The 72089-nt window shown below is 38.4% G+C and overlaps 2 protein-coding genes across 2 annotated transcripts; both read left to right on the top strand.

The window, feature by feature from the left end:
* Window positions 1–18461: 18461 nt before the first annotated feature.
* slc25a43 (solute carrier family 25 member 43) lies at window positions 18462–41342 on the top strand. The gene is made up of 5 exons (XM_028815848.2): window positions 18462–19253; window positions 24488–24729; window positions 26106–26278; window positions 29489–29623; window positions 39933–41342. Exons 1-5 carry the CDS (start codon window positions 18982–18984, stop codon window positions 40143–40145), a joined length of 1035 nt encoding a protein of 344 aa, XP_028671681.2. The 5' UTR covers window positions 18462–18981; the 3' UTR covers window positions 40146–41342.
* Window positions 41343–46763: 5421 nt separating this feature from the next.
* On the top strand, window positions 46764–50050 carry slc25a5 (solute carrier family 25 member 5). Its single transcript, XM_028815849.2, has 4 exons — window positions 46764–46953; window positions 47721–48207; window positions 48496–48636; window positions 49595–50050. The coding sequence occupies exons 1-4, from the start codon at window positions 46843–46845 to the stop codon at window positions 49750–49752; spliced, it is 897 nt and encodes a 298-aa protein (XP_028671682.2). The 5' UTR covers window positions 46764–46842; the 3' UTR covers window positions 49753–50050.
* Window positions 50051–72089: the final 22039 nt, after the last annotated feature.

The raw sequence follows: 72089 nt of genomic DNA on the forward strand, positions 1-72089 counted from the left end.
TTAGGACAAACAGCAGGAGCCCTCTACACAAAGAGAGCCATAAATGCATGGAATACTTTGCTAGGCAAAGAAGTAACACCGGAAACACACAAAGTCTTTTAAGACCTAGACACTGTTCTAGACAACACCATATTTAAGTTTTTGGGTGTTTTGGATGAGTTAAATTTAGTTTTAATAAATAAAGTCTTATGTTATGATTATTTTCTTATAATGATAATAGTAGAGCTTTGCATTCATGTAAAAAAGAGACAAGTGACTATCTGAAGTCATTTCAATAAGGCAAACTACTTAATCTTATTTTTCTGCCCAAATTTCATGTAATGGTTAATTAGTTCATAAAGAACTCCAAAGGCTACTTGTTCAGTCAAAATAATGTTCCTCAAAATGCTATATGGTACTTTTAGCCAATTCTGACTTGGATTAACGGGTAGCCCTAATTCAGTTCAGCAGCATGTGGTCTTGAGCCAGTCCCCACAGCACCACGTGCAATGACCTGGCCAGTAATGAAATGCCGCGCCGTCTGCACACTCACTCATTTCATTGGTTGAAGATTTTGCATATGATGGTCTGAGTAAATAGTTTATGAAAAGGAGGTAAGCTGAATATAAAAAAATTACTCTTATACACACAATGTCTCCCTAACACTTCATCCAAAAGACCTGTGCTATTTAATAACAGAGTATCTTTACAGGAAGGGAGTTTGACATTTAGACTGGGGGGTCCAGACAATTTATAAAAAAAATTTTTTCTCTTTAGAGTCACAATATACCGCTTCATATTTATATGACATCCCAAGTCAAATATCATAAATTGTTTGTAATATACTTTATAGTTACAATATTAAATTAATCTCAGATTAACACATATAAAGCTTTGAAATTCAGAAGAAGCACACAAATGTCGTTAATGATATTTAAATGACTGAAAACATTGCTTTTTATGTTTGTGTAGGTATTGCAGTTGTGGCAAAATAATCACTTTATTTTTTTAACAATTAGAAAATGAATGGTATAACATCCCAATGTGTTTGGGGACTTAGTTAACTGACCTTAAAATTTAAGCATTTTCAGTTTTTTATTTGCTTCATCAAATATAACAGGGCTGTGTATGATGTGTGACAGAGATTTCCGTGGACCACCATCCTGCTGTTTGTACAGGCATATAAGACACAGGCACATGTGCAGTCATTTCAGTTACATGTAGTGACTATTGAGGATTGGGTTGTTGACAGGACCAACTATCAGATGCATAAAAGAGGAAAATACTACACATAATAATAAACTACATTGAACTGCCAGGCATTGTTCAGCTATATCTGCATCTAAGTGACTTTTCTCACCAGATTTCATACATTTTTCTCCAGTAGCTACATTTTGATGAATTTCATTTCTAATAACAAGGAATAACATCTTTGTTTTTTAGTAATTGTATTCTTCTTTCTGTTTTTCAGTTGTTCATCTGGCAGCTTTACAGTCTCCATTCCATTCCTGATAGCTCATTTATTGCCAGATACATATGGAATCACTTGCTGCAGTCCTTGTTGACTCAGGTAATGACTTATTATGTATGGGTGTTATGTTTTTTGCCTGCAATGAATACAGTCCATTTGTCCTCTCAACTAAGATCTGTCTGGCTCTGGAGACTCTTTAGGTAGCTAGGCCAATGTCAGTATAGTTTTCAACTTCATACAGACAAATAAGCACTTCCAAAGCACCAACGTGATATTTATTGGAGGGGTAATATTACTATTTCGAAGAACATACTTAGTTAATTTTAATTTTACATGATATGCCACATTGTTTCTGGAAATGTTTGTGTTTTACAGCCACTGGCTCTTTAGTAATGTTGCATTTGGCATATTCATCACTTATTGAAACAATTTAATCCAGTTTTATGGTTGTGGTGGCTTCAGCCAATTCTGGCCACAAGGAATGTAAGACAAGAAAACAGCCCTGTATGGGGTATTAGACCATCATAGACTGCAATCACTTATATCAGGCTGATTTAGAGTTACTGATAAGGGTAATTTGTAATTATCAACAGCTTATTAGTATCTGTTTAGGGTAATATATTCCCTCATCTTGAATGTTTGTCTCTTGAGAACTAACATATAATTTTCAAATCAGCTGAATAAAGTTGAAGGTTATGAAGGACAGTAGTTTATCATATGCCTATTGGGTACTAATCCTACAGATTTTAAGGCCACCTGTTATTTCTTAATCTAACTTTCTAATCACAACAATTGACTGATTAATAGAGCTAAATTGTACACCTTTGGGAAATGGTAGGAAAACTGGAATATGCAGGTAAAACACACATAGACACAGGGAGAACGTGAAGATCCACATAAAATGACCAATCAGCATTTGGAATCCTGTCATGAGGAGCAGTTCTAATCACTGAACCTCTGTGCTGCAGTTTTCCAAATATACAGTATTGCAAAGCATTTTATAAATGAATTTGAAGCACATCACAGAAGGAAACAATTTCTAGATTGTTCTTATAGCAGAGAAAGGCATTAAAACCTGCTGGACAGAAGAACCAAGAGGTGGACAATAGATGGAGACCAGAGCTTCAAGATACAGTAGAAATGAAATGGTCTTTAGGCACAAATCAGGTGCTTTATAATGTCAAAATTGAATTGATCAATTTAGTGGTGTATTAGTTATATTAAGGTCTGTAGTTTGTAAACCAATGTAGATAACACTGGTCATATTAACAAAAACATGATGAAGCATATTAAACATGTGTCAAGTGATATACAGTACTAGTACTGTTTGATATACTTTACTGTGCAATAGTAGGGTGAAGTACTGTGTTAGCCATCATGGATGCCATGAGAAGGCAAGCAAAATGACACCTTTTATTGATGAAATGAACAGAATATAATATGCAACCTTTTGAGGAAGCTAAAGCCCCGTTTTCAGGCAAGATATAATCAGATTATACATCTTGCTTGAAGAAGGGGTCTTAGCTGCCTCGAAAGCTGTGCTATTGTAGACTGTTCAGTTAGCCAATAAAAGGTGTAATTTTGCTTGACTTCTCATTATACTGTGCAAGAAAGAGAGAGAGAGAGTTGCCAAATCTCTATGGACTGATCTAATTCACAATGCATCTGATCTGTGAAAATTAAAGTCTGGACTTATTGGACTATGTATATGTTGTATACTGCATGATGCTTTCTGCTTCAATGTTATGTTTTATGTTGCATTGCATTGTATTTCTCATTTTATATTTGAAATTATTGTAAATCATGCTGGGCTCATAAGTGGAAGTGTACCTAATAAGAAAATGAAATTGAAACTTATATTAAAAGAAAGAAAGAAAGAAAGAAAGAAAGAAAGAAAGAAAGAAAGAAAGAAAGAAAGAAAGAAAGAAAGAAAGAAAGAAAGAAAGAAAGAAAGAAAGAAAAAAGATCACTCCTGTAGTCTTTGCAGAACTGCACTGTTTCTCAGGCTGTCTAACGGTAGCATGCTTTGCTAATACTGGTTTTGACAACAGAAACACATGCTATTGACTTGTCTTGCTTTCCCTGGACATTGCAGTATTTACTGATCGCATTTCTAACATACTGTTCACTATGACTGATGATAGTGCCATTGTTAAAGAGTCCTGTTTGCGGACAGGCTCATTCTTCCTCTGTTCTCCCCCTGCTTTGTAATTGACGGTCCCTGCTGATAACGAGGTGAGAATTTCACGACTTTCCTCTCAGGGCCTGCCACTAGCTATTCGTGACCTGCACACGGTCCAGCTGGACAGGCAGCAGCTGTTTTCAATGGTATTTCCAAAATGAAGGTTAATCAAAACTTTTGTCAATTAAATCTTATCTTCTGCTTTGATTTTTTAGCTTTGCATATAGTGAGAAGTCAAGCAAAAGTTTATTGGCTAACTAAAAAGATTACAATATGAAAGCTTTTGAGGCAACTCAGGCCCCTTCTTCAAGCAAGATGTAACAACACCCTAGTATAATAGCTTTGCATATCAAAAATAATTTTGGGAAGTGACAAGAAGAGATACTTTAACAAAAATGTCAAGGCTATAGTTTAAACTACAAAACTCAACAGTCTCAAAATTGCTTAATCTTGGGGGCCAGACCTATCCAGACTGCCTATTGAAATATATTCATTTATTTAAAATAAAATAATCTAGGATGTCACAACACTGTAATGAAAAAAAGTGAGTTAAAATGCTTGAATGGAAGGATGGGTTATGATTGTGAGTGTGCAGACACATTATAAGTGCAGAGTCTGTTGACAGACCTTCTTCTTTTTAATTAAAGCTCATGTTTTAGTTGTAGTAGTTGTAGTAATATTGTTACATGAACAAAGTACAATGAAATTCTTAGTTGCATATCTGACAACACGTTGCCACTCAAGTAGATTATGCACTTTGCTAACAGAGACTATACTAGAGTCTAACTCTCCAACTCCTGCATCATAGATTATTTTATGTTATATTTTTAGAATTATACTACAATTTATACTGTAAGTTATACTTTATTTGTCTACAAGGGGAAATAAAAATTGTAAGAGCAAACAACAACTTCCCCAAAATCACATAAAAATGTCTGGCTTGAATAGCAGAGAGCTGCCATTGTAAATTAACAGGCTTGTAGGTGGCAGTAAAATGAGGTTAGACCTGCTCGGATTATGCCACTGATTTATATCTAAATGCGTTGATATTTGAACAGAGCAGTGTTCATAAATGGAACAAGACTTTACTAACATAAAGTGACAAATAACAGGCACAAGTGGCAACTTCTTCACTGTTATTAGGCTGTAATTATTACGTTCATAGAACAGGTGGCATTTGTAAGGAAATGTGACATGATGGTGGAAGAAGATGGAGTTTAAATGCCACTGAAAATGATAAAGCAGTATTTAAAATCTCCTGAGGAAGCTTTATTGAGTGTGACTACATTTTTAATGCTTCACGTTGTTCTGCTCTGTTAACACATGCAGACATTTGTTAGGAAACTGAAGGGCATCAGTGATCACCCTTGATTGTCAGTCAGTCATTATCCAACCCGCTATATCCTAACACAGGGTCACGGGGGTCTGCTGGAGCCAATCCCTGTCAACACAGGGTGCAAGGCAGGAACAAAGCCCACCGCAGACCCTTGATTGTGATAAAAGTTAAATATGCCTGAGTTAAACTGTGACATTTTATACAATGTGCCCTCCAGAACAAGCACATATGCTCTCCAGAACCCACCCCCACTGTCTCCGACACTCACTATGACCCTTGTTGTTTGAAATGACCTGGTAGATCCCTATGTCTATTCCCTCTAGTGTTTAAACATTCAAGAGCTTACAAATAATAAGGAAGCTGATTTTTCTCATTCATGGATAGACAGAGAGATAGAGGGAGGGAACAAGAAAGAGGATCGTCAGTCAGGCCTGCCAGGTAGGCATGTGAGTGACCCAAGGATGAACCTGCCCAGAAGTCCGCAGAGGCAGGTCCACCTGAATGGAGCTGAAGGGGGTGTCTGTGACCTCAGGTCAGGCGTCCCTAGCAGGCAGCCGCCCCTGCCAGAAAGGAGTCAACAGGTCTTGTCAGAAGGACTTCAAAGCAAGGAGGATGGCAGGAAGATCAAGGACGCCCACTTATAGTTGCATGCGCATATGTTGTGCAAGTGCATGTGGAGAATGACAATGTTGCTAAAAGGTTGCTTATACTGTAAGAGCAGTGCTGTGGGAGGAAGCTATCTTCATGGTGACTAAAGCCAGCTGACTGCAGCCATCCAAGTACATTAACACCGCAACATAAAACACTGCAGGTGCCAAACACATCTCACATTTCCTGAAGTAAATTCACACACTTTTCATGTAGTTTCTAGGCAGAGGCCATAAAGCTAGAAACACAATGACCATCCAGTTTTTGTTACATGCATTAACACCTGAAGGTTCTGGTGACTGCTTTTGGAAGTGTGGCTCTGTTCTATTCAGACTTTCATGCACTTCTAAATTATATTGAATACTGCAATCTATAGCACTCAAAGCTGCCATAGAAAGGTATTATTTTTTTAGAAAGGTCTCAGGAAGCATGAAGGTGTGGTTGGTGGGCAGATAATTGGTCGCCAGATTAATTTAAGAATTGCAGTGATATCTTTAGGAAGTGTGCATATTCCTCTTGTGTTTAGAAGGAATTTGACTGTTCCTAAACAGTACAACTACCTGGCAGGTCAACAAACTGAGAATGTAGTGACATGTCATCTAAGGTAGCTTCCTGCCTAATAACCACTTTTGAGTCAATGGTTTCCTTCTCCCCACAACCCTCTCTTGGATTAAAAATTTAAGAAAATGGACAACCGTATCAAGATTTTTCAAAATGCCAGATAAAATAATTATATTTTTGTCTCAGTGTTCTGTGTTGTCTGAAATAGCTTTTTCAGTTAGGATTACTAGTATCTATCTATCTATCTATCTATCTATCTATCTATCTATCTATCTATCTATCTATCTATCTATCTATCTATCTATCTATCTATCTATCTACTTACATTCTAAATAATTCCATTCATTCAATTGACTTAATATTCTCAGAGGAATAATCATGTGGGCCTAAAGAGAAAGGGTAAACTCCACACAGACTGTAACCATGCCAAGATTCAAACTCCATTGTTGGTTAACTACACACCACCCATTTTCTGAAGCCACCTATTCTAATACAGGCTCAAATGGGAGTGCAGCTTATCCTGGAAGCATCTGTCTCAAGGCAGAAGTCAGCCATTTATGAGGAGCCAGTCACTGGCTCACACAAATTCACACAAACACACGCATGCAGAGCTAATTTAAAGATGACAATCAATCTAATCTGTATCTCTTTAAAATGTGGACAAATACAGAGCATGGTTCCCTCAGGTTTCCCTGTCTATATCTTCAATGAGAGCACATAAAAGCTTTTTATAAATCTATCATATCCAGAGTAGGGTTATAGAAAAGCTAGAGCAATGAGCACAAGGTAGGGCATAATACCAAATGGGATGATGGTCTAACATTGGGGTGACTCAGTATCACTAATCGTAGACCATTTTGGACATAAAAATTAACCAAAACTGCATACATTTGTGGAAACTGGACTACAGAGAAGATGACCTCACAGAAGAGGGTTAATCATGCAATCTACAGTAGGACGCTAAAGCTGTGATTGAGCATTACAGACTGATGTCTGACCGATGTGGTGCACTGTCTAATGTTTTTTATAATTATATTACACTCGCTAACATATTAGGTGTTTTTTCTCGTGGAGAGAGTCTAGACTTGATCTTATAATAGTCATTAATTATTATCTTACATTATATATATTATGGATTTCTTGGCTATTTAATTTATTGTTTAGACTAATCTGACAAGGTGTAGCATTTTCAGTAGCCCTCTGGGAAGAACTAACAGAAAGTATACACTACATGAGCAGAGTGCCAGTCAAGAATAAGGCAATGAATAAAGTGAAACACAATTTCACTGCCCTAATGAGAAAACCTTGAGCTTACAGCAATTAAAAAAGCAACAAAATCTAGTAAGAATAAGAAACAGCAGAAGTACATGTGTGGAAAGGAAGGAGCTTGGTCACAGAATATGGTGTGACTACTCAAATTCCCTTTCTCCTTAAAGTTGTCTCCAATTTTACTTTCTCTCAAGGCTGCTTGTCTTCTGGAGTAAAGTTACAAAGGACTCAGAAAGTGTCATGTGATGCTCGTGGCATTCCGGCCCTTGTCTTTCTTTCTGTGGCATCAGGTTAACAGCACCTAGGGTCCACTTCTAGTGTGTCCATTTGTGCATTTGTGCATTCTGAACATAATCACTTTATTCCATAGTCACTTACAAATAACTGTTATAGTTTTATAAGTTCTTCTCCAATCAGATCACTGTCAGGTTAACTTACTCTTTGAGATGTGGAAAGAACGCAGAATAAAAAGCAAAAGGCCATGTGAACGGAGACCAGGATGGGAATAGAGCCTGCATCCATGGAACTCTGAGACAACAATATTCACTGTGCCACTCAATCTCCCTACAAACACATCCCAGCCATCTAGGCAAATATTTATAGTTAAAGGTTAATTTTTTTTCCGGTTAAGCCATACATTTACAAGTACTTCTATGACAGTCTACAATATCCTAATTAAGAGAAACGTGTATGTACTGTACAACATTTTTAAAAGTTTTTTATCGGTCTTGTGTAGCATTGTATGTGTGAGTCACTTTAGTAAGAGGGTCCATGAAAGGCACTGTAAGAGCTAAGGATTTGCTCTTGGATAAACTTCAGCTCCAGCTCTGGAGATTGTGAGATTTGGATTGATGTGTATGATTATGTTTTATTGAGTCCAAATGTAAAAAACAAAAATTCCTAAACATTTCAACCTGAAAAACTCACAGAACTCATTCTTTGTCAAAAAAAGGAAAAAGTTGTAATTAACAATGAAAGAAGAAGCATAATATTCAGCCCTGAAAGATACTGGTATATGGTCTCAATCTCTTTTGTCCTACAGATGTAGCTTTATTTTTTACAAGCTGGTCCGTGAACTATAGGTCTAGCATTTGCATCTAAATGTCGAAGAATAAGCTACACGTCCTGTAGTTGTAAAAAAACTGCTTTCACCTAAACGCCTCTTTGAACTGCAGCTGCCAGACAAACAGAAATCTGTTTTATATATATATATATATTATGTTCCCTTACATCACTGTATATTACACATAATAAGACTGCATCAAGAGCAGTGTAGTGGGTCAATGGTTGGCAATGCCATCTCATAGTTCCAATTCAAATCCCAACTTATGAATTGTTCTTTTTTGCATATTCTTCTTTATATCTAAATGTTTGTTCTCCAATATCATCAGTCAGTCATTTTCCAACCCACTATGTCCTAACACAGGGTCACGGGGGTCTGCTGGAGCCAATCCCAGCCAACACAGGGCGCAAGGCAAGAAACAAATACCGGGCAGAGTGCCAGCCCACCGCAGGACACACACACACACACACCCACACACCAAGCACACACTAGGGACAATTTAAGATTGCCAATGCACCTAACCAGCATGTCTTTGGACTGTAGGAGGAAACCCACCCAGACACAGGGAAAACATGCAAATTCCACGCAGGGAGGACCCAAGAAGCAAAACCAGGTTAATTGGTGACTCTACACACTGTAAGTCTGATGTGTCTATCTGTGCCCTGTGGTGGACCTGAATCCCATTCAGGGTTGGTTGGTTCCTGCCTTACCCCTGGATTGGGAGGGATAGACTTCAAACAGCCCTGTGGGTTTGACAATGGATAAATGGAATAAGGCACCGTTTACATAAATACATTCTATATCATGTTTTTCTTTCACAGTACCTTCTTCAGTTCTAGTTAGACTTCCCTTGCCATGGAGATTACATGTGAATTGCAAGCACTGATTTGTTTCCATCTACTGTCTCAAGGTCAGTTGATGTCTGTAAACCATCCTGCTGTGAGTGACTGTGTTTACAAGTGTCTGGCCAAGAAAAGTGGCCCAGTTTAACACTAGTTTCTGCTCTGTGTCCTAGCGCTATATGTGTCATACACTATTATTTATAAATTCTCTGGACATTATTAAGTAATAACTTGAATGCAGTAGACCTGAATAAACTGTAAAATGTCTAAACTGGTGCCCTGGTCTAGGTAGTTCCCTCCTTATTACTGAGCTGCCAGGACAGGCAACAGTCTTGCATGCCCCCTATTGAAATAAGCAGGTTCTACAGAAGAATTAAAATGTCAGCAACTCAATAAAAACCCATTTGTAAAGCACTAAGTTAATGTTAAATTTTAAGAATTTCCACAAGCCCTCCCCCAACTATTCCATCCACAAAAAGGCCCACACTGGAGATCCCTTTGAAAAGACAGTCATTTCCTTTGTGGGGGCAGGTTATTCCAGTAGCCTTTGCGACTGCACAAGAGACAGGAGGTTGCCCCTTCACAGAGAAGTGAAGCTGTCATCTCGGCAGGGGAGCGAGGTGTCCCTGCTGGGCCGACACAAGCTGAAAACAAACACAGAATCCAATGGGAAAAGTGATACAAGCACATGCTGGGAGTGAACAGGACATATTTGTCCATCATGCTACAGAAATTCTGTGACTTGAACATCCAAAGAGATGAGAAGTGTGTCAAAGTAAAGAAACCAGTTGACATTCACAAGCAATATAAAATGTACAAAATATGGCAAAATGTTTTAGGAATATGATCGTAGTACTAAGGTGTTGTACTGTGTTAGCCATTATGAATGTAGTGAAAAGTCAAGCAAAATTACACCTTTTATTGGATAGCTAAAAAGATTACAATATGCAAGCTTTCGAGGCAACTCAGGCCCCTTCTTCGGGCAAGATGTAATTACATTCAGGTAAGATTACATCTTGCCTGAAGAAGGGGCCTGAGTTGCCTTGAAAGCTTGCATATTGTAATCTTTTTACTTAGCCAATAAAAGGTGTCATTTTGCTTGACTTTTCACTACTTAGGAATATGATAAAACACTATACCATTTGAAGGAGGGTAAAGTCTTTTAATGTATTTAATTAAATATTTAAATTCATTTATTTTTAATAGAAATTCACAATATTTAATATTTTATTAAATAATAATAAATACATAATAGTAAATATATTTATTTTTTATTTAAATATATAAATAATAATATATTTCTCAACTTTATAGAATAGTATTATTTTAAAATATTAGCATTACATTGCCTTCAGCTTTTACCTGCACAGTACTGAACAAAAATGCACCACAGGCTCCAGCTCCCTGCAACCATATACTAGACTGATAGGCACTATAAAACAATCTGCTTTCAATTTATTTGTTTAATTTACAACTCAGTTTAATGTAAATATAAGTGTCATGTATCTATGCATCCGCTGATTTTAAACCAGGAACCAATGTGTCCTCAGTCATTGCAGGGCACACTCACACATCCACACTCACTCTGTTTAGAGTTATCAATTTACCTTACATGCCCAGTGTGTGTATATATATATATATATATATATATATATATATATATATATATATATATATATATATATATATATATATACAGTATATAGATAGATAGATAGATAGATAGATAGATAGATAGATAGATAGATAGATAGATAGATAGATAGATAGATAGATAGATAGATAGATAGATAGATAGATAGATAGATAGATAGATAGAGATATGTAGACATAGTGTATATCTTGTAGGTGACACAAGAGATGGATTGATATCCCGACCAGGAAAGGAGATGGTCCCTCGCCCAGACAGGAGGCTCCAAGAGTAGCGATGAGCAAAAAAGAGAAAGGTGCCATACCCAAACAGGACTTCCCAAGTGGATGGACAAACATCCCAAACAGAAGAGAAGAATCCTTACCCAAGAAGGAAGCCCCAGGCAGATGCACTGGCGTCCTGACTGGACATATTTTCAGTATTTTCCCTGGCCAGGACGAAAGGGAAGGATGGGGAAAGACTGGCTATAAAAGATTTTCGTTCCTCCAGGTCGCTAGATTGCAGCAGTCCTCAATATTGGCACTGATTCGGGAACCAGCACGGAATTTTGACAGTTGTAGTCTGGCAGCACAACCCTGACTGGGTTCGCGGGTGCCGCAAGATGGCACTGCAGGGACAGGCACTGCCTATTATATGGGACTTCCATGTGATCTGGAAGTACTTGCAATGGGCAGCAGCCCTGGCACCGGAAGTACTCCCAGGTCCATAATAAAAGGGACTGCACTCCCTTGTCCAGGCAAGTTGGAGCTGTGAGGAAGACGAGCAACACTCAACTGGAGTAGGGCAGTGAGGTGAAGAGAGGAGAGGTGATTTTGGAGAGGAACCTAGTGCTTTGTGCTGTACATTGAAGTACTGTGCAATCATCCATTAATCAGACTTGCCAAAGTGCAAACTACAGTAAATAAATATATTTTCTCCAACTTCAATAAGTTATTTTATTTAGTATCACCCTTTATTTTTTACCATCCAATAAGCACAGTTTTATATTTCTACTGCAATGGCAGTAAGAGGATGAACATCACAGTAGTTTACATCAAAGGATTCACACATTTTGAAACTAATTTATCATTTTCATTAACTCTAGGATGCATCACACTTTTAAAAATGTGCTACTATGAACAAGAATACTGAACTACATTAGTAAGAATTAATTTATATTATGCAGCGAAAAGATAAAATACTCTGAAACAAAATTTGTTCAAATGTAATAGGAGAATGATAAATCACAGAATTATTAAACAAATGTAATTTTACTACACCTTTAAGGGAGGTATAAAGTTGCAAATTTCCTGCATGTAACTTACCTTTGTTCGTTCAAAACTCTTTTTCGGTAATGTCTACTATTACCAGGATAAAGATGATATCCAAATTATACACAGAAGTAGAAGTTTATATTATATGTTAATTTAATGTTTTGCATTCTTCCTGCATCTGTGTGGATTTTCATTCCACATCCCCAAAGGTGTGCCTGTCAGGTTGGTTTATGACTCAAAACTGGCCCTTTTTGTGAGTGGGCCCGGCTATGGACTGGCAGCCTGTCCGGGACTGTTTCCTGTCCTGCACGCTGTACTACTGGGTTAGGCTCTGGGAGCTCTGAAGTAGATTAATTGGGTTTGTTAGACTGTGTGATTAAGTGGTACTACTTCACAGTTAAAATGACTTTGTTTCAAATGTGAAGCTTGGATGTTCTCCCCATGTCTTCATGAATGTTCCTGCAGATACTCAGGTTGTGGGTTCAGATCCCACTACTGACACTGTGTAACCATAAGCAAGTCACCTGACTTGCCTGTGCCCCAATTGGAAAACCAAAAAAGAAATGTGACTAATTGTATCATAAATGGTGCAAGTCACCTTGGATAAAGGCATCAGACAAATCAGTAAATGTAAATGGTTTCCCACCACATCCTATTTTGTAATTGGTGTCTCTTAACTGTGTGCTTTATAAGTGAGTGTGTCCTGTACTGCCTAGCACGCTGTCTAGAAGTAGGTCCTGCCTTATTATGCTTGAGCCTTCCAAGATAGATTCTTGTCAAATGTGATAATAAAATTCAGTTAAGTAAATACATGAATGAACAGACAGTAGATAAAGTATGGAAAGAATGAAAACACTGGAGAAGATGGCAATAGTAATGAATTGGGAAAGTGCATTAGCACCCTCTTCTGACCAATTTTATATATGACGAATGGCATTTCACACTGTTTTTCAGGGTTTCACTGCGAAACCAATGGTAGACGATTATTAACATTCAAAAATACACCCTTTGGCCATTTTAGACTTGAAAAAAGAAATTATTATAAAAGAGGTACTATCAATTTAACACTTAGCAATGATCCTTAACTGCTACAGGTTTTACATTCAGCTCTCATTCAATTACATTGCAACAGTCAAACATTTTGATATTTATATTTTCTTAACTCAAAAAGACCCAGCAGAGTGAGTTTTATACGAGTTAGTTAAAACTACTACATATCAGCACTGAACAGTATGTTAATAGCAAACAAATAAAAAGCAATTAACTATTGGTCATCACATACCAACTACAGATAAATAGCAAAAATAAATGAAAACATTAACCACAGATTCAGAGCAACAAAGCAAATTAAAACAAAATTACAATAAATCTGTTTTTTCACAAGTCACAGGAGTTAAACCTTTCATCAGCATTTATGTGCTCATATTGTCTTTACTGACAAATTGATAAAAGCAAGGGCAATGCTTCTCAATCTAATGATTAATCCATTTTCTAACTTATCTATGTAGCTCAGGTTTGCAGGGACTTTTCATTTATTAAATACAGCTTATATATAAAAGCAGCTTAACAAAAGTGTTTTGTTTCCAAAACTCCAGGGTGTTTTCCTAATGTGTAACACCATTAAGATGGGTCTTTCACCACAGAGAAAAGCTTGCATGAGTCTTGCTTCAAGGAAATATGTCTAACCCTTACCTCTTACCTGAAATATGGTGCATGCACTACTAATTAATAATTGTGCTAGTGAGTAATTTATAAAGTGAGCAGGCAATCCTCAATGAGTCAACAATGAAGTGAACTTCGTCATATGGAGGTAGAGGCTAGCAAATGGTTAAATACTTTCTTGTGTGCTTCTGATGGGTAATTATTTTTTTCACTGTACAGTATTGACATTAAGTTTGATTCAAATGTTTTTTTTTCTTTTTCTTTTTTTCTTTATCAGACCCTTAGTAAGGTTGCTTCAGATCAGATTGTGGTTGATACTCATTATGAGTTTTTCAATAGCCTCCAGTTTGAGGAAATGTAAATAATTTGCAACTTTAATTAGAGTCTTGATTTGGGCATCCCCCTGCACTTTATTATAGGATCGGCACAGTCATTATAAAAATAGCTGGCAAACCACTCTAGAATTTCTCCATACATTTATTTGTTCGGGCGGCATGGTGGCGCAGTGGGTAGCGCTGCTGCCTCGCAGTTGGGAGACCTGGGGACCTGGGTTCGCTTCCTGGGTCCTCCCTGCGTGGAGTTTGCATGTTCTCCCCGTGTCTGTGTGGGTTTCCTCCGTGGAGCTCCTGTTTCCTCCCACAGTCCAAAGACATGCTGGTTAGGTGGATTGGCGATTCTAAATTGGCCCTAGTGTGTGCTTGGTGTGTGGGTGTGTTTGTGTGTGTCCTGCGGTGGGTTGGCACCCTGCCCGGGATTGGTTCCTGCCTTGTGCCCTGTGTTGGCTGGGATTGGCTCCAGCAGACCCCCGTGACCCTGTGTTTGGATTCAGTGGGTTGGAAAATGGATGGATTTATTTGTTCAGTCCAGGAAGAAATATAAAATTATAATTTAAATATATAAGATTTCAACAATTATTTTGTCACAGTACATTAAGGTGTTATAATATCCATTGGTGCTGACATGCATTGGTGTAGAATTTCCTTCCAGGTGAACAGCTGTTCTTGGTGACAGGGTCCATAAAGCACAACTTAAACCTGTAAAACCAAACACCTTCTACTATATTGAAATACTGGGAGGGGAACTGTTCACTTCACTACATTATCAGTCTATGTTTTAAATACTGATGTGTAGTTCATTGGAAAACAAACATACTATAGTAGAGCAGAAGGCACCAGCCAACTGATTGATTTTCAAATCATGAAACAGGAACCATAAATACAGTACTTGCATGTTGTAAAGAGGCTGTCCAGCCATTAGGACTGAACATTTGGATGGGTCCTGAAAAACCAGTGGAATTTAAATATCTTGATCTAACATGCACAAAATACATGAATAGAATACTGACAGAGCACATAGAGTGTACTGAACAAAGACAAAATCATTTCAGAATGATGAGTGCTGTGCCCTATGGATAGCCAAACGAGGTGGGAAACTGCTGAAAACAATATTACCAAAATGCACACATCAGGGTATTTCCATAGTGATGACACCATTATTGTATTCATGTTTGTCATGAGAATACTTGCATCAATCACTTGCTGCTTATCTGGTGTTAATGGTAGCATTACTTGCTTTGGCCCTGATTGAGAAATTGAGATTGTCTTTGTTATGCATTATCCAGGTAAAGAAAAATAATAGAAATTAAACATATCAATGTTAACCATTTAGCACTTAACAGTTAAAACAGACAAGTAGTCTGTCGGTAGTGTGTCATCATCTTCATCACTTGGTGAAAGTGCAGCATTGTAGTTTGGTCTAAAAATTGGATTTTCAGCACAAAACAATACATAACAGATAACTTGTTGATATGAGTTTTGTGAAATTTTATGTTTCACATTCTCTTTCTCTTCTTTGTGCTTTGTGGCTCTTTGTCCAAGTTGGATCTGTTTTCTGTCTAAAGAAGCATGTATTCATGAGCTTTCTCATATGAATCTGAAACACAAAACCAAAACAATTATTTTCCTAGCTGTGTGATGCTACCAAAACTGTCAAACACTACACAACAGTAAGTAATACTTACTCTGAATGTTGATGTGCACTTGTGAATTGCTGTCTTTGATCTGCAGACAACTAGGTAAAAATAAATGAGAAAGGCACACCTGCAATCACTTATATTATTTCACTATGAATGACATTTATTTCATTATTTCAGTGGCTGCTTTCACCATGCAAGTAGCGCAGAGCTGTCATTTCTGCCTCATAGTGCCATGGTCTGCATGAGTTTTTGCATGTTCTCCTCATGTATTTACGGATTGATTGTTCTTTGTAAAAAGTACAGTGAAACACATGTTCTGTCAAGTATTCTTAATCTTTGTTCTTCTTTTACAAAACATGCTGCTGACTTTTAGACCGCAAGCCTTATCGATGAAATGTAAAGTTCAAGTAGTTCAGAAAATTCACTAATAAACCTCTATGCAGAAGGGACTCACTTGTTTAACTTTGGCACCAACAAACAACTTATAGCTGAAATATTTGCCTAGTTTTAAGCATAAAGACATTTTTCTAGGCTTTGAAAACCTCTGGGGCACATCCCATGATAGCTGGGACTTTTCTCTGATTTTTGTTGTGTGGTCTAGGCAGATGTTCCAAAAGTCTTTAAAAAACATTCATAATTCAAGCAAGTCTGTTAAAACACTCCACTTTCCATAAAACATCAGAACCCTCCCACCTACCTGACCAATCCTCATTGACAGTGCAACAACCCTGGGGGGGGGGGTTGTCCCCCACACCCCTGGTTCAACCCCCTACCCCTGCCCATTTGCAATAGTTTAAGTTAGATACTATTCGCACACAAATTCTATTTGCTGACATGTGACCTGTGTGTGGGGCATTGTGTGTATATTTTTAAATATTTTTTCTGCTCCCATGTAGTATGAAAGTGTGAGCACATGTTTGTAGGTTGTAAAAGAATAAAAGGATTTATCCCAGAAACATCCCCTATACCTCTGCTAAATATGGAAAACCTAACAGTTCATAGTGGTTAATGTTAATCCACTGAGTAGAGCGAGAGTAAAACTGATCCTTTAAGAGTGTCAGTAAAAAATTATGCCAATAAAAATGCATGAGTCCTTGAAGTGTTGTCCATTCTTAAAAATAATGTTTCTTTAATTGCATTTTATGATTATTTACTGGGTTGTGTGGTTCCTTGTGAACTGTTGCTCAACAAAGCATCTTTCCATTTTGGAAAAAGTTCTCTGCATATGAAGTTGGTTCTTCGTGCTTTAAAAATCCTCTAATATGCTGATTAAAAACTGTAATCTTTAATGTATGGTAGGCTACCAAGCAGGACACTATAACATATTAACAAAATCTGAACTTAGTGTATGCAGGAGGATTCCTTTTCAAATCAAGACATGTCTGTTACTATCTGTTCGTGGTTATTTACTGTATGGAGCCTGTTATGGATATAAATAAACAAAGGATCTTTCTGGAAACTTCAGGTGGATGTTTCATTTGGGAACTAAAAATGATTCTCTATGGCATTGCTGTGAAGAACCACTAAGGCACCTTTATTTTTAAGAGTGTTCCCAAAGGGTGAAAAGATGCATCCTTAAGATCCAGAAAACGGAATTGTTTTAATATGTATATTAAAATTTAATGTGTTTAAAGTGTAGTTTATCTTTGGTTTATCAGAAATGTTTGTTTCACTTAAGAATTTCAGTGGCCCATTTTTGCTGAAAGCGCAATTAGCGAATGAGCCTAGTTTAAATTGAGACACGGCACTTTATTGAGCCAGCTCCAGTTCCACCAAAGACGGTTAAAGTTGTAATTATGTGACAACTTTATCATGTCATGAGGATTATTTCTGTGAGGCAATGTAAAAGATTAATATTTTTCCATCAGTGTTTAGGGAATAATTGTCCTGAGTGACAAACAGAATCATAGCGGGGTTTAGAGAATGTACCTGTGGACCTGGGCAAACATAAGGGAGTTTAGAGGATGTGCCTACAGTAGACTATTAATGACACGTTATAAGTTCCACTACAGAACAATATTATAATAGTATGGTATTTACTTCATTGTAGTATAACAGGTTTCACACTTTTGAACTCCAAATTTAATTTATTGATTTGTTGGCAGAAGGCTGTAAACTTCACCGCAAGTCTGGGGTAGCAGTTAAAGATCAGTGATATTAAGATTAAATCATGTTAGGTGTTAAGGTTTTTTTTTTAAGTTAGGTGTTAGTGTGGTTATGATGCAGTATACATGGTTAAGATAATGCGTATAGTTTAGGGGTAAGTTTTGTTAAGGTTATGGTGTTGTTACAGTGTACTATAAACGGTTACGTTTAGGGTAAATTATGGTTAGGGTCAGTGTAATTAGGCGATAGTATACACGGGTATGATTGGGGAAAATTAAGGATGCGAGTTAGTATTGTTAAAGTTGGGGTTTGTGTGGTTAGCGTGTAGTACAGAAGCAAGGTAATATGACTTCCGCCGTGAAACTTTTGGTCTAGAACTGCTGCCGTAGACCTGCGGTGACGTATTGCTGTGCGGCTTTGCAGTTACTAACCATCTACTGCCAGTTAGATGCTTCTCGTCAGACCGCTGCAGCTGCTTCAGTGACGTTTGAAGCTTCGGGTGTCATCGGTAACGTGGCGGTAAAGTTTTGATACAAGCTTCGAAGCAGTGAGCTTCATTAAGCCGATACGAGCTTCGTTAGCCTCGGTATTAAAACGTCCTGTCCATGTGTTCCGCCGTTCACTGCAACAGCACTGAGGATTTTCTGCTCTTAGTACCGTAACTGCGGAAGTCTGGTTTTGATCTGGAGCTAGTTACGGTACTGTCTCATGTACAATGCAACTGGCGTCCTAGCTTTATTGGCTAAATTGTTGCTGCATTTACTCACTCTCTTGGCTGAAGGAACTTGCGTGCTCGTGTTAATGGTGGGGTGTGCTGTAACACAACAGCGTTGTGTTTGTGATTGGCTTCTCCTTGTCATGTGACTCGTCTAGTCAAACGATGCCAGTCCCAATATCTTCCTATGTCAATAATAGTTTAGAAATCTGCCTGGTGACCGGCCCCTTTGCTGTATGGCTGAAGTCAACCAGATGACAAGAAAGTAATGGCATCTATTAAGAGAGATGACCGCCTGACAGTGTCCCAGTGTTTAGTATGCGGTGCAGTGGCAGGCGTTTTCAGTCGGACCGTCACTTCACCGTTAGACGTCGTAAAAGTCCTGGGCCAGGTCGGAACGTTTCATACTAGAAATGGATTTTGGAACACTTTTCGCCAGGTGTATCGCTCTGAAGGCGTCGCGGCGTATTGGAAGGGGAACTTAATTGCCTGCATGCGTTTGTTTCCATACAGTGTAGTTCAGCTGGCATCTTACAAGAGGTATGTATAGTCTGGTACGCTACAGTAATGTGGTTTTATATATAAGATTTTTTATGAGCCTTAATTTACAGTTCATTATGCTTTGTAGTCTTGTGTGCATTTTGATGCCCTATAAAAAAAACTAAATTCACTCTCGAATTTAGTCGTTTTATATGCAATAATTTGACAGAGACTGGTACAAAGGTGTTTTTTTAACAATATGTCTCGGACTTGAGTTATTTATCTTCTATTTATAGGCAGTTAAAGTCTGACGTCGATTCACTTTTACTTCCCTGCTCATTTTAATCACCTCCTACAAAAATTGAGTGGTTGTGGATTTTTTAAAAATATAAACTTTTTTTAAAGTACTTGGGTATTTTAACCACACTACTAACGGCCACCAACCCACCACCAACTTTAGTATCGGCATTCCTTTTCTTCCAAAGTGCTTCTCTCAGTCGGTTAAACGAGGGTTACTTTAGTGCATGGACTCTCCCCTGCTAACAAATCAAAACGGCCATCACGCCTTACTGTAGTAACCAATCAGAGTGCAGGAATGGGCTCAGCAGGTTGTGACGTAGCGTGAAGAACATCTGCACCATGCCTGGCATGCCAGCGTCTGTCAACGTCAGTTGTCGAAGGGTTGTGGTAAATAGTTAAGCTGGTATTTCTGGATAAAATATGGATTTCTTCCCTGCTGAAGTCTTGTATTAGTTCCTCGTCACAATATTGTACTTTTTTGTTTGAATTTTGTAAATGTAGTGGTGGTATGGTGGTTAGAATTACAGCTTCACAACTCCAAGCTGTCCGGTTTATCCTTTTGCGCATTAGGTAATTGGCAAGTAAGTGAGCCCAGCGATGAATTGACATCTAATGTGGCCAAGATTGGACATACGTTTCCTTGTTTATTAAATGGATGCGTGGTAATAGAAAAAGAACGAGTAACTGTATTGATCGTAGGCATTGTTTATTATTGTCGGTTGCTTTCGTAATAAACGTCTCCCCTGGGTATTTGGTACAATGCACATTAAGAGGGATTTATGTCGCATTTATGTCACAGTCAAATTGTACAAATTACTTAGCGTCTCCCCGTGAGACAGTACTACGTTTCAATTCAAACATCTCAGCACATTGGAACTCAAACCTACATTTGTGAACAGAGTGACCTGCAAAACTCTGGGATCTTGGAGTATTGAGGCGGCAGCTAACAGTGTAGCAGTCCACGGTACCTGAAATGCTAAAAGCATTCATCCAGTCAGATTCTGAACCTTCATTTTTTATAAGGTGCCCTGGACCCTAAGCCAGGCCTATTAGCAGGAAGACTAATTAACAACCATATCTGATCCTGTGAGTTTTTTTGAAGTTTGGCAGAATAAAAGAAAAATGATAAATAAATCCGGACGCAGTAGCCACAACCCGTGCTTAGTAAAATGATTGAAATGCAACATACAACCAACTATAGCCATGAATTTCGCAAATTCCTTGTTTGCAATAATGTTCCACTACCAGACATCTTTCCAGAATACATAAAATATATCAAATTTCATTTAAATGCAATACCAATTTAGTGATTCTGCCTTTGCTATCCTGTGGTTAGTGTGATGAGAACAGAGCTCTCGTCCTTTGTATTTATTACGTGAATTTCCCCTTGGGATTAATAAAGTATCTATCTATCTATCTATCTATCTATCTATCTATCTATCTATCTATCATTTATACTATAAATGATAGATGTATCTATCTATGTAACTTACCTATAAATTTTATAGGTAAGTTTTGCTTGCATGACTGGTATGTTCAAATTCACCACTAGAGGGCATCCACTGGCCATGTAATTAAAAGCCAATAACTAGACAGGATTGGATCATGGCCACCTTGAATGTTTCTACTGCTAACACGTTGACAAATGCCTTTATGATGTGTGCATTAACAAGTCATGCAAATAACTGAGTGAGTCTGGTAAGGCAAGTAGCCAGCCTGATGTGTCTTGGCATTTTGTAGATTTATGGATATGAAAGTTTTCATCAGTTTTTGCAGAAATGTCTCATGCTCAATGGGATACATCTGGGAGGCCCAAGCTGGCAATGTCCACAAAAGGGCTATAGATAATGCCAAGGGTTAGTCCACAAAAGGGCTATTGATAATGCCAAGGGTTATTATGACACCTACTGTACCTCAAAACTTCCTTTCATTGTCAAAGTGTAGTGACCTCAATTTGTCACTGATTAATACCTTGAATCCTGAGTGGTAATGGGGAAAACTAACAGAGGCAGAATTTCACTATCCACTGCTGTCTGAAACGGAAAAATACTCTCAAACAGTACAGTCCCGGCGCAGCAGGTTTCACCGTGTCGAGTGTCATTGCATACAGTATAGTGTTATACACCATTTAAAACCTTTTTTGTTAAGGCCTACTTGGCAGCACCAACATGGAATGTGTTACCATATAACAGACCTTTTTCATATACCCGGATGGAGATTTTGGGATGGTAACTTCAGTTACCTTTCCAAATGTGAATCATTACCTTCTGGGAGAAGCAGTTGGACAGTGTTCTTGGTGTATGTGCCACAGAACACCAAGAGAACTGTGTAACTACTTGCCATGACCGATTGCTGGTATTGCCAACCAAAGCGATTTAGGTTATACTAATGTTCCCCACATATTACTCAATTCTGCATATAGACTGGTACTGGGTTAAACAGTTTTTTAGTTTTTTTTTTTTTTTGTTTTTTTTGCCTTGCTATGTAAGGTCAGCTACTTTGTTCTAAATATTTGCATTCAATGTGTTTACTACCTGAGTGAAGCCATCTATTTACTTTAGTAGGCTGAAGTTTCTCAGAATTTTCATTTAGTTCTGGTGGCTTATTTCTTTACAGACCTCCCCTCCTCACTGTCTTTCTGATTGTTTTTCTTTCTTTTTTCACAGGCACAATATTCACATTTGTTTTTCCAATTTATTTCATAAACCCTTAGCTTAAATGATCGAATTTTTAAAATTAATTTTATTATTGTAACATTTTGCTTATGTGTATTGTCAGAAGACTTAAAATCTTACTATAATATGATTGTTAGCCAAACCTACATATTCATTGTTATTTTTCCAAGAACTGGGCATATGTTTGGTGGTCTGACTTTAGAAATTATTCCTGGTCCACTTATAATATGTTAACCAAAAACAAGTATTGTGGTTGAGCAACCTAGAATAATGTTGCAGTGTATGCTTTGGTTTTTATTGCAAAAGGATAAATATAAAATGCACTCAAAGGGTAACTGTTTTTTCAGAGCCATATTTGGTGCGTATTATTTGGACAACCCCGTGACCCTGTAGTTAGGATATAGCAGGTTGGATAATGGATGAATTATTTGGACAATTTAACTGAGTAAGTTGCACTTCAAAATTTCACTGACAACGAGTGGCATGGCATGGTAATCACTGAATTGGCAGTGCATTTTTACACACCTGTTGAGACAAATACATTTTCCAGCCATTTTGAAATGCATCTGTGAACGTGGCCTAAAATCTATGTATTACAAACAAACAAAAGACCCCTTTTCCCCCCATTTGTTCCAGATAAATCACATTTTTTTCACCAAAAGCAAGATAACAGATTCTAACTTCAATATAGATTTTTTTAATGTATGCTGGAATGTGTGGTTTTTGGCTTCACTGGATGTACCTGAAACATTAATCTAACATAACTATGAAGCACAATGAACTACGAAACTACGATGAGTGGCTTTTTGAGACGAAAGTTCATAAGTCTTAAGTCTACTGACTCTTTCTGAACTTTTCATAGATAGCAGTACATATTGCTATTCATTGGAACAGTGCAGTAAAAGTATAAAAACTTTCATTAAGTAAATACTCATCATGCATAGTGACCCCATAGTCAAATGACTAGGTCTCTGTGCATAAAGGGTTATCTCCTGCCAGGGCTCTTAAACTGAGATTGAGGAATGGCTGGCATTGAACTTGGCTGTCTTGAAGGATATAGAGCTTAAGGTAGCTGATATGAGGAGAATATAAGCTGGATGAGTAAACAAGCAATTTGTGCTGAGTCAGTCCCACAAGTGGAAAATTTATTTTTGGTCTCCTTGTTTTAGTCTGTCTATCAAAAAACCATGTGTTCTTCTCAGAATGTTGAAAATCTTTAGGAATTGTTCGAGTCACTTTGAAGGTTAACAACCAAAGCATTAGCCATCCATTTTCTAAACCCACCTATCCAGCGCAGACTTGCATACTATTTCTAAGATACCGGTACATTTCACTTTCATGCCTACTTTCTGTTGAATGTCTTCATTTTTAAGTGTTTTATTAATTTTTCACACATGTCACAATGTGGTTTTCAGTGGCCTTTTCAGTTCAGATTTTAGTTTCCTGTTAGACAGTGTCTTATTCATTTCCTGTTTAAAGGCAGGATGCTATGAGGTACTAAAACTGAAATGTAAAATTAAATCGGTTATCTTTAATTTTATTTTTAAAGTAATTCTTGTTTTTATGTACAGTACAGCAATTAAAAAAATAAGAATATTTATATAAAATGTCAAATATGCATGTACATTTTCAAGTGAAATAAATTACACCAGACTGCATTTGTCACCATTTATGCCTTACAGATGTATGTGACATTAACTAACATTTTCAAACTTGCCTATTCCAGTTCAGGGTCAATGCCTTTTCCAGTATCCTTGGGTGTAATGTAGATACTTACCCTGGACTGAGTATCAGTCTATTGCAGGGCTATATCATGCACACACCCACCCACATGGGACCACATATATAACTGAAAATTAACCTAACGTGGAGGAAGACACAGGCAGACAATGTACAAATTCAATACAAGCAACAGCCAAGGGGTAAGATTTTGATCCAGGGAGCCAGCACCAGCCACTTGCTACTTTGTCTTAGCCTAGACGTAGAATTTTTTTGTTTGTCATTAAGTGCTTTTCCCTGCTTAATGCACCTAGATGTTTGTTTGAGGAAGAGACCTAGTAGTGCTGTATACTGTAACATACTGATTTATGCTAAAACAGCTGTGTTTGAAGATTTATGTAGATTGTCACTAATTTAAAAATGATTTTTTGTTTTACATTCATCAACTATCCATGCTTCTTTATAGAAATGTTTCCATAATAAGCAGAAATCTATGTCACACTTTTTAAGTTGTCCCCTAAATAGTTTAGCTTTCTTTTCATCAAAGTGATCTTTAACTCTTATTAAAGAGTTGTATTCTTTGTTGTACCTATTTCCTAGGATTCTCCACTTGTATATGGACGACCGAGGATATATCACACAATGGGGGGCCATTGTGGCTGGAAGTCTGGCAGGAATTGTTGCCACTCTGATAACCTATCCAGCTGATGTAATTGAAACCCGTCTTATAATTCAGAACAAGAAAAGCCCATCCTACAAAGGAATTATGGATGCTTTGCACAGCATCTGTAAAAATGAAGGGTTCCTTACTTTGTATCGAGGGGCCTCCCTTACTTTAATAGGTAAGTAAAGCAGTATCAGAAATGGTTAAGATTTAATACAATTGTTTCAAATATAAATGGAGATTTTTGTTTTTTATTTAAAGCCCCTTCATTGAAACAAATGGGGAAACATTTCTCTGCTATAAACATAAAAAGATTTTGGAGTTAGAAACATCAAAAATGCTTTTAATATGTTAACCATTTCAGTTTCTCCAATTTTAATGTAGATATTTGTTGTATAAAGTACAAATATTAATAGTGTTTGCCATGTATGTCTTGAAACTACTAGATTTATGTAACCTTATAAGGAGGTTTTAGTTTTAGCCTTGACGCTATTAATACAAATTTAAAAAATTGATTGGAAATATGTGTGCATTTTGTTTTACATACTGTATGTGTTATGTAGTAAAATTTAGAGATTATTCAGTAATCTCTTTTAAGATACTGTGGGGAACAGCCTGGACACAGACAGGCAGACACGATGTTTTCACCACACACACGTTTATTAATCCTCATATTTACAGTTGAAGTGCACATACCCAGTGCCGAAGCACCAATCACCCCTTTAAGTCCTGGCCACAACACAATGCCTTATTAGTCTCTGGTCCACCTCCACTCCTCTCCACCAAGCTTCGTCCTTCTTCCACCCGACTCTTGCCCCTGACTGGAGGGAGGCAGCCCCTTTTATTCACCCCGGAAGGACTCCAGGTGCATCCTGAGGGGCTCTGTAGCCACACCCCTGTGTGGCGGAAGCTCTGACGGTACATCCGGAAGTCCTCCGGGTGTCCACAATCCTCTTCCCCCCAGCACTTCCGGGTGTGGCAGAAGTGCTAAGGTCCAGGGCTCCCAGGGCATCGGGGCGCCCCCTGGCGGTGACCACGGGCCCCTACAGGGTTGAGCTTCCAAGCTCTGTACCCGTGGTCCCCAAGGCAACCAGGGAGGACGCCCCCTCGTGTCCTGGAGGAGGCACAAGCCCTCCTCCGCTCCTCCTGGGCATCCCGGCCGGGCGACAAACCCAGCCGGGTGCCACAATACATATTAATTGTACTCTTAGTTTACTTCAGAAATTTAGAATACCTTTATCTTTGTTTTTTTTTTGTAAATGCACATAAATCACATTGCAGAAAATTGGAATAGATTAGAAAATTATTTCAACAGCTTGCAGCCAGTTAAGTTTGTAGAATAGGAAATGGTTAACCAGAAGTGCAGAAATACATTTATGCTTATTAAATTATGTCTAAAAATGGGATCATGTCACAATAATGTCAGATGCAGTACATTTACGAATATTTTGTTAAAATGTGAAGGTTCTACTTAACATATTTCTGAAAACGTTTTGACTGTGTTTTGCACAAATCTTTCTACTGCAGTAACTTTTTCTTTTTTTTACTTTATAGGTGCAATTCCTTTCTCTTGTGGAGCTTTTTTAGTGTATATGAACCTTGATAAGCTTTGGGGCGAGCCAAGTTTCAAATTTGGACCGTTTCAGAATTTCATAAGTGGCTGTTTGGCAGCTGGATTTGCACAGACACTGTCATTCCCGTTTGACACAATTAAGAGGAAAATGCAGGTAAATTTATAATTTTCCACACTCAGTGGGATGTTAATGAAAGTAAAATTGTTAAGGGTGAAGCTGTATTAGTTAACTAAGGAAACATTTCATTGCTTAGTAGCACAATAATTTTATTACAAAATACAATAATATCTTTCTAGTGTAATTCCTTGGGTTTTAGTAAAAACAAGTCTTTTCTTTGTATTTAATACGCTTCCGTGGCTGTTCGTTTGTCTGTCCAGGATTTTAAATCACCTGTAGCTCACAAACCGTTTGACTTATTGACCTGAAATTTGGTACTCATATACTACGTGACGTCTACTATCCGCTTTCAGGGTGATGATTGACCTCCAAGGTTATTCCTCTTTCTCTTTTATTGTAGAATCAACTCTCAGCCGTGGCCAGCAGGGCGGCTGTGCGGTGCATGTGTACAGGCGCCATTCTCATCCCTACCACCTTCGCCGTCACTTCCCCTACCTCTTCATATCTTAAATCATTCTTGAGGCAGATTGAACACTTAAGTGCCAGCTTAAGTGAAAAATTTAAAGAAAACGTATTAAGTAATTGCAACACAAACACTGACAATCAGTTTTAACGCAAAAAGATGCAGACGAAAGAAGAGAAGAAACGGGCCACTAGGGTGGAGAAAAGAAGAGCTGCTCAGGAAGCAGCAAGTGCATCAACCTCTGAGCAAATAAATGCTAAACGTACAGAGAAAGAGTATGAAAACTATGAATGCTCAAGTCAAATGTATTCACTGCACGTTATCGTGCAGTACGCCATTACTGGTTTAATATAAAAGGGATCCATGCTACACATCAGACTGGTGCTAGTTTAGACCAGCTGCAATGAAAACAGATGGTTTGTCAGTACTGGAACTTTCTGTATTAAGTTGAATCTTGTTAAAAGGCTGAATTTAAAATTAGCCAGTTCCCAAACTTTTTGATTAATTTTTTTTTTTACATAACCTCACAGTACAGAATCATGTTGGACATCTCTAAAGGAGGACACTTGCTGGCCATGCTGCAGTTAAAAATTAAATGAGAACTACCAGTACAACAGCTTACTGAGTTACTAAGGCATTTACTGTACCAGAGGCAGTTGTGAAATAAGGGTGTGGTGCTAGGATATGGATAACATTACATTATGCTTATCAAGGTCTAAACTGTATATCAACAGAATATTACAGTTGACTTGAAACATTTTTCCACCACTTAGTGCAATATTTTTGGTTTCTATGTATAATTTGTGCAGATATTAAAAGGTAAATATATATATTTTTAGCTGTAGGATTAAATGTTAGTTACACTGCAAGTTAATGAAAGGTAAATTGTATGTGATTTTCTGTGTAGAGTTGAGTGGTATCTTAGCTCCCTTCGTATGCTTTGGCACACTGCATTGAACGTTTTACTCAAATTTGATTAATTTTATCTAAACTTAAACTTTCTTTAACCTATTTTATCATAACATATTCAAACCTACTTCAGCCAATTCAAGATCATATGAGGCTGGAGCAGTAGATGTAAGGAAGAACATAACCCTAGATAAGATGCAATCTGTTGCAGGGCCCACTCAGCATAAATACATGCTTACTCGCATGGGGTCAGTTTTAAATTGCCAGTAATCCTAAAATGTACGTTTTTCATGCAGGTTCACGTTGTACGACATCTGCAAGATCAGACCTTATCTGACAGAGTATGCTGCACAACTACTGGTCCAGGCTTTGGTCTTGTTGCACCTGGATTACTGCAAATCACCTCTGGCAGGAGTACCTGCATGTGCTGTCAAGCTGCTGCAGATGGTCCAGAATGCAGCAACCTGTCTTGTAGTTAACCAATCAAGATGGGTATATGTCACTCCACTCTTCAGGTCACTACATAAGCTCCCTGTATGTAGCAGCACTCATCAAGTTTAAATTCCTGATTGCCTACAGAGTAGTCAATGGGTCAGCACCTGTGTATGGGGACACTGGTGTGGTGCTATGCTCCTTCTCGCTCACTCAGGTCTGCCAGGGAACATCATCTGGTGATGCTGCGTCTGTGTGGCATCAAGTCTCAATATTTTTCTGTGTAGTACTTAGTTGGTGGAAGAAGCTGCCCACCTCCATCCAAACTACTGACTACCTCCATGTATTTAAGAAGCAACTGAAAACCCATCTGTTGTGTAAATATTGGTCTAATTGATTGAGATGATGGGAAAAAAAAGAAAACTTTGCTCTGTGATCTTGCATACTGTTGTTTGATTTGTTGTTACATTAGTTTAATTAATTTATTTGTTAATCTAAATTTGTAAATGTATTAGTTATTACATCTTTCACTTGTGGCAATCTACTTTTGTTACCTGACCTACTCCATTTGCTGAACTAACAAGCCATTGCCTAATGTTACAAAAGAGGTAAACATAGTTGAGTAAGTTGCTTTGGATAAAAGGATCTGTCAAGCAAATAAATGTAAAAGTAATGTTTTTGGAATGTGGGAAAAACTCACTCAGATCCAGAAAGAAAGTACAGACTCAATTCACATGATGTCTGGGAACAGAATTTTAATCTAGAACACTGGATCTGTGAGGCAGCAATAACAACTAATGTAACACTGTGCTGCCTTTTATAGTTATTTGGTTTATTATTTTTAAATCAACATTATCTAATTATTATATAGATCAGAGGTGTTCAATTTAAGAATAATTTTAAATTCTAAAGATGATTGGTGTTGTATTTTGTTTTATTAGTCCACCCTTCCATCCATTTTCGAACCCACTTATTTAGTCCTAGATGATGAGGAGCTGGTGCCTGTTCCAGCTGCATTGGGCTCTTGACAGTAGCCAACTCTAAACAAAGGACTGGTCTTTTGGAGGGCACACATACACACACTCACTCAAACTAGGCCAATTTAGAGTTGCCATTTATCCTAGCCTACATGTCCTTGGGAAGCAGCTGGCAAAGAGACAGCTGGGCTAACTGTGGTGTTACTGCTACCCCATCATGTATGAAAATGTGTTATGTTATTGTGTATGTTGCACATTGGGAATCAAAGTGCAAAACAGCAACATAAGAACAACTTTTCTATAATACTCTTAACTTTGTAAAGTGTTTTGAAACTTTGCAGATTTGACTGAAGAGCTTACACGATCTATACAGTGCCTCTTATAAGGCTATAACAGGCAGTAAAAACATTTTATTTTTTGATGGTGATTGCAAAAGCTTAAACATTTTATCGGTTTCTCTTCTAGGCACAGAGTCCTATTTTGCCTCACTATGGTGGAGTTAATGTCCATTTTTCTGGCATGGTTGATTGCTTCAGACAAGTTATAAAAATTAAAGGCATCCTCTGTCTTTGGGATGGATTGACAGCCAATCTACTAAAGGTAGGTTCTTGTGATAATTTGTGTGGCAACTCAAAGTATAGACATTTCAAAAGTGAATGAGACAATTCTGTTTTTTTTTGTTTATTTTGCACTTAATGAATAATATTATACAAGATAGTTGCAGTATGTATAGCATGTACCTACTGCAGAGTGTTGCTGTAAAATGTATCGAAAGAAATATCAAATAACACTGCTGTAGAATAGCTTCCAGTTATTCTACAGTCATATCATGTCAGAGAGTACTGAATATAGCTGAACCTGTGTCCAGTAAAAATTACTTACAAATTATTGTAGTATATATGTACATTTTGGAAAAAGTGCTGTTTTAACTTGTTGACTTAAGAAAATGATGGTCAATTTTTGTGGCTTTCTTAATTCCAAAAACATCATAACTGAAAGTTGTGTTTAAAAACTGTGGTATGTATTATGTGGTATGTATATTATAAAATCATGTAAATTTGCTTAAAATTCAAGGGACACAAATTATGACAATCTTATACAGTTAGGTCCATAAATATTTGGACAGAGACAACTTTTTACTAATTTTGGTTCTGTACATTACCACAATGAATTTTAAATGAAACAACTCCGATGTAGTTGAAGTGCAGACTTTCAACTTTAATTCAGTGGGGTGAACAAAACGACTGCATAAAAATGTGAGGCAACTAAAGCATTTTTTTAACACAATCCCTTCATTTCAGGGATCCTTGGTAGTCCATGTTACTGCTGGTAGTGGATTGGGTGGGGGCAGAGGGAGGGTTATCCGCTTCCTCACATGTGAAAACCTCAGAAAAATGTTGGTTTAGAGCATTTGCCATTTCAGTGTCTGTATATTTCTGTTCCTAATATGCTTCATCTCCTTCTTGACTGTTTGTTCTTTTACTGCTAAAATACTGAAAGAATCTCCTTTGTTTTTTTTTTTTTTTGCATTATCTGCAGTATTTTCTTGTAACTGTTTTTTAGCTTCCCTAATATCGTTCTTAATCTTATCTCTAGGGTGTATGAGAGTATATTAGTCTTGTATGCCTTATAGTACTGCATTTTCTTTTGCAGCATCTTTTTATCTCCTATTTATACACAGCAAGTTTTTTTTTTAAATTTCTTAATTATTCCAAATTGCGGAATGCACTTGTCTGGTATTATATTTAAACATTTTTAAATCCGTTCCAATGCTGCTCATCTGTCTTCACACCTAAAAACTTATAACAGTTTATCCAGTTTTTGTGTGTGCTCTCTGCCAAAACACTCTGAATTATGATCACTTGACCCTAGTGGTTCAATCACTTCTACCCCTTGAATTCTGTCATTGTTATCTATAATAATAAAAGGCAAAGCCCTCACTGACTGACTCACTCACTGACTGACTCACTCATCACTAATTCTCCAACTTCCCGTGTAGTTGGAAAGCTGAAATTTGGCAGGCTCATTCCTTACAGCTTACTTACAAAAGTTAGGCAGGTTTCATTTCGAAATTCAAAGCGTTATGGTCATAACTGGAACATATTTTTTGTCCATACACTGTAATGGAGGAGGCGGAGTCACGTATCGCGTCATCACGCCTCCTACGTAATCACGTGAACTAAAAACAAGGAAGAGATTTACAGCACGAGTCACACGCGGGAACGAAGGTAAATGACGTTAATTTTTGACTGTCTTTTAATACTGTGTAAGCATACATATTAACACATGTGCAATTAAACGTGTGCATTTACGGGGTGATTTCTCAGGCTTAAAAGCTCACCTTTTATCAAACGCGGGAACAAAGGTAACTGACGTTGTTCACTGTCTTTTAATACTGTGTAACCATACATATTCACACATGTGCAATTAAACGTGTGCATTTACGGGGTGATTTCTCAGGCTTAAAAGCTTGCCTTTTACTAAAAAGGTAAATGCAAAACTATTTTCAATCAGTTTATTGAAACGCTCCCGTTAAGGATTGCAATGACATATTCGCGAGATAAAAGAACGAAGTAGGGGGAAATGGAGGAACAGCCGCAAACAGCGAAGAGCAAAAAATTAATTAAACAATTGAGAACGGAGCGAGTTAAGCATACAAGCATGTTCATAAGGGAAACAAAGCACGGTGTAAAACGTAAGTTTTAATTAAGTTTATAGAAACGCTCCCGCTGCGGATTGCAATAACATATTCGCGAGATAAAAGTTTAATGAGAAGACACGAGGTATAAACGAACCACACGCTGTGGCGCAACGTTAGGGGCAACAGTTTCAACCATTCTATGATCTGCTTCTCGCAACTGAAAGACGGCACATGGCGGATGTTAGCCGACTTGCTGACCGCAACGTTAGGGGCTTCAACTATGGCGCTGACGCCATATCTCAGTGCCAACACTTTGCAGACTGTACTTAAAAGACACGCCCTCCTCACTGGACAGTTAAAAACACCAATCAAACTAACGATGACATCAAGTATTACCCAATCAAAAGTAGGAAAGGAGGCATCTTCATAAAATGCGTGTGGGATGATTTGCATGAGACGCTGCTTTAAAAAAAAAATGATAAAAAAAATACGGGATAAATCCCGTCCAGTATTGATTCAAAACGGGACGCGCAATTTCATTCTCAAACGCGGCACGATTCCGTATTTTAAAGGACGGGTGGCAACCCTACAGTGCCAGGTAACCACCCATACAATCACATTGTGATTCAGACTAGGAATGCAATGAATGTAATTACCCCGATCTACATACAAGGCGAAAGTCTTGCAACATTCAAAGATGATGGTTTGGGATAAGTACACCATACAACATAAAAGAGCTTATGAAGCCTTGAACCGAAAAAAGCAAGATCTCAGAGATCGTAAAAAAAAAATAGGAGGTAATGTCGTTTTACTCGCTGTACATTTTAGTCAAACATTACCACTTATTCCACGAGGGAGACCAGCAGATGAACTCAACGCGTGTTTAAAATCCATGCTTCTCCCACGCTCGGTTATATGTCGCGTGTTCTCCGGTAGGTGCACCAAAAAATTTATACATTTAAGCATGTAATGGGCAAACAAAAAATGAGGTATACCCGAAGGCACTGCAGTAGTACTTAATGTAACTTTACTTCTTAAATGTTAATGTTTTACTGTTTAATAATTTATACGCTTCTTATATGTTGTTCAAATTCTTTTATCAAAATACCAGTGACAGCGCAATGCACGATAACATGGAGTGAATACACCATACGCATCCGCCCACGGCTGCCCTGCTGTGCGCAGATACCAGTTGATTCTACAATAAAATAAAATAAACATAAAAAGAGTAAAACAATCATCACCCATAAAGCGTGTGTGTGTGTATATATGTGTATATATATATGTTGATATGTGGATGTGTATATGTATATATCACCCATAAAGCGGATAGTAGACGTGACGTACTATTTGTGTACCACATTTCAAGTGTATAGGTGAAACGGTTTGCGAGCTACAGGTCATTTAAAATCCTGGACAGACACACAAATTGCCACGGTAGCAAATTACAGAAGAAGATTTTACTGTTTAATAATTTATATTTATATGAAATGTGCTTCTTATATATTACTTCATATTCTCATATGATAATGATGTTAATGTTTATATTGATTTCTGTGTTATTAAAACTGCATGTATGTGTGTATATGTATATATATATATATATATATATATATATATATATATATATATATACAGTGGTGTGAAAAACTATTTGCCCCCTTCCTGATTTCTTATTCTTTTGCATGTTTGTCACACAAAATGTTTCTGATCATCAAACACATTTAACCATTAGTCAAATATAACACAAGTAAACACAAAATGCAGTTTGTAAATGGTGGTTTTTATTATTTAGGGAGAAAAAAAAATCCAAACCTACATGGCCCCTGTGTGAAAAAGTAATTGCCCCCTGAACCTAATAACTGGTTGGGCCACCCTTAGCAGCAATAACTGCAATCAAGCGTTTGCGATAACTTGCAATGAGTCTTTTACAGCGCTCTGGAGGAATTTTGGCCCACTCATCTTTGCAAAATTGTTGTAATTCAGCTTTATTTGAGGGTTTTCTAGCATGAACCCGCCTTTTTAAGGTCATGCCATAGCATCTCAATTGGATTCAGGTCAGGACTTTGACTAGGCCACTCCAAAGTCTTCATTTTGTTTTTCTTCAGCCATTCAGAGGTGGATTTTCTGGTGTGTTTTGGGTCATTGTCCTGTTGCAGCACCCAAGATCGCTTCAACTTGAGTTGACGAACAGATGGCCGGACATTCTCCTTCAGGATTTTTTGGTAGACAGTAGAATTCATGGTTCCATCTATCACAGCAAGCCTTCCAGGTCCTGAAGCAGCAAAACAACCCCAGACCATCACACTACCACCACCATATTTTACTGTTGGTATGATGTTCTTTTTCTGAAATGCTGTGTTCCTTTTACGCCAGATGTAACGGGACATTTGCCTTCCATAAAGTTCAACTTTTGTCTCATCAGTCCACAAGGTATTTTCCCAAAAGTCTTGGCAATCATTGAGATGTTTCTTAGCAAAATTGAGACGAGCCCTAATGTTCTTTTTGCTTAACAGTGGTTTGCGTCTTGGAAATCTGCCATGCAGGCCGTTTTTGCCCAGTCTCTTTCTTATGGTGGAGTCGTGAACACTGACCTTAATTGAGGCAAGTGAGGCCTGCAGTTCTTTAGACGTTGTCCTGGGGTCTTTTGTGACCTCTCAGATGAGTCGTCTCTGCGCTCTTGGGGTAATTTTGGTCGGCCGGCCACTCCTGGGAAGGTTCACCACTGTTCCATGTTTTTGCCATTTGTGGATAATGGCTCTCACTGTGGTTCGCTGGAGTCCCCAAAGCTTTAGAAATGGCTTTATAACCTTTACCAGACTGATAGATCTCAATTACTGCTGTTCTCATTTGTTCCTGAATTTCTTTGGATCTTGGCATGATGTCTAGCTTTTGAGGTGCTTTTGGTCTACTTCTCTGTGTCAGGCAGCTCCTATTTAAGCAATTTCTTGATTGAAACAGGTGTGGCAGTAATCAGGCCTGGGGGTGGCTACGGAAATTGAACTCAGGTGTGATACACCACAGTTAGGTTATTTTTTAACAAGGGGGCAATTACTTTTTCACACAGGGCCATGTAGGTTTGGATTTTTTTTTCTCCCTAAATAATAAAAACCACCATTTAAAAACTGCATTTTGTGTTTACTTGTGTTATATTTGACTAATGGTTAAATGTGTTTGATGATCAGAAACATTTTGTGTGACAAACATGCAAAAGAATAAGAAATCAGGAGGGGGCAAATAGTTTTTCACACCACTGTATATATATATATATATACTAGCAAAATACCCGCGCTTCGCAGCGGAGAAGTAGTGTGTTAAAGAGGTTATGAAAAAAAAAGGAAACATTTTAAAAATAACGTAACATGATTGTCAATGAAAGCCCGTTTCAGTCAGTAAGTCTTATGTGTGTGTTTATGTATGTGTGTATATATATGTAGATGTGTATATGTAGATATGTATATATATGTATATGTATATAAATGTTTATGTGTGTGTGTATATTATATATATATATAATATATAAAAGACAGCAACAGTTATAACAATGACAACACTATTACATTGACAATCATGTTACGTTATTTTTAAAATGTTTCCTTTTTTTTTCATAACCTCTTTAACACACTACTTCTCCGCTGCGAAGCGCGGGTATTTTGCTAGTTACTGTATAAAATACTAAATCTAGATAGGCTTCTCCCCATGTTGGTGCATTAACTCATTGTGTTAAACAGTCATTGCCATTTCAGTGTCTTATATTTTAGTTTCCCCTTACTGTTCCTGCACTTGTACTCCACTATTAACAATGTTAGGCCAGTTAATATTTGGGCAATTAAAGCATCCCATGACTATAATATGGGCGGCATGGTGGCGCAGAGGGTAGCGCTGCTGCCTCGCAGTAAGGAGACCTGGGTTCGCTTCCCGGGTCCTCCCTGCATGGAGTTTGCATGTTCTCCCCGTGTCTGCGTGGGTTTCCTCCAGGGGCTCTGGTTTCCTCCCACAGTCCAAAGACATGCAGGTTAGGTGCATTGGCGATTCTAAATTGGCCCTAGTGTGTGCTTGGTGTGTGAGTGTGTGTGTGTGTGCCCTGTGGTGGGCTGGAACGGTGTGCCCGGGGTTTGTTTCCTGCCTTGCGCCCTGTGTTGGCTGGGATTGGCTCCAGCAGACCCCCGTGACCCTGTAGTTAGGATATAGCGAGTTGGATAATAGATGGATGGACGACTATAATATATTCCTCTTAACTCCCCTTTCTTAATATTATTAAACAGATGCACATTGAAATTAATATACTGCACTCCTAAAATAAGGTTTATATCCTTAATACGTTCTAGCCAAATCCGGAAATCCTCACTAAAAATCATCCAATTAAAGAAGGCGTGCATTTAAATTTTTTTTTCATCAATGGCAACCAGCCATTATTTTATTTTTGATACTCTTGGCATTCAATCAAGCAATTAAGTTACTATGCATATTTGTTATTTCACCACTGTTCTTCTGTTCATATACAGTTTTAAACCTAGCCTGTCATAAGCACCCTGTGGCCCTCTCTGCCATAGTTTAAATATTCCTTGGTTAAACTACTCCTATACATACCCAATACACTGGTGCCCCTCCAGTACAAATTTAACTTGTCACAACATAATGGGTCTCATCTCTTTCTTGAAGGAGTTGCAATGCCCTGCAACCTATATCTTAAAATTTGAGATACACCTAATGAATTCTGATCTCCTCAGTCTTGTCTGGACTAACATGTGGCACAAGCAGAATTTCAATTAAGACCACTTTGTCAGTTCTACTCTTCAGCTTGGCACCTAACTCTTTAAATATGGAAGACTAGGGGGCTTTGCCCCCTGCTCGCTTCGCTCGCCAGCCCCTGTGTTTGGTTAATCGGATATACAATTTTACATTTTTTTTTCTTTGGAATTGTTTCAATTTCATTATTTGCACTTTTACTTTAAAGCTTCATTAAAAACAATATTTTTTGGAGACACATTGTAACAACGCAACATATAACTGCCCGTGAGTGAATATTGTTTCTGTTTCTCTAATAAATAATCTGACTTTTTCTAATGTTTGTCCCTGTGATTTATTGATTGTTATAGCAAAAACTATTCTCACGGTAAACTGTAAACATTTTAATACGAATGGCATATCACAGTCTCCTTTGGTGTGTAATGTTATTCGCGGAATATATACATTACCTTTCTTTTTGCCTGTTAAAATTTGCATCGCTTCTCCGTGATCATCAATATACACCTGACCGAACTGTGTATTCTTTGAAATTCAACTTGTTGCTTTAACTGTTCCGGGACCACAGATTCTCATAGCGTATGGCCCATTATTGTGTAAATCCACGTTTTATGCATTGAATGATGCGAATGCGAAAAGACTTTGTTGTCTACTCTTTGCCTTTTATTTCTGACCTCAATTTGTCCTGCTATTTTTTCAGTTACACCTGGTTCTGATGATTAATCATCTTTTGTTTGTGGTAATGTGATCTTTTCTATATTCTTTGATACTGTAGCGACTGACATAAAGTGTTACAAAAGTTTTACTCGAACAATCGCCGACTTCCTAACCCCAAACACAACTTTCTAGCACCCTCTCCAACCCCTCCTCCCCCGGGTCTTGCCCCCCCTTACCGCATCAATCAATACTCCGCTATCAGTCTTCCGTGCTGTAGTCCGCCCTCCCTCAATCGGACCAAACAGTCACTTAAAACCAAAAAGGTCTCAACCTGGCTGGGATGCTACAATACTTTCGAATTTACTGCTTTCATATTCTGTACCTTTCTCTGCATGTGTATCATGCCATCGTTTGTTTGAGCCTTTCGAATTCCACTGCTTTCATAATCTCTTATCTGCCTTTTTTCTCTCCAACGCCTTTGGGTCTGTATTCTCCGTATTGTCCTTATACACTTTATATGTGCTGAGAGCAGATGATCTGTGTGTACTACATGCTTTTACACTACTGAGTGTTTTTTGATGGGTGTGCTCTTATATGATATCTTTTGTAAGTAGGGCGTGTCTTGCAAGAATCTCATGTTCCATGTCCCCGCGAGACGGCCCTGGGACAATCTCTTGGCACCAAGTCTCATGTTTACAGCCCTCGCGAGACGCTCCGTGGCAAGTCTCTTTTGTCTCGTGGGTCTTTTAAATTTCTTCCGAGAACTTCCGAGAAGATCACATATCGTTGCTTTGCTTTTGCTTTCCAGGATTTTTTTTTTTTATAATAGAGAGACAGAACTGACAGCCTGCCCATTTGTATGTCATTTGTTCCATCCACCCACGGTACAGCCAAAAGCCTACCCATCCTTCCATAGACGTCTTCCACCTCTGCACCCAGAGGGCAACACACTGTGCAAGACTCTTCCTCTGGAGCAAAACTATATCTGTTTCCCTAATGATCAAGTCCCCCACTATCATAACCTCTCTCTTTATGGTGGACTGGTTTTGAGGTGACTAGTTGGGGCTCCTCATAACAACTTGCCACCTTAGAGTTTTCAGAGTCACTGTCCAACTCCATAATGTCCTGAAAATATTTTGACACTTCTAATTCTGGGGTTGATGTCCCCAGACATTGTGCATTATTTACCTTGTGCCCATGTTCAACTGTAACCCACCTATCTCTGCCTGTCTGGTCTGGAGTCTCCTACCTCGACACCTTAGGGGTGCAAACCATCTTCATAAAGGACACTTAGGCTAGGTCTACCAATTCTGTACAACTACATAAGCCACACACCTTATCCTCCAGTTCAGCAGTGCTAAGTATAATGTGCTGCACTGGATCAGCTGACATCAAATTAAGATGTAGCCTTCAGGGAGGCCTGACACATTTAAACCACCCTACAGAAAGTACAAAACTGTAACCTATTGTGAATGAGTGTGAGTGCGTGTGTGTGTGAGTGCGTGTGTGTGTGAGTGCGTGTGTGTGTGTGTGTGTGTGTGTGTGTGTGTGTGTGTGTGTGTGTGTGTGTGAACTAGCATCCTGTCCAGGGATAGTCCCTATCTGAGGACTGATTGATGTCATTTATGTTAGGTAGAATGCCTAGAGGGGGCTGGGCGGTCTCATGGCCTGGAACCCCTGCAGATTTTATTTTTTGTCCAGCTGTCTGGAGTTTTTTTTTTTTGTTTTTTCTGTCCTCCCTGGCCATCGGACCTTACTTTTATTCTATGTTAATTAGTGTTCTCTTATTTTAATTCTTTGTCTTTTTTCTTTCTTCGTCATGTAAAGCACTTTGAGCTACATTATTTGTATGAAAATGTGCTATATAAATAAATGTTGTTGTCATTGTTGTTATCTAGCGAGCAATGGTAGTGTGTAATGGTCCAGCTCCACACAAAACATCTAATGGGGAAAACACATTCACATAAGTCTAATGGTGCGTTTGATTGTTTTTAAAACATTCACAGTAGTTGTAAGACATTGTGAAAACTGCTAGCCTTAAATCTATTTCTGAATTTATGGGATTCCAGGCCTTTTATAAATATGTTGAGGACAATTTAAATTTTGGCTGTGAGTTTTTCTTTAATTTGCATTTAGTGAGTTTCCTGAATGTGTTTAAGAGTCAGTCAGAGGGGTGTTCTGCAGCAGCACAAAATTGTTGACAGACTGATTAAAATAGCACATGCTTGCTTTATACATAAACAAACATGCCATACATGCTGTCACATACTTTGAGCAGCTGCCCACACCAGTTGTAAAATTCAACAGACATTATTCCTCAAGGGTCAGTTGGTCATTTTTTATTTAATGAAGACGCATTGAATGTGTACAGTATGCCTCGAAGTATGCAATAAATCGCAAACTATTCCTTTATAAGAGATCATTCATTGTATTTAATGAGAATCCCCTGCTCCTCTAGCTGTTATGCAATTTCTAAAGTGTTTAATACTATGCATTTGTTGTAAACTAATTTAGAATTTTCATCAATAATAGGATCATTTGATTGCTTCCCTTCATTCATTCGTGTTTTGATATCTTTTTAAAGTATATCACACATATATTTGTATACTTTTAAGGTGTTAAGCAACATGGCACAGAGTCATATCTGTAACTGTATTCTTGCAGTAATGCTGTTAACACAAGTTTTCTGTGATATGTTAGTACTGTTAAGTCAGAACTTTCTTTCAAGCTTTATTTACAGTATTTCTTAATAGAGCAATTTATTTTGGAGTTCTTTATGCAAATGCACTACACTTGGTGCCAGAATTATAAAACATTTAACTATCTTAAGTAATTTTTACGTTTTCTCTTTTTTTTTCTTTCTAGATTGTCCCATACTATGGTTTGATGTTCAGTACTTTTGAATTCTGCAAGCGTGTGTGCCTCTATAAGAATGGTTTTATTGTATCACCCCTCAGCTATCAGTTGGCACCTGGAGTGGACCAGAGCCTTAGGCCTCAGGAGTTGAGAGAATTAAGGAAATACTTCCACAACAGGAGCTTCAAGTCAGAACAGAGCAGTTTGAAAAGCAGGTGGTGAGGAGAAAAGAATGTTGGCACCCTATAGTACTCCACCATACAATCATTTTTATACTGTATGAAATACAAATGCATTTATTTATCACTGAAAAATGCATGCATTTTGATTTGCTTTGTACTGATCTACAGAAAATATCTGGAACCAATGGCAATAATAATTTGCAAATTAATTTATTCTCAAAAAATAGCTTTAATCAGTATTTAACAGTGAAAGTGCCATCAATAATTTAAAGTGGAGTGGAAGTTCAACTTGTATATTAAATATACAAGTGCATACATATAATTTAATCGGTGTAATTTACTCTTCTGCTATCACTGCACAAACAAAATACCAAAGAGACTTATTTGCAAGAAATGTCTCAAGCACTTAGTTTTTATCATTCACTTCTTGTCTGCACTGAGAGTGTTTCTATTACATTATTTATAATGCACACATTTACAATTTATGTTCATGATCTACTTTTGTTAGCTTGACTTATTATGGATGTGTCTTCATTCAACATACCTTGGTCACTAGTATGGCATTTAGAAATCATGATCAATAATCCTTTGTCATTCATCTGTAGATTTCATATTGAAAACCATCATGAAGCACTTTACTTTTGTCTTCACGCACAACTGTAGTATTAGATGACTTCATCCTAATTGTACATTTTGTTATGTGGAGAATGTAGGTAGATCTTGGATCTTCTTCCTACATCATAGATATATAGCCATTGTCTTGACTCACTCCTTAAAGTCAAGAAGCAGATTTAAGTTAAACTGCTCTTTTTCTTGACTTGATACAGACCCAGAAAATTACGGTTGGGTAGCTTAAATTCCAGACCCTGCTACCTTCTCTTTTAAGAAGATCTTTCTGGTTTCTGCCTTGAATGCACATTCTCTCCATGTGTGTATGTGTATGTATGTGTGTACTAATATTTAGTTGGAAGATTTGTGACAAATCTGAAACATTGATTGTGTCTATAGAAAATTTTCTCAGGTCAGGTGTGGAGAAGTTTGAAATCACAGAGATTTGTCATTTAGTAAAACACTCCTCTCCCATTCACCAAAGATCTGGACAAAAAGGCCATGCAAAGAACTAAATAATAAATCTGTTCACATTCTTCTTATTCAGTCTTATTAAGTGTACCATTAACTTTCACTAAGCACAATTCCAGATAATAAAACCAAATAAAACATTGACCTCATATTTCCACTGTGGGTTTAATCTCATTATTTTCAATACTTGAAGATGGTAAATGCAATAAGTGATCATTTCAGCATATATTATTTTCAATAGCATTTACTGCATATTGATACTTGATGTATATTTACAATTCATTATGTAACTTTTATATGCTCTTTTAAAATATAATATTTATATGTAACTCTGGCTGTGGTGACTTTGTGTAAAGTCTGAAATTTGCTTTCTGGATTCTAAACACTTTCCATGCTGTTGTTTTATTTCATGTCACAGTTTGGCCCTGTAAATCCTGTAGTTTATTTAATGTTTTCTATAGGTTTATAGGTTCATTATTATCACATATACTGTACAGAGTACACTGAAATTCATATTTGCATTGCTAATCAACATGCAACACTTTGCCACTGTCCATTGCCATGGTAATGGATAGACATTACAATAAAAATTAAACCTGTTTTTTCCAATAAAACCAGATAGGAATAAGTGAAATGGCACCCAGTACATTGGCATATACAATCATACAAGTGAAAATTTGTACACCACCATTTTAATGAGGATGTTTACCAACACTGTAATATAATATTCCAAATTCTTATAAAATGTATGTTAACAGATATATGTATGACAGATTCATTTTTTCAAAGTTTTATATTGGCAAGTAGCAGTTGTGCACTCCAAGTTGCATGAGTGTACCAACAAAAACAACATTTATTTATGTAGCACATTTTCATGCAAATGATGCAAATCAAAGTGCTTTACAGGTTGAAGAAAGAGAAAATAGACAACATATAAAAAATAAAAGTAGGCAATACTAATTAACATAGAATAAAAGTAAGATCCAATGGCCAGGGAGGACTGCAAAAACAAAAAAAAAAACTCCAGACAGCTGGAGAAATAAAACAAAATCTGCAGGGGTTCCAAGGCCACAAGACCACCCAGCCCCATCTAGGCATTCTACCTAACATAAATGATCTCAATCAGCCCTCATAGTATTCAGGCTTCACATGGAAGAACTTGATGATGACGGTCATGTGGACCTTTGTCCTTCAATCCATTATTGTAGGGACTGCACAGTGCTTTGATCGGGTAGTGGTGGTGACGTAGATCGCCACCACAGAAAACCAGAAAAAGAACAACAGAGAAAGTAGGGGTTAGTATGTATTGCGGAGCCACCATGAATGATAATGATAATTAAATGCATATACAGAATATCAGCATTAAACTAAAATAATTTGGAGTGTAAGGTGAAAGACATTCTGAAATATAGGATGGAGTGAGATTATTTAAGGCTTTGTAAATCATAAGCAGTATTTTAAAGTCAATTCTAAATGGCACATGTAAGCAGTGTAGTGATATCAAAACTAGAGAGATGTGCTCAGATTTTCTTTTCCTAGTTAAGATTCTGGCAGCTGCATTCTGCACTAGTTGCAGTCAATTGATGTCTTTTTTGGGTAGTCCTGAGAGGAGTGCGTTATAGTAATCTAGCTGACTGAAAACAAAAGTGTGAACTAATTTCTCAGCATCTTGCAATGTTATAAGAGGTCTAACTTTTGCAATATTTCTTAAGTGAAAAAATGCTGTCCTAGTAATCTGAATAATATGTGATTTAAAATTGAGGTCCAAGTGAATAATTACCCCTAAATTCTTTATCTCCATCTTGATTTTTAATCCTAATGGATCAAGTTTATTTCTAATACCCTCATTATATCCATTTTTGCCAATCACTAAAATTTCTGTTTTCTCCTTATTTAGTTTGAGAAAATTGCTACTCATCCACTCAGAAACACAAGTAAGACATTGAGTCAGTGAACCAAGAGAGTCGGGGTCATCAGGCGCTATTGATAAATACAGTTGTGTGTCATCAGCATAGCTTTGGTAGCTCATGTTATGCCCTTGAGATAATCTGATATAGTGGAAGCATGTAGATCAAAAAGAGCAGTGGACCATGGATAAATCCTTGTGGAACACTATATAGAATATCATGTGTCTTTGAAGTACAATTACCACAACTAACAAAGAATTTTCTACCTGACAGGTAGGACTCAAACCAATTTAAGACACTGCCAGAGAGGCCCACCAATTGACTATGGTGATTTATAAGAATATTGTAATCAATGATGTCAAATGCGGCATTCAGATCTAAGAGGATGAGAACAGATACACAGCCTCTGTCTGCATTTACCTGCAAGTCATTTACTACTTTAACAAGTGCATTTTCTGTACTGTGATTTGTTCTGAAACCCGACTGAATCTTATCAAGAATAGCATGTTTATTGAGGTGATCATTTAGCTGCATAATGACTGCCTTCTCTAGGATTTTACTTAAGAAAGGCAGGTTAGAAATAGGTATAAAATTTTCAAAAGCAGAAGAGTCGAGATTATTTTTCTTGAGCAGGGGTTTAGCTACAGCAGTCTTAAGACAGTCTGGGAAGACCCCTGTACTGTATCTAACGATGAGTTTACTATGTCAAGAACACTCTCAGTTAGCACGCCAGATACTTCTTTGAAAAAACTTGTTGGTATTGGGTCAAGGACGCAGGTGGATGGTCTCAGATGAAAAATTATTTTATATAAATCAGGTAAATCTATCCTGGTCATAGAAATTAATTTGTGTAAAATGGAGTACCAGGGTTTAAGAGGATCAGTATTGGGGAGATGTACTATATTATTTCTAATATTAATTTTGTGATAAAAAAACATAGCAAAAGCCTCACAAGTTTAACTGGACGTTTTTGGAGGCATTCCATTGAGCGACCTGGGACCTTGTAGAGAATAAAACTCTGGGATTACTAGCATTGTTATTTATATGTATAGTCACTATGAATTAGAAAAGTGTTTTTGAAAATAGGTATTTATGTTTTAAGATCTAGAGCACTCTCTTTTCCAAAAGAACATACAAATCATGGGTTGCAGTTGTTTTACAACTTGGGTTTTCATTATGAAAATTGTGGCAGGGCCATACCAGAAATTTTATTTATGTGTTCAGACTTTTTAATATTAACATTAACTTACTGCATAATATCTGTTCCTCTTTTTTAAATGAATAGTGTGACTTGCAGATCATTGTGATACACTCTGACAGCATCCTCATCTGACAAAATGCAGATTATAAAACGTCAAATAAATTGATGGCCTCTCAACCACCTGCTCAGCAAAATGTTTTGGCTATAAACTACTTAAATTGAAAGAGAAATACCTCAAGTTTAGAATCAGAACAGCACTGAGCTTAAAAGGGACAAGCCACAATATGATGGAAAGAATATACAGAGTACATCCATTGCACAGCTTGAAAATAAGACTCTGGGGTTGACGACTAACCATCATGCAGCCAAATGTTTGGTGGACAGCACGAAGCCGGCAAACAATTGAAAAAAACAATGTTCTATATACCTGTTTGTTTTTCACTGGGACTCTATGCTCCTTTAAAACAAGGGCATCATGCTGCTTGGGAGTTCCACAAAGTAGAGGTAGCATGCATAAGGCATCCTTGGTGGCTTTTTCAAATTTAGTGCCATCAGGCAGTCCTCCCCAGTAGTGGGTGGAAAGAATTGGCCTTTTAGCCCAATTTCTGATCAGTGTTGTGTGTATGCTTAGCATATTCTTGGTACTGATTTACTATTGTCTTCTTTCATTTTAAATTATTGGAGCTGCCTGTAAGGGAGGCAATTGGCACTGGACTTTTCAATACCCTTTTTTCTGGATTACATTGCATAGCCTTCACTAGAAAACACATGATAAAAAAACAGCCCTCTTTGTTAATGTCAAGAACAAGGGGCTGTAACCTTCAAGCATCATCAGTAAACTGGAAGGTTCTGTGTGCAGACACACACACACAAGGGTAAACCTAAGAACATTGCAGCTAGCCTAGTGAGCTGAAAAACAAGCTGGCAGCATTTGGTATAAAGACAATTTTGCATTTTACAAAAGCAGTACGGCGGCACGGTGGCACAATGGTAGCACTGCTGCCTCGCAGTAAGGAGACCTGGGTTCGCTTCCCGGGTCCTCCCTGCGCGGAGTTTGCATGTTCTCCCTGTATCCGTGTGGGTTTCCTCCCACACTCCAAAGACATGCAAGTTAGGTGCATTGGCAATCCTAAATTGTCCCTAGTGTGTGCTTGGTGTGTGTATGTGTGTGTGCCCCGCGGTAGGCTGGCGCCCTGCCCGGGATTTTTTCCTGCCTTGCGCCCTGTGCTGGCTGGGATTGGCTCCAGCAGATCCCCGTGACTCTGTGGGTTGGACAATGACTGAATGACTGACAAAAGCAGTATTTTTCTAGGTGAGAAATGACATTGAGTTTATGATGGAAAATTAGAAAAAAAATGCTTAAGAAGACAATATTCAGATTTGTAAAAAAAAAATACATTATCGAGGGAAGCTGTGCCCCACCTTCTCTTAATGTACAAAAACTTCTGCTGACAAGATAAGTCAGGGTAACAAAGTAGTCTGTCAAAAGTGACAGAATTATCAACCTTGGTCCGCACTACTACAAAACATTTATAATTTTTGTATCACTATAATGTTATTTTTTTATTAAGGATTGCAATTTAAAATTAAGCATTTTACTGCATTTTATGAAAAAGCTTGTTTATATGTTGACCTTGACACGCTGGAGGGACTATGTCTCTCGACTGGCCTGGGAACGCCTTGGGATTCTCCCGGAAGAGCTAGAAGAAGTGGCCGGGGAGAGGGAAGTCTGGGCATCTCTGCTCAAGCTGCTGCCCCCGCGACCTGACCTCGGATAAGCGGGAGACAATGGATGGATGGATGGATGGATATGTTGACCTTTATAGCATATAAATCATACAGTATACAGTACTTAATTCCAAATCTTAACTTTTTGCACACTAACAGTACTTTTTAATCTTTGGTTTTCATTTTCTTTTTAATTAGTAATTCTTTTAGTTAATGCAGACAAAAGACTCAAACGACCCAGAGGTCATATAATCTGAAGGTGACATACTGTATACAGTACATATCGTTTTCGTGATGACTTAAAAACGATATAGTTGTTTTAAAATTAATACAAATGACATACAAATCTTCATTTATAATAACAATTACTTATATACCTTTATCAATCAAATCTCACGTTTTCTCATTTTACTCGAAGTAAAGCTTGAGGTGATGGTTTCAGTGAGATCTTTTGTCAGGGTTAAGCCAAGGTTACACGTCGACATGCTTTTTAAATATGACACTTTACTCGCAACCTGTTCGGCTGGCTGCAGTGGTCGTGTACCTATAATACGAAGGGTACAATTTGTACAGTAATCTGTCGGTGCTCTGATTTTGTTGCCTTGGCAGCACATATTGATGTGACGTAAGATGCGCGCCTCCTAGTTATCTCCGCCCGGGAATGTGGCTGTAGCCAATTACGTAGCGTTCTGGCGGGCTCCCTCCCTTGTCTCGCGATCAGCCTGCCTTTAAAGCTTTCCTTCTCAATATAAATCGGCCATTTCAATTGAACCGGCGTAGAGCGAAAGGTGTTAGAGCCCGAACCGGAGTTTTGGTCAAAAATGAGTGACGCTGTTGTTTCATTCCTCAAGGATTTCTTAGCCGGTGGTGTCGCCGCTGCTATATCCAAGACTGCTGTAGCGCCAATCGAGAGGGTCAAGCTTCTGTTACAGGTAAGTATATAACATAACTTTATTTTTAACGAGTCGAGAAAGTTCACTGTTATGCCTTACTAAATGATACAATTGGCGCAGTTTTTATATTCTCCTTTTGACCATGCTGTTGCAGCAGGTGAAGAGAAATAATTTTTGCCCTAAATCAAACGTTTTCACATCTTTGTTTTCATGTCGATCATTTAAGTGAGGTGTGAAAGTGAACATTTAAACGTGTGACTAGTTAGAAAAGAGAACACTGAAAAGTGTCAAAGACTGTCATCTGCAAAATCTGAACTTTAAGGCGAGTCCAGGAAGACCGGCCGGTGCTGATGTCACTACCAGGTTCAATACGCCTGCGCGGAGCCAAGGTCGAAACAAGGGGAGGTCACGTGCCGGGAAGGGCAGGCTCCAGGAAGTGAGTCAAGTCTGGTTGTGATTCACAGGGTTCGGCTGGGACGTGAGGGAACTTGTATGTGACGTGGGACTACGTTCATTAGATTAGAAGGCGGCTGGCTCTTTATTCTTTCGTTTTGAAGGCAACAGTTGTATTTAAGTCCCTGCTTTCTGTATTTCTAAATTTTAAAATTGTATCAATACAAAAAATAGTTTTGATAAATTCCCTTTGTCTCGCAAAGATGAAAAACTGGTCTCTTCTCTTTTGTCGGTTACCTCCTTAAAGCACGTTTTATTTAGCCAAGACGGGAAACGTTCAGTTTTATTTCTAAAAACTTAATTCGCTAAAAGTAATAGCATACGTACAATAACATTTTTTTCTGTCCATACAGGTACAGCATGCAAGCAAACAGATTGCTGTCGATAAGCAGTACAAAGGTATCGTTGACTGTGTCATCCGTATCCCCAAAGAACAAGGCTTCCTGTCCTTCTGGCGTGGTAACCTGGCCAATGTCATCAGGTACTTCCCCACTCAAGCTCTAAACTTTGCTTTCAAAGACAAGTACAAGCAGGTCTTCCTTGGAGGTGTAGATAAGCACACCCAGTTCTGGAGATACTTTGCTGGTAACCTGGCATCAGGTGGTGCAGCAGGAGCGACCTCTCTCTGCTTTGTCTACCCTCTTGATTTCGCCCGAACCCGGTTGGCTGCAGATGTGGGGAAAGCTGGAGCATCGAGGGAGTTTAATGGGCTTGGAGACTGCTTGGTCAAGATCTTCAGGTCCGATGGGCTCAAGGGACTGTACCAAGGATTCAACGTCTCGGTCCAAGGCATCATTATCTACAGAGCCGCCTACTTCGGCATTTATGACACTGCTAAAGGTATGAGACATACTGCCTCTTCTTTTTATTTTTTTTTTTTTTTTTTTGTTTGTTTGTAGAGAAAATTACCCAGTATGTTCATATAATATACCATATAAAGTGAATGTTGACTGCTTTACAAGGAATACGATGAAAACTGGTAGGGTGTTAAATCTTCCACAGGTTAACCTTTTCAGTACAAATCTACCTTTGACCTTCTCATTTTTTTCCTTCCCTTTGCAGTAATACTTCCATCTAAGTAAACCCACACTGTCACACCTCATGAGTATGTTCTGCTTTTCCTTATAGGTATGCTGCCAGATCCCAAGAACACTCATATTGTTGTAAGCTGGATGATTGCTCAGACTGTCACGGCTGTTGCTGGCCTCACTTCATATCCATTTGATACTGTGCGGCGGCGCATGATGATGCAGTCGGGACGTAAAGGAGGTAAGTTGGTCTAAATGAATATTACTGTTTCACTGTTTCATCCAGGCTTTACCTGTAGAAAGAAAATAGTTGTTTTCGTCTTCAGTTCTTTAGCAAAATGATTTTTAATTTGAGGGCCTCCGCATGGAGCAGCATTTTAATGGTAATCATTTTGAAGTTGCTGCGGCTGAGTTTTGCTGGAAGTTTTCTTTGCTCTGATGGATGTAGTTTTAAGTTTCCAGCTGTCATGTTACTGGGCCTGTAACAATCAATATTAATTTTGTTCTCATACAAAGGTGTTTTTCTTCTTTTACATGAAGTAGACATTTCACTCCTGAAATGGGAGTTTGACCTCTTTCCTGGTCCTCCTTTTTTTTTTTTTTTTTTTTTTTTTTTTTGGGGGACTTTGCCCGTTCTTGGGATGATTTGCTCCTGTTTTGGAACGGTGTCCTCCCTCTCTTGAACACATGCTTCCAAGTTAACTGGCCATTTTGAATAGCACTGTATGAATACATTCACTGGTGTCATACCCATAGCTGGTTTGGCCTTTGTTCTTCGTACCTTTTAAGATAGGCAGCCATTTCATTCATATGTGGATCAGCTGTGCATTTCTTCAAGCCTGGGAGTGTACCACATAAAATTAACATTAATTTTTCCTTTTATATATATATTATGGTTACAGTGGGGAGATGTTTATCCCAGCAGCACAATGCACACTGGCCTATTTTAAAGAAACGTGTTCAGGATAAGGGAGCAAAACAAATAACTTTGAGAATATGCTAATTAGACAAACAACCTTAGTCCGAATGTGAAGCAACAGTACTAACAGCTGTGCCACCAGGCTACCTATGCAGTCTTTCTTAATAGCACTATATAAAATGTTTAAAATGGCTTTAAATTTTGCTAAATGCTAATTTTGTTCACTTCAGTATTTAACTCCTGAAATGCTAATATATTTATTTCTTTTTCCCCATTCCAGCGGATATCATGTACACTGGCACCATTGACTGTTGGAGGAAGATTGCTCGTGATGAGGGGGGCAAGGCATTCTTTAAGGGAGCATGGTCCAATGTACTCCGAGGCATGGGTGGTGCTTTTGTACTGGTCATATATGATGAGCTGAAGAAAGTAATTTAAATGTGTCAGTATTATAACATGATTTTTTTATGTAACATATCTTGTACATTTTTAAAGGACTGTCAAATTATTTATCTGGACCAACTAGCATTACTAGTTGAGCATAGGAGGAAACAATTATTCTTTGTCCTGTGTGTTTTTAAAAGGTTTTATTTTTGCACTGTCATTCCCATATTTAAAAAAAAAAAAAAAAAGAAGAAGAAAAAAAAAAAAAAAACTGAACCAAGCGCTCTACATTTCTATCAAGCCGGACTGTTTCTACCCATAACTTTAATAAAAGTTAAACAATGACATGAAACATTTTTTTGCAATTGCTCTTTGTTCTTCTGTACTATGGATTTATTGTTTGGGCGGGTGTGTGGATGCAAAATGAACTCAAAATTCTGGGTTAGTAGAAGTGGTGTTGTTTTTTTTTTTTTTAAATGTCTACATGAGCAACTCGTACATGATATCAATGTAAAACAAAAAATGCAGAATGCTTCCCTTTATTTCTACACGTGTCTGCTTTTTAAACCTCTTGCAATACAACTACTTTTAGGCTCCATTTCAGGTGCACACAAATATTGGGGTAAATCAAAATTTTAGAAAACTGAACAGTTGGTTATAAATCTGTACGTCAAATAACACAACAAGCCCGCAAACCATTGCCATCACTAGGCATTTGAGGCCAGCGCTCCCTCTGCTGTAGCCATTTTCAGTTGGCTTATTTCAGTGTTGCGTGTAACTTCAGTTTTGACCTCCGCAAGTGAAGCTGTTTCTTCATTGGATCTGCAAGATCATCGTTGCTAGTATTAAACAGCTTGAGCTCAATGGCAGCAAGTTTGAGGTCTTGACAGGCTCATTAAGGTACCATAGTAGTCTTAGTTTTTGGGCCATTGTCTTTATGCAAAATGAATTCCCAGCCAACATATTTGGAGGGATTCTTTTGTATTGATATTTCTATTGTTTTATACTTTAAGTCATTTTTCTGATGCAGTTATTGGTTACAGCATCCGTAAAGGTACGGTGGTTAGTGTAAAAGGTGATCAGACATTCTCAGCACAGACACAATGTTTTCACAGATGCATTGGATTGTCGATCCCCTTCTTCATCTTATCACCATCGCTTGTGGTTTATCAGCGTGTTTGTTCATTAGATAGATACTTTATTAATCCCAAGGGGAAATTCACATAAGGCTTTGTTCCCAAGCTCTGTTGGCTAATCTCTTATTATTTTTTTAATTTATTTTTTAATTCTAATGTATTCTTGTTGTTTGATAGGAGTTTTGTATTTTAAGATGTGCCTTCATAATTTTGCCTTCAGAGTACCCAGTAATTAGACTCGGCACTGTGAAGGCTGCTGATTTCCAGCATCCGTTTTTCTGGAGTGTTTTTGTCCCAGCTCTTTATTTTTTGAGGTGAATGTGACTTGCTTTTCTTGTTCAAACAGTTCATTGCAAGTTGCTGAAGTGTGCTGGCACCATATCAACTTGCTGTGTGGTGGCCCTGATTACATTTGTTTTCTTTCTGAATCCAGATTGCCTCCCGTTCATTCATGGACAGTTGTCTTCTGCTCATGTTAGTCTAGGCCTCCTTGAAAGGGAGAAGCAAAGACCAAATCCAAAACTCCAAAGTCACAGATTGTTACTGCTAAATTGTGCACACAAAATATCTCGGCGGTTAGAAACATCTGACAGCCAATTTATCTTCATGCTACAGTGACCTGAAACGGTGAAATGGATGACAACTGGTGTAAAACATGCAAGCAGCTGTTATGGTGACCGTCTGTATTTTTTCCTTTTGTCAATGTTTTCCACTTTAGATTTCAGTGCTTGAACATAAGTCGCAATTTGAATTTTTGCTTTAACCATCCAAAAAACCATGGACCGCATTTTGTATGTGTGTATATAATGGGCATGTGGGTATAATGGCCTTCTGTATAAGTACTTTTATACAGTATTGGAAAAACTCAATAATGCAGCGTTAAAATTGCTTTTTGTGTACATTTCTTCACCATATATCTATCTCCCTTTTTAATTTTCTTCATTGGAAATGTTTGACTGAATGTTTTCCAGTTGTCAAACAATCTAATACAAGATAAAGGGCACCTGTACCATTAACAAAGTTTAAAGTGAGATGTTATCCAACACCAGCTGGTGCCTTGTAAAAAAAAAAATAATGGTCCTCAAGTTAAATAAAAGGGTAATTAGCATTTACATCTTGATTACCTCCAGCCCTGCTCAATTTAAACCTCACAAGTTGGGGTGACCACCACATGGACAAGCACATAGTGGCACACTCGAAGGAAACTCATAAGGACATAAACAATGTAGATATTTAGCATTCTGGAAAGTCACTACTAAGGCTCAGGGATCCTAGCAAACCACAGTGAGAGCCATAATCTCTAAATGCAGAATACTTGGAACAGAATTACAGATTCCCAGGAGTGGTCATCCTTCCAGAATTATGGTACTCCTTATGGTCACAAAACAAATCATCCAGGAAGACAAAGTCCAAAAGACATGCCTGCTTTTCTTGCCTCATCAAACTGATGACTTCATGAAGAAAAGACACTGAGCAAAACATAGGCTTCACTGGAGAGTAGCAAGATGGAAGCCATGGCTAACCCAAAAGAATATAAAGGCTATTTCTCCTTTGTTAGGAAGCACCTGGGTGATCCCCAGAGCCTTTTGAGAGGACATTTTATGGACAAGAGAAACAGAAGTTAAATATTGTGTTATATTATGTTTTGTCACAAAGCAAATACTGCATTCCACGATACTTTGCTTAAAATGTGGACAACTCGCCATAACTGAAGCAACTGATGCCTAACTGGATAATGCAGCAATATGATGATCTAAAACACGAAAAGCAACTCGACGTTAGAATCCATAAAAAAGAAAAAAAATGTAAGTTATGAACTGGTTTAGTAAACGTACAGAACTAAACACAATAAAAATGCCGTGGCAGGAACAAAACAAACAGTTTCTGATGGAAAAAACTTACCAGTGTTTGTAAATTGAAGCAGTTCTGCAATGAAAAGTGGGATAAATTCCACCACCGTGACATGCTGAGTGAATCTTTATATGGCAAACGTCTGCAGCTGAATGTGGTGCAGTCTGTTATTAAATGTACAGAGGGCCATTACTTTTTCACAAAGTGATAGTTGATGTTACATAGCTTTGTTCATTTCAGCAGATTTCATAAGGCAGACAAGTTCACTTGTGCACCCTTTATCTAATATTACATTTTGGCTGAAGACATGAAAACATTCAGTGGAAAAATAAAAAGTGGAAATCGGAAAAGGGGTAAACATTTTTTTACAGCACTCTATAGCCATTATAATGCAGGCAAATACAATTTCCATAGCAAGCCAAATAAGGCTTTCTAGTGTTACTTACAATTTTAACAGATATTGTTATGATTTTGACATGGAAGATATCTAAGAACAACTGTGTGACCACAGTCAGGCTTTACTGAATTTGGTAGCAGATGTTGAAGACCACAGCACACTGGCTGGCAGAGAGAGTGCCGTTATGCAACGGGTGCCACCTCAGCACCACGCGAGTTCAAATGGAGGTGAACAGGGTGAAGTTTTTTTACAGCGGCTGGAGTGCCAATCCTGCCACCAACCCCTGAGATTTCCCTGCAAGTTGGAGGACCAGCTGGATGCAGCTTAACGTCACACTCTAACACATCTATTGAAAATCTGTTGGACTTTGGGATGTGCACATGCAGTAGTAAGCAATGTAGGTGCCAGAATTGGGGCACAACCGTGTGTCGTCCTGAGTGCAGCGTTTGTATGTGTTTAGGTTTTCGTTCTTTTTTTCTTTTTTTATTGATCGATTGGCATTTTTAGATTTTTTTTTCCATGAAGCATAAGTAACTATACACAAAGATTTGACCTAAGGATGTAGACAGCATCTGTAGTGATGTGCGGAATCTTTTAGGATTTTAATGGTTTTGTAGCTTACAGCTTCCAAAAGAAACAAACACAGAAGGTTGTTTTCATTTATCTAATCTGGATCTTCTCTGCAATTCATTAAGGGAAATGTTTTGTTTTTCATCTTCTCTCAGTTTTTGATAGGCTAGTCCTAAATCGACATTCATACCTGTTCTCTTCCAGTAAACCAGAGTCTTGCATTCGACTCCTCTATCTGTGAGGACGTCTAAAGCTTCTATTAATAGTACTTTTGAATATTATGTAATTTAAAAAAAAGTTTTAACCTTCATCGTGTCTGTTTTTTTTTATATACCCTCTTATTGTATTCGCCAGTGGAGAAGTCAGTAACATGTCTGTAGCTACAGAGCAAGGGTCCCCAACTCCAGTCCTGGAGGGCCGCAGTGGCAGCAGGTTTTCATTCTAACTCTTTTCTTAATTAGTGACCTGTTTTTGCTGCTAATTCACTTCTTGAAGCAGTAGACAAATTATGAGGGTAAATAAGAAAGCATAGGGAATTTGAAATGGATACAAGGCAACACATACGACACATTCACAATGGCTTATGGGTAGTTTGAACATGCACAGCACAGTGCTCTGCTGTTAGTCTAATTGAAGCCAAGGTCAAATGAACATGGATTTTTCAGTCGGCTAGATTACTATAACGCACTCCGCTCAGGAATACCCAAAAAAGACATCAATCGATTGCAACGAGTGCAGAATGCAGCTGCCAGAATCTTAACTAGGAAAAGAAAATCCGAGCACATTTCTCCAGTTTTGATGTCACTACACTGGTTACCCGTGTCATTTAGAATTAACTTTAAAATACTGCTTATGGTTTACAAAGCCTTAAATAATCTCGCTCCTTCCTATACTATGGAATGCCTCTCACCTTACACTTCAAATCGTAACCTTGTATCTTCAGATGAGTGTCTACTTATAATTCCAAGAGCTAAACTTAAAAGAAGTGGTGAGGTAGCCTTCTGCTGTTATGCGCCTAAAATCTGGAACAGCTTACTGATAGAAATTCGGCAGGCTAATACAGTGGAGCACTTTAAAACACTGCTGAAAACCCTTTACTTTAACATGGCTTTCTCATAACTTCATTTTAGTGTAACCCTGATATTCTGTATATGCATTTAATTATCATGTTTTTATCATGGCTCCAAACCCGTACTAACCCCTACTCTCTCTTCTGTTCTTTTTCTGGTTTTCTGTGGTGGCAATGTGCGCCATCACCACCTGATCAAAGCACCGTGATGTCCCTACATTGATGGATTAAAGGGCAGAAGACCACATGACCATCATCATCAAATTCTTCCATGTGAAGCCTGAATACCATGAGGACTGATTGAGATCATTTATGTTAGGTAGAATGCCCAGTGGGGGCTGGGTGGTCTCATGGCCTCGGAACCCCTGCAGATTTTCTTTTTTTCTCCAGCTCTCTGGAGTTTCTGTTTTGTTTTTTTCTGTCCTCCCTGGCCATAGGACCTTACTTTATTCTTCGTTAATTAGTATTGCCTAATTTTTATATGTTTTTTTTCTTTTTTTCTTTCTTTATCTTGTAAAGCACTTTCTTCTTCTTCTTCTTCTTCTTTTTCTTCTTCTTTCGATTGCTCCCGTTAGGGGTTGCCACAGCGGATCATCTTCTTCCATATCTTTCTGTCCTCTGCATCTTGCTCTGTTACACCCATCACCTGCATGTCCTCTCTCATCACACCCATAAACATTCGCTTAGACCTTCCTCTTTTCCTCTTCCCTGGAAGCTCTATCCTTATCATCCTTCTCCCAATATACCCAGCATCTCTCCTCTGCACATGTCCAAACCAACGCAATCTTGCCTCTCTGACTTTGTCTCCCAACTGTCCAACTTGAGCTGACCCTCTAATGTCCTCATTTCTTATCCTGTCCATCCTCGTCACACCCAGTGCAAATCTTAGCATCTTTAACTCTGCCACCTCCAGCTCTGTCTCCTGCTTTCTGGTCAGTGCCACCATCTCCAACCCATATAACATAGCTGGTCTCACTACTGTCCTGTAGACCTTCCCTTTCACTCTTGCTGATACCCGTCTGTCACAAATTACTCCTGACACTCTTCTCCACCCATTCCACCCTGCCTGCACTCTCTCTTTCACTTCTCTTCCACAATCCCCATTACTCTGTACTATTGATCCTAATTATTTAAACTCATCCACCTTCACCAACTCTACTCCCTGCATCCTCACCATTCCACTGACCTCCCTTTCATTTACACACATGTATTCTGTCTTGTTCCTACTGACCTTCATTCCTCTCCTCTCTAGAGCATATCTCCACCTCTCCAGGGTCTCCTCAACCTGCTCCCTACTATTGCTACAGATCACAATGTCATCAGCAAACATCATAGTCCACGGGGACTCCTGTCTAATCTCATCTGTCAACCTGTCCATCACCATTGCAAATAAGAAAGGGCTCAGAGCCGGTCCCTGATGTAATCCCTGTCACCCTTACTACATCTGCTGTAGTTTCCCAGCTGTCTGGTAACTCTTCACTGCCACCCAGTGCCTGTCTCACCACCTCCCTAAACTCAACCTTGCAGTCTTCCTTTTTCAACTTCTACCATTTGATCCTTGGCTCTGCCCTCACTCTCTTCCTCGTCTTGATCTCCAACGTCATCCTACAGACCACCATCCTATGCTGCTTAACTACACTTTCCCCTGCCACCACTTTGCAGTCTTCAATCTCCTTCAGATCAACTCTTCTGCATAGGGTGTAATCTACCTGTGTGCATCTTCCTCCACTCTTGTACGTAACCCTATGTTCCTTCCTCTTCTTAAAATACGTATTCACTACAGCCATGTCCATCCTTTTGGCAAAATCCATTATCCTCTGACCTTTTTCGTTCCTCTTCTTGACACCATACCTACCCACTGTTCCCTTCACCAACATGCCCATTGAAATCTGCTCCAATCACCACTTTCTGTCCCTTGAGTACACTGTTCATCACTTCATCCAACTCACTCCAAAAATCTTCTTTCTCACCCATTGCACGTCCAACTTGCGGTGCATATGCACTGACAACATTCATCATCACACCTCCAATTTCCAGCTTCATAATCATTACTCTGCCTGACACTCTTTTCACCTCCAAAACACTCTTGACATACTGTTCCTTCAGAATAACTCCTACCCCATCTCTCCTCCCATCCACACCATGATAGAACAATTTGAATCCACCTCCGATTCACCTGGCCTTCCTCCCCTTCCATTTAGTCTCTTGCACGCACAATATATCAACCTTCCTTCTCTCCATCATATCTGCTAACTCTCTCCCCTTACCAGTCATACTGCCAACATTCAAAGTTCCTACCCTCAATTCCACTCTCTTTACTTTCCTCCTCTCCTTCTTCCTCCGGACACGTCTCCCCCCTCTTTATCTCCTTCTTCTTCGGCCAACAGTAGCCCAATTTCCACCAGCACCCTGTTGGCTAACAGTACTGGTGGCGGTCATTGTTAACCCGGGGCTCGACTGATCCGGTATGGAAATTTGTATTGTTGTCCACATATTGATTTGGCAAAATTTTACACCGGATGCCCTTCCTGACGTAACCTTCCCCATCTATCCGGGCTTGGGACCGGCACAAAGAAACACACTGGTTTGTGCATCTCCTGTGGCAAACGTGATGTAGAAATAAATGTTGTTGTTGTTCTTCTTCTTCTGGAATCGACAGATCTTGGATTTCAATTGGGTCATTTTCTAGAAGGCATACTATTTGAAAATGAATTAAAAAAAGAAACAAAAGTAGCAAAGTATACTGTCTTTATTCCACAAAACATGAATGGCTAGATCTGGCAACATATTCCCACAACGAAAATGCTTAACTGTCAAATTTGCCCGAAGCAATGCGTACACTGTGGGTCTACCTTTAATTTATCCCTAAATTAAATTTTCATGACAAACTGTTCATATGCATCCTTGATTTGTGACTAAAAATGTAAGAAAATTGTGTAGCATAACAAGATTTCTCAAAGAAGTTGCTCCCAAAATGCACCTCTTGTAGAAAATAAAAGTAGCCTTTACTATTATAACAACCAAGGCAAATATACATGCAAAATGTCATGTAAATTGGTTGAGCCATTCTCAAGTGATGCTCACGACATACAGACAGACAAACATTTTTAATGTACATTTAAATTTGACGCCATCTATAAATACCTTCTCCACACTGGAACATTAAAAGTATACGTAATGAGTTAACATAAAGTTGGGATGAATATGCTTACATCCATTCATTTTCAAAATGGCTTCATTCAATTCAGAGCCATGGGTTAGAGCAGAGCCTAGTGTCTCATCAAAATGTTAACCACATTGGATCTTTCATTTCCTGTTCATCTGAATGGTATAATATCCACTTTATAACTGGACCTTGCATTTTGCTTTCATGTGCATCACCTTTTATCTTTGTTTGCTTTATAACTTTGCTGATTTGCTTTATGGGGATTTTCAAACATGGCCTTGTTGCCCTCCTTTGTCTTGTTGATGACTTTTGTTTCAGGTGACACGGTGGCGCAGTGGGCAGCGCTGCTGCCTCGCAGTTAGGAGATCTGGGGACCTGGGTTCGCTTCCCGGGTCCTCCCTGCGTGGAGTTTGCATGTTCTCCCCGTGTCTGCGTGGGTTTCCTCCGGGCGCTCCGGTTTCCTCCCACAGTCCAAAGACATGCAGGTTAGGTGGATTGGCGATTCTAAATTGGCCCTAGTGTGTGCTTGGTGTGTGGGTGTGTTTATGTGTATCCTGCGGTGGGTTGGCACCCTGCCCGGGATTGGTTCCTTCCTGGTGCCCTGTGTTGGCTGGGATTGGATCCAGCAGACCCCCACGACCCTGTGTTCGGATTCAACAGGTTGGAAAATGGATGGATGGATGGACTTTTGTTTCAGCCAGTTATTTTATTCAAGTGTCAGTTCTGGACTTTAATTTTCATCTTTACTTAATAAGGTGTCTCCGACAACCAAGTGTAATTAATTTTTATAAGACGATTGGAGAGCTGAGTGTCAGCAAAGGAACAGGAGGTTTTAGCCCTCAAAGTTTCTTTAAACTATTTATTTATTTGAAAATGTACTTTCTTTAGTTCTCTTATTTATTTTCTAGCATTGTATAAAATGACAGCTATCAATAAACAGGCACCAATGGACATGTGAATATGGCCAAAACAGGAGCTTCTACTTCATTAATTCAATTCGTCGTTTATTTTGCTAACATTTACTCCAATACAGGGTCACTGAGGAATTAATCCAATTCCCAGAAACATGAGGTGCAAGATAGGAACCAGCCCTTGACAGGATGCCAGTCCATTACAGTTCATATTCATTTATACTTTTGCAAATATTCTAGCAAGTACATCTTTGGAATGTGGGAGGAAAACCACTCAGACGTTGAGGCAAAATGGACAACCACCAGGTCAGAATATGAACTCCTGCAGCTGTGATTGCAGAAAATAGAGTCACTTTTATTTCCTACCATCAAATTAATTCCATTTCTACCATCATCAAGTGACTGCTGTCACTTATGCACATCACAGGATCTCCTCACATGCTTGATCAGGATATGTGATAACTCACCAGGGTGATAGTGGCTGCTGTCGCCAACATTCTTTTCTCCTTCTCTCCCCACAGCTCCGAAAAAACTGCTCAGTGAGGGCACCGAGTCCCACCTGTCCAGCTGCCCAGAAGGAGGTGCCTTTTGTGATCAGAGTAAACAACCCTTAATTCAGTGGCAAAGGACCATATACTTTTATTATTATTTGCCAAAAGGGCTGCTTGCACAAATGCCAAGAGGTGTGCTTTTTGTTGTACTTTATTCAATTAACTGGGATGACCCAGTGGGTGTCTGACCTTTCATCCTTTCCGTGACCTGTCGTTCCTGGAGACCTCTCTACAGAAATCTGATCAAAACCTTTAAAAAGCAAGCTCAGAAAAACAAAGCCAGTTTTGTGAATAAATATGTGGATCTTTGGTATCTTTTTCATAAATGCCATTTCTAGATGAACATCCATCCATCCATCCATTATCCAACCCGCTATATCCTAACTACAGGGTCACGGGGGTCTGCTGGAGCCAATTGATGAACATTCAATATAGAAACAATTCAATGAAACTTTGATCCACACATACTGTAGGTAGAAGCTGGCTCCTAATCTGTGACTTGTATGAAATGGAGTATTGCAGCAGCAAGGTGCACTGGAACTCCTTGGACTATAAATTGTATTTTTATAGATAACATAACTGAGAGGGTGGCACGGTGGCACAGTGGGTAGCGCTGCTGCCTCGCAGTAAGGAGACCTGGGTTCGCTTCCCGGGTCCTCTCTGCATGGAGTTTGCATGTTCTCCCTGTGTCTGCGTGGGTTTCTTCCTACAGTCCAAAGACATGCAGGTTTGGTGCATTGGTGATCCTAAATTGTCCCGTAGTGTGTGCTTGGTGTGTGTGTGTGTGCCCTGCGGTGGGTTGGCGCCCTGCCCGGGGTTTGTTTCCTGCCTTGCACCCTGTGTTGGCTGGGATTGGCTCTGTAGTTAGGATATAGTGGGTTGGATAATGGATGGATGGACATACTGTAACTGAGAGCAATTTTAAAAAGTCTGAAATTTGTCAGTTGTTGCATGATATACACAAGCGAAGCCACACACAGACACAGAGCAGGCAAATTAAAAATGGCAAAAAAATGCCTTTAAGGAAACCCACACTAACACAGTACAGTACAGTACTAGGATACACACCCAATGCAGACATCACCTGACCAAGAATGAACAAGGAGTAAAAGGCGTGTTGTAGAAGTTCAGCCTAAATGGACTGCTATTAAAACAAAGGAGGACCTAATGCTCTTAAAGGACTAATTGTTGTATTTATGGTCATCTTAAAATTTCAACTTGTCACAGACATTGGCTAATTAGGGTGTGTCTGTATTGTGCACCCATTCTTTCTGGTTACTGCTGCTTTGGAGTTGTTCTAGTAAGGTGTGTTACGTTACGTTACCGGAGGCCAAATAGCTCTTTTATGAAATCAGCAGAATGTGAGTAGCAGTGTGATGACAATACATGACTGTTTGCTCAAATTCTGCACTTTACTTAGGGGTGTGGAAGAGCAGATCATTCTTGCTATACAAAAGCTGAATAATACACATGTCAGGGAGGATTTCTTACAAGAATCTAACACACATCCAAATGTATTTTTTACTCTTGATACATATTTAATGTCCTTTCATTTACAGTTTTGAAAATAAGTGTTACCAGAACTTATTTCAAGAATAACACATCTTATTAAATAAATTGTTATTTAGTAATATAACATTATTAATCAATCAAATGATTCACTTATTCATTCATATTCCAAACCTACATACAGTGTTTCAATATGGGGTCAGGCACAAGGTGTAATCAAACTCAATACTAGATACTCATACCCACACTGCACCTGTGCTACTTCTGGCTGTCTCTAATGTGTATGTCATTGAGCTTGAGGATTGTAGCAGAATATCCAAAGGACTAAAGAGAGAAAGTGCAACTGTAAGGAGTGCAGTGAAAATGGAAATAAACCAAACCAAATGTGTTGCAGTCTATTCAAGCAACATCCAATGCAAAACAGCAACTTAGTTGGTAGCGGGCCGGTACGGGCAAATTCATACACAGGACAGGCGGCACTTGACCTAAACTGCATATGCTTGGGGCATGTGGGAAAAAAAACAAAATAAATAAATAAAAATTTACATGAACACTGAGAAAAATGTAATAGTTTTGGCAACTGCCAAGAAACACTACTAAAATGGTTTACGACAATTGCTTTTTAACATTTAAAGAATGTAATATGAGATCTGAGGGACTTTCATAATTAAATTAAAATGGCCTGTATATATTTACTCTTTGTGTAGATTTTAATAAATAATTAAAATATAAATCTAGATATTGTTATGCATATGGTTTGTTATTTTACTGATCATTTCAATCTTGGCGGAGTTGATAAGAAATGCGTCAAGTGATTCAGATGTGTACAATTCCATAATGGGAGCCTTGCAGAGGCAGTTTAACCTTTTTTATTTATTATCTTGACATTAAGAAAGCGGCTTTTGGTTGTAAATTAAAATAAGAACACGCTGTCTATATTCACACAGACATTATAGCTGTATATTGCAAAAAAAAGTAATTGATGCATGTTTATTAATTTCGATGGTACTTCACTTTTGTGGTATCTGACTGGACCTGGCCACATATGTTGCAGCAATTATAACCTTTAAAAAAATGACAAAACAGCTGTAATACAGTAGTAATATTGTTCATTTTTTAAATCATTACAAATTATACACCATACATTGTACTTATTAATAATAATGCGAATAGTATCAGACCTTCCACAACTTTTATTACTTAAGATATTGAGAGATATTTAAAGTAAATAATATAATAAAGAAATTCCATAAACTGATTTTTTTGTAAATAAAGATGTTAAAAATTCCCTAAGAATTTATAATACTAAGCAATAAATTGCAGTAAACAGCTCAGCCTCATCCTATATACATCTGTTTGTAGGCTAATGACCAAGCCACAAAGTTTCCTGATAGGATGTGCTACCATAATCCAGTGCTTGTGTTTCATGATAATTAAATCTTGTATCTTGACATGTATAGTGTGGCCGTGCAAGGCAGAACAACTGGATGTAAAAAATGTTGGGATGTCAACCGGGTAACCCCGTTTAGTATTCACTTGTGGCCTTAAACAAAAATGGAGCACAATGGAGCTACAACAAACCATAAACAGATCACTGCTGGGAATCAACAGTGATAAGGTCTGGTTTGGAGCTCTGGTCCAAAAAGTGGTCTCAAGCATCTGTCTTGAATGAGATGCCACCTTCTCCTCCAACTGGTAGGGGCAGACTCAATTGTCCACACTGGGCATTTTCTCCTGGATACAGTAACAGAAAGAGACGATACCATTTGAAACAGTGAACCCTTTTGTCCTGGGGTGAGACTACTTACCAAAGATGAGTCAGGAGGGTAATCCACAGACAAACAGGCATGACATTTTTTGTGCTGAAGCCAACAATACTTTAGTCAAATGCTTCATAGATACTGTACATTAAGGACTGGGGTAAAGTTAAAAACAGAAATATATGTGGGACAGATAAATGTAGGTTAGTTTTCTAATAACTTAGAAAAACACATAGAATTTGTACTATGTCTGTTAATTACAAATATGTTCTAAGATTTTTCAGTCAAGGAAGATGAAGTCTAGAGGAAAAGTAATTAAACTTGCTAAATGATTAGCACATGTAAGTAAAAATTTCACTGTACACATGACAATAATGACCCCGCAGGCTATAAACAAGCAAAAACCAAATCTCTGTTGACATTGCCAAACAGTTATGATGAAAATAAATTTATCTTTTTAATGTCACAATCCTGAAGTACTGTTGCTGCCTAAAAGCTTTTGCTGTGCAAGTTTAAATATTAATGAAGTTTAGATTTTGAACTAGCATTCCTTTAACTTCAGTGTTCATTTCGCTGAACAGTTCAGCAGCTCCCTGTCTGAGTAAGTTTTCTTCCTGGATCCCCAAAGACATGTAAGGTTTCCAAGCAGATATGGAAACTAGACCAATTTGACTATACAGTACGTGAGACTATGAATGTACTTTGTGGTGATATGATTCTAATCTAGGGTTGGTTCCTTCCTTGGTGTCAATGCTACTGACATAGGCCCTGGCCCCTCACTACTCCAAACTGGCTTAAATGGATTTCAGAATGTTATATGTAATGGAATAATAGTACAGAAGTTCAAGTCCGAGCCAGGAGATTGTGAGGAGCTTCCATGGTTATACAGGTATGGTTGTTCTTGCCTATTCCAAAGAAGTGCTTGTTAGGTCAGTTGATGGTTATGAACTGACCACATGACTCCAACAATGGTTATAAAACAGATAGACAGATTTGATCTATGTGCTTAGAAAAGGTTTAAAGAAGGTAAAGTGAAGAGATAAATAGACATTCTGAATATTCACATTGTATTTTTGTTAAAATCACTGTTCTCTCTCCAATTTGAGTTAGTTCACATCTATGCAAAGTTCAAAGTTTTGATAGATAGATAGATAGATAGATAGATAGATAGATAGATAGATAGATAGATAGATAGATAGATAGATAGATAGATAGATAGATAGATAGATAGATAGATAGTGTAAGCCACTAGAGGTCACTGTTGCCTATTTCAACCCAGCACTGAACACGGTAAAATCACCAAGAAGATTTTCAATTCTTTTCTCCTTGTTTGTAGTGCCCAAAAGCACCTCCGCCACCATGAACAGGCAAGTAACAAATATAACAATACTATAAATCACACAAATCTCTCCTCCACACCTCCCAGCAAGCTCTGTCCTACTACCTCCCAACTCCGGCTGACTTGCTGGGTCTCCACCATTCCTTTATATAGTCCTTGACCCGGAAGTGCTTTCTTCCATGTCAGATGGAGAACTGTATTTTTCTTCAGCCCAGAAGTACGTCTGTGCTTCCGTCCCCGTACAAAGTAGGGACTCAACCAGTCTCCCTGCAGTGTCTCCTGGTGGCACCCACGGTATCCAGCAAGGCTGTGCTGCCGAACTCCAAGTCCCATAGTGCCCTGCGGGCATCTGGGGCACCACTGCAGTCCAGGGAAGCTGCCATCTATCGTCCTGGGGGAGGCAGTGTCCCTGATAAGCTGCTCTCCCCCATCCTTCCATTATTGGGGCGTCCTGGCCGGGATAAACTGCCGGCCATCCCTTACAATAGATAAATAGATAGATGTACTGTATTTGTCCCTAGGGGAAATTAGAACTTTACAGAAGCTCAAGAGAGAGAAAGAGAAATACAAAAATAATACAGTAATACAAACAACAACCCCCTAAACACACAAACGAACTTCTGGCTTAGATACTGGAGAACTGCTACAATCAGTAACAGGGCTATAGGTGGCAGTAAGATGGCAGGACCTGACATTTTAATAAATATGAAGTGATAAAGTTTGTGCCTTTCATGTCGATTTCCCCTCATCAACAGTAAATATAGCCTTTTAGCAAACAAATGACCCAATCCAAAGAGAGCATAGTGAAACTAGTCCTGTGACATGAAACACAATACAAATCTGCCATTATAGTTTAGAAGGTGGAAATTCTCCCAGCTGGATTTTGAACATGAAGGACGAGCCAAACAGGAGAGGCTTGATCATAGGATCAAAGTCGATATTCATCAATGGATCTGAAAACGTTTGCAACAATTAAATAGATTCCCATCGTATTATAATGTGTATGATCTACAAAGGCTTAGTGAAAAGAAAGTATGGCATGCAGTGTTTGCCCCAAGCTAAAGGTTACATATTTCTCTTTCATTATGTCCTGTTGCAGGCTCATAAACTGCAGACAAAATGCAGTGCTGACTGGAGGGAACTGGATATCAAGGATTTACATGCCTGCCTGCCTGATTTTACTCGCTCTGCCAGGTTAGCTAAAATGGCTCCTTTATCATTGCTTGGATTCTTATACCATTGTTGTGTAAGGACAATAATGCATCAGTGATGTCAATTGTGAATTGCACTTTCAAAGTAACTTCATCCAACCATTTCCAAAGCTGCTAAATCCTGTCCAAGGTTGCAGGAGCCTGGACTGGATTTAAACTGGGTACACTGGGGAAGAGGCAGGAAGCAGTCCAATATGAAGTGCTACACCATTCCAGATCACACTGAAGCACACTGGGATAAACTTAGGGATCATTACCTAACACATATCTTTGATGTGTATGTGGAAAAGAGTATGTATACAGTATAAAAAAATCGGGAGTGGTCTCCCCTAGACTTTCTCATATACTCAGATATGGGGATGGATATTAGAGGTACAAACCTCAAGACAATTATTATATTTTTATATTATGTACATTAAAGAACCATCAACAACAAACCAAATCAATTTAATAATATATTGAACAATTGTTATAAAAGTAAAGTTGAATAAATCAGACTCTGCAACTGCATGAATAAAAGGTAAAGTACCACTTCCGGTTAAAGGAAATAGCCCAAAAGTTGACAGAAATCTATGTTTTGTACCTAATACTTGTATGCAAAATTTGGTTGACCTAAGTGAAAGCGTACTCAAGATATCGCGTTTACACACACACAGACTGACACACAGACATAATTCCAAAAATGGTATTTTCACACTCAGGGAGGTCTAAAATGATTCATCAAAATCTCAAAATGGAATTTTTGGAGGATTCCAATACTTCCCTACACTTTGTATACGAGAAAGTAAAAATGTCAAATCAGCTGCAGAGTGGCACAGCAGTCTGCATTGCTTCCTCATAGAGCCTCATAGTGCCTCATAGCGCTAAGTGCCTTAGGTTCAGTTTTTAGGCCTATTGTAGCCTATTCTCAGTCTCTGGAATACCCGGCCCCTAATTGAAAATAGTGTTTTTGCTTTTATCTAGCAAATCCCACAGAGCATGCCATCTGCTGCAAAAACCACTCACACACCAAACTTAAACAGAGGTAAACCCATAAAGTTATGCAAAGAATGTGCAAATACTATATAGGCAATTAATTCAAATTCCAATCCAGGACTCTGGATCTGTGAGGCAGCTACTCTAACCACTGTGCCACCATGCCACTCCTACAAATCTCTCTTTAAAAATGGGATATACACAAAAATACATAAAAATATTGCATAAAATATTTTAATAAAAAACTTGACATGTGACTTCATTTAAATGGGGTAAACAAGTAACATTATAATAAACAAATCAACAAGGAGCATTAAAATAAATGTGGACAAAATGTGTAGTAGTCTATAGCACAGTAATTCCTTTTAAATAATATATACTGTACATTCAATTTTATTACTAGCATTAAGATATTTGGCTAACAATTTATCCAATTTGTAAATTCCTGCATTCATTTAACTATTGCTTCAGGGTCATCTCAGTGTCAAATGTTACACAATTACGCTTTCAATGTAAATGGGTGTATGTTTGTAGCAGACAGTTGCACAGTATGCTTATCACTTGTCCATCTTTTGTTTTATTAAACAAATTGCTTGCAGGACACCTTGCCTTTACGCAGAGCAAGAGCGTCAGCTGTATGTTCTCCTCCAAGGTTAGAAACTACTTTCACATTGACAGCTGATCAGAGGTCATTCTCTGAAACTTCCTGCATTGAAAATGCAAGGAGCAGCACCATAAAAGGAAATGCAATGAGAAAAATGTCTTTGTATCATGTGTGGCGTTCTAAACCCTGGTTCAGCATTACTTAGATTATACTGTAGCAACGTCTGGTGGCAATATGAAGAGTTTATGCAAACTGCTAAACAAACAGTTACGTTTTACCTGCACCATTTCTAGATTTTGATATCTCTAAATACTGATAGACATAAAATGTTATTATAAGTGTGTTGGTTACTGCTGCTGCCTTATGGCTCCAAAGCACTTGGTTTCAAATCCTGAACTTATCCCACTGACTATATAGAGTTTGCACATTCTCACCTGTGCGCGCATGGGCTTATCTTTGGTTATTCTTACAACATCCCAAACACATGCATGTTAATCAGTTACATATAACCTACAAAGGACTGGAGCTCCATCCCTGGTCAAGCAAACAATGCTTCCAAAACAGACTCCATCCAGCACAGCCCTGAAGTGGATTAAGCAAACTTGTATGTTAAATAGGTGGCGCAGTGGGTAGCGCTGCTACCTCGCAGTTGGGAGACCTGGGGACCTGGGTTGTCCTCCCTGTGTGGAGTTTGCATGTTCTCTCCGTGTCTGCGTGGGTTTCCTCCAGGCGCTCCGGTTTCCTCCCACAGTCCAAAGACATGCAGGTTAGGTGGATTTGCGATTCTAAATTGGCCCTAGTGTGTGCTTGGTGTGTGGGTGTGTTTGTGTGTGTCCTGCGGTGGGTTGGCACCCTGCCCAGGATTGGTTCCCTGCCTTGCGCCCTGTGTTGGCTGGGATTGGCTCCAGCAGACCCCCGTGACCCTGTGTTCGGATTCAGCGGGTTGGATGATGGATGGATGGATGGATAGATGGATGTTAAATAGATGGGTTCAAAAAATGTACTTTAAAAATGAATACATATTTTGATTAAAAAAAATGCCAATCGTGCACATTTCAAGACAGGGTGCATATACAGTATTTTGTTTATATAATCAAGTTAGTTAGATTTATTGTATGATTTAGCACTTATTTTTCATCCTGTTCTTTTCTGGACATCAGTGGTGGACACAGTAAATAAAAGATGGAAAATGATGTTAAACTTTTTTCCTGCTTCACAGTTACATATTACCTGACATTACATTTAAGCCAGTCTATAATTTATTTCAATTTATCCTGTGAGGACCATTGAGAAAACGTTCATGACTCATCCCATGCTGTTATTCTAAATAAATAAATGTTGATGTACATGTATGTTACATGATTTTGTGTGTTTCTGTTGCTGTGGCACAGTAGTTATTGATGCGGTGTCACAACATACTAGGACTTGGAAGACAGACATTATCTATCTAGCACTTGCATGTTGTTCCCATGTTTACATTCATTTTTCCTTCTGGTACACCATGGCTGGAACACTAAGTCAAATTCCTACAATACTGCTAGGTGTCATGCGTGTATGCATGGGAGGCAGCTTAAGAACCTCTGCAGTTCGCATACCAGGAGAAGGTGGGAGTGGAGGATGCCATCATCTACATGCTACACTGATCCCTCTCCCACTTGGACAGAGGCAGTGGTGCTGTAAGAATTATGTTTCTGGACTTCTCTAGCACCTTCAACACCATCCAACCTCTGCTCCTTAGGGACAAGCTGAAAGAGATGGGAGTAGATTCATACCTGGTAGCATGGATCGTGAACTGTCTTACAGACAGACCTCAGTATGTGCGTCTCGGAAACTGCAGGTCTGACATTGTGGTCAGCAACACAGGAGCACCACAGGGGACTGTACTTTCTCCGGTCCTGTTCAGCCTATATACATCGGACTTCCAATACAACTCGGAGTCCTGCCACGTGAAAAAGTTCGCTGATGACACTGCTATTGTGGGCTGCATCAGGAGTGGGCAGGAGGAGAAGTATAGGAACCTAATCAAGGACTTTGTTAGATGGTGCGACTCAAACCACCTACAGCTGAACACCAGCAAAACCAAGGAGCTGGTGGTGGATTTTAGGAGGACCAGGCCCCTCATGAACCCGGTGATCATCAGAGGTGACTGTGTGCAGAAGGTGCAGACCTATAAATACCTGGGAGTGCAGCTGGATGATAAATTGGACTGGACTGCCAATACTGATGCTCTGTGCAAGAGAGGACAGAGCCGGCTGTACTTCCTTAGAAGGCTGGCGTCCTTCAACATCTGCAAATCTACAATAAGATGCTGCAGATGTTCTATCAGATGGTTGTGGCGAGCGCCCTCTTCTACGCGGTGGTGTGCTGGGGAGGCAGCATAAAGAAGAGGGACACCTCACGCCTGGACAAACTGGTGAGGAAGGCAGGCTCTATTGTAGGCATGGAGCTAGACAGTTTGACATCCGTGGCAGAGCGACGGGCACTGAGCAGGCTCCTGTCAATAATGGAGAATCCACTGCATCCACTAAACAGTATCATCTCCAGATAGAGGAGCAGCTTCAGCGACAGGCTGCTGTCACTTTCCTACTCCACTGGGGGGGGGGGTAAATGTTAACATTATTCAAAGTTATTGTCTGTCTGTATGCCTGCATTGTTATCACTCTTTAATTTACTATTTTCTTTATCAGTATGCTGCTGCTGGAGTATGTGAATTTCCCCTTGGTATTAATAAAGTATCTATCTATCTATCTATCTATCTATCTATCTATCTATCTATCTATCTATCTATCTATCTATCTATCTATCTATCTATCTATCTATCTATCTATCTATCTATCTATCTATCTATCTATCTATCTATTAAGGGCTCTGCTAATGGTAATTACCTGCTGAACCAGGGGTTTTTTCTCTCTTCTTCCCGCTGCAAAACAAGAGACTAATGGCTGCTCCAACACTAACGTCACTTCTGTTGTCCAGTCTCCTGGACCTACCATTCCTGCCAAGTTCAGCCATTTTGAATTAGGTCTATTTTGAGTTCTCATCTGAAAAGTCAAGATCAGTCCATCTGCAGACCTCCACAGCTCTGCGATTTAGGAGCTCCATTGGACAGTCAATTGGACTGGAGGTTTTTGTCAATTTGGTTGACTTGAATTAAGTCATATAAACCTCCTCCAACCCTAATCTTAACCTTAGTGTAACCTGATGTTATCATTGATGTATAATATAAAGTGACAACCTTCTCAGTGGAGTGGAGCTCTGGAGGTCTGCAGCTAGAGTCTATTGGAAAAAATGCATCCAAAATTTGTTGTATGCATCTTGTGTTACAACTTTAATAATTATACAGGGTCACCGTGGTGGTACCCCTTTGACACTGTTTTGTCTCCTCTTACACAGGTAATAAAGGTCATTCACTAATTCATTCATTGCATTTATCAATTAAACTACATGAAACTTCTTCAAGTACATTATTAATTCATTACCTGCTTTATTGAGTTGGAAAAGTTGGTTAATGAAAATTATTTGCCTTTAATTTCAGAAAAAAATAGTTATTTTAATAGGTGTTAATTCTGCAAAATGTTAAGCTATATAGATTATTCTCATATTTAAAAGACTTGATATTTAATTGGACCAAATATTCCCAACTAGAAGTACTACACTTTACACTAAATTGTCCTTTAGTTGTGACATTCAGAAACTCTAATTAACATATTGTTAAACAAAAGTGGCTTCTTAAACTGCCACATCTCAAAACACTAATTTATCAATTTCTCCATTACACCACTCTATTTCCCTTACCATTACATCCATTTTATAAACTGCTAATCCAACACAGGATCACAGAAGACCAAAACATACTTTGTTAGCACTGGGCTGAAAGCTAGAACTACTGTAAATGTGCATGCTTACATACATATCCACAATTATTCATACATTGGGCCAAACTGAGATATGGCAGTAAGGGGCTAACCTGCATGTCATTAGGTTGCAGAGGGTAAACTTGAATACTCAAGAAAAAAACAACACAGCTATGGAGAGATAATCTAAATATACGGTGTCTGTTCACACTAAAAATGTGTTTTTACTAATTAACCTGTACACTGTTCAAAGGAGATATACAGATCTAACTAAATTTTTAGTTTATATAAAAGACTGTTTAAAAGACTATAAAGAGTGCAATCTTCTTCTCCATGTTGTTATCAGCAGGACTTCACCAAATTCCAGAAAGTACATACCACAAATCACAATGGAGCAGCACTGCACGTCTTAAGAATGAGGAAATACAGGATCACTAATTTTCACATGTCAAACACCCAGTTGCTTCAGGTCAGCAGTATATTCTGGGATGTATTCAAAACTAACAGTCACAAAGCAGTGCACAAAAGAACAGAAAGGAAAGCAAATGTGTTAATTTAGTAAAGTTGCTTATTTCAATGCAGGTTGTTTCCCGTATTCAATTTTTGCACACACAACATGACCAAAATATTTATGATGCACTAAAATTGTTTACATGGTTATCTTTACAAGAAGCAGTGATTCCCTAGTTAATCTCGAAGGCCCACTGTGGCTGTGGACTTTCATTCTAAACAACCTCTTATTTTAAATGAAATCCTACCTTAATTAAGGAAGTGTTTTTTGTGCTTTGGGAACAATCCAGAATTTGCACAACTTAGTTTCTAATTTTATTTTTGGAGAATATCAAGCATTTACTTATGTTACACAGAGAGAATTTTAAGATTTTCATTTCACTTTCTCAAGTTTTTTATTCATTTTAAGGCTTTTTTTTAATAAACAAGCAAGATAGTAGACATGCTGAAGTTCCTGAAGCTTTTCAGTATTCACTGTTGTTTGCCCCAATGTGAATTATTAGGAAAAAATGACAAAAGTCATTAGCATTAAGCATTTAAAGCTATGGCAAAAACACTTTATATTTAATATAAATGTAAACCTGACACTATTGTACTTTTCTGAATGCAGAATAAGAGGGGAACTGACCACCTAATGAAACAAAGAAATCTGTCACAGACTGCTACATCTCAGGGGTTGTGTGGCAAGCTGAATTAAGCATTTAAAGCTATGGCAAAAACACTTTATATTTAATATAAATGTAACCCTGACACTATTGTACTTTTCTGAATGCAGAATAAGAGGGGAATGCAGAATAAGAGGGGAACTGACCACCTAATGAAACAAAGAAATCAGTCACAGACTGCTACATCTCAGGGGCTGTGTAGCAAGCTGAAGAGCCATAGTAGCTGATGCTCTCCTACAGGACAAAGCGAGGTACTGCATATCCAAACTATTTAATGATTATGCAGTGGACATACAGACTTCAGTTACTTAAC

Source organism: Erpetoichthys calabaricus, chromosome 12 (genome assembly GCF_900747795.2).
Source record: "Erpetoichthys calabaricus chromosome 12, fErpCal1.3, whole genome shotgun sequence".
NCBI lineage: Eukaryota > Metazoa > Chordata > Cladistia > Polypteriformes > Polypteridae > Erpetoichthys > Erpetoichthys calabaricus.

Excerpts from the sequence above, each read along its gene's own strand:
- slc25a5 (XM_028815849.2), top strand. The coding sequence starts at position 46,843 with ATGAGTGACGCTGTTGTTTCATTCCTCAAGGATTTCTTAGCCGGTGGT. Across the intron at positions 46,954-47,720 it reads GGGTCAAGCTTCTGTTACAG|GTACAGCATGCAAGCAAACA; the intron begins GTAAGTATATAA and ends CTGTCCATACAG. Across the intron at positions 48,208-48,495 it reads CATTTATGACACTGCTAAAG|GTATGCTGCCAGATCCCAAG; the intron begins GTATGAGACATA and ends TTTTCCTTATAG.
- slc25a43 (XM_028815848.2), top strand. The coding sequence starts at position 18,982 with ATGGCATCTATTAAGAGAGATGACCGCCTGACAGTGTCCCAGTGTTTA. Across the intron at positions 26,279-29,488 it reads CAATTAAGAGGAAAATGCAG|GCACAGAGTCCTATTTTGCC; the intron begins GTAAATTTATAA and ends TTTCTCTTCTAG. Across the intron at positions 29,624-39,932 it reads TGACAGCCAATCTACTAAAG|ATTGTCCCATACTATGGTTT; the intron begins GTAGGTTCTTGT and ends TTTTCTTTCTAG.